This window comes from Quercus lobata, chromosome 9, assembly GCF_001633185.2.
Source record: "Quercus lobata isolate SW786 chromosome 9, ValleyOak3.0 Primary Assembly, whole genome shotgun sequence".
NCBI classification, from domain to species: Eukaryota; Viridiplantae; Streptophyta; class Magnoliopsida; order Fagales; family Fagaceae; genus Quercus; species Quercus lobata.
In genome coordinates this window covers 49,523,206-49,595,294 of record NC_044912.1, presented here as the reverse complement: position 1 = coordinate 49,595,294, position 72,089 = coordinate 49,523,206, and the positions used below count along the sequence as shown (strand labels likewise).

The window sequence follows — 72,089 nt, the reverse complement described above, 5'->3', positions numbered from 1 at the left end:
AAGCCACAAACACAAACTAATCTACGGTCCACTGTCCACACATGACACAAAACACACCAAACCTTAAAATAAAATTAAAAAGCCACAACTCACAAATAACAGTCCACACAGTTCATAAAAAAACGCAGAGGGCAGAGCAGAGGGCTAACCGGCTGGCAGAGCAATATAGCAAAGACAAAAAAAACAAAAATATGAACTTGAGAGAGGAGAGAAATTTCTTAGATTTACCGTGTGTGACTGTGATCAAGGATCTGAGGAGGGACATCAGCAGCAACAGTCCGGATCTGATCTGAGGAAAAGAGCAGCAGGCAGCAGCAGCAACAGTGGTGGAGGAGGGAGGCGTTGATGCTTGATGAGGTTGAGTAGAGGAAGAGTGAGGTTAGGGTAAAATTTTGAGAATTAAAATTTAGGCGTTCAGTCCATATTTATTTTTTATTTTGTAGTTTTTAGTTTGTGGGTTATTTTTTTTATATTTTTTTTGTATGAGAGTTAGTCGGTGATTTTTTTTCAGAATGATTGCTTACAAAATAACTCGTTGGAGTATGTTATTAATGTGCATAAGAGACAATATACCAATTCAACATGTCATGGCCAACTTTAATTGGTGACAAAATTATTAATTCAAGGGAAATGATTGAACGAAAAAAAAAAAATTTATGTGTTTAGATTTCTAACAAAAATAAGAATCATTATGATCTATTTTTAGGCTATTAGTTCGCTGAAAATAATATTGTGTTCATTATACCCATGATAAAGTTTGTGAAATGAAAATTTTGATGTGAATTGGTCTTGCAAGTTTATAAGAGCAAGATTTCCATTCCTTAACCTGATTAGTTTTGTTCTAATTTTTATTTACTCCCCCTCCACCTCTCTCAATCCAAACATGCCAATAGTTTTTTTTTCGTTGTGATTACGAAGATGTAAACCACTCACATTGTTACAAGTTGGAACTGTTCCCAAGCTTTTTTAAACACATAATACACTTATCCATTTAAGATTTCAAAAAAATAGAGAAAAAGGTGCATCAAAGAAGATAAACATACAATATTATCATGCATATTGTGCATTAATTTTTTTTTCATGTATTATTGTGCCTATCACTTGGAACTTTTTTTCTTCTTTCCTATCTCTTTAAGTTTATTATCTATAATCTATAACATATATAAAACTTTTTCTTGATAAGTTTTAGAGGTCTTACAACTTGATGAGAAATTATTTAGTCCACTTAGAGGACCATCTCATTGATGTCTAGTGGTTCCCTCACTCAATAATATAAAGTCATTAGTACAAATTTATTGACTCAGACCCTACCCACCATCCTAACTAATAGGTACCATACCACCCCCCCCCCCCCCCCAAACCCAAAAAAAGGGGTATGGTACCTACTATATATATATATATATATATATATATATCTATCTAGGCATATGACGCAAAATTGGACTCTAATTTGGAGTTCTAATTTGACTTTCTCTAAGCTTTGCCTATTAATAGATAGATATAGATTCAAATTTGAGTTGAACACCTAAAAGGATAATTATGGTATGGTCTTCACATAAATTTAGACACATGATGCAAAATTAGACTCTAATTTGAAATTCTAATTTTTCTTTCTCTAAACTTTGCCTATTGATATATAGATATAGATTCAGATTTGAATTGAACACCTAGAATGATAATTATGGTGTGTTCCGCACATAAATCTAGACAAACTGCGTATAATTGGACTCTAATTTGTAATTCTAATTTGACTTTCTTTGAGCTTTACCTAAATATATATATATATATATATTAAAATATCCAAATAAACAAATCAAATAAATTAAAACCCTCCACAAAAAAAAAAAAAAAAAAAAACCATGTCACACTTACATAGGTGACATTACCAATTTCACCAGTATTTCCGATTAGACATGGCAAAATAGATTAGAATTTGTTGACTCAACCCAAACTCGATTTTTTTGACTCGAACAAAAAGGGTTGACCCTTGACCCATCCCTTTTTTTTCGGGTCAACCCAACTCGACCCAGCTAACTTGTGAACTGTCCCTTTTAAAAATTTTATTTTTTATGGTAAAAAACTAATAAAATTAAGACATAGTTGGTTTACTTGTTTGTTATGGGCTTTACACTGCAAAACCCAAACTCAATTAATAAATATAAATGCACATGATTTTCTTTTCAAATAAACATAATTTTTTTTGAATTATGCGATTAAAAAAATGTATTTATATTTAATACCATTCAAATATAATGGTCTTAAGAAAAAAATTGAGACTTTTATTTTGTTGCATGCAAACAAATTGAAAGATGATGATTAAGGCATTTTTCTTGCTTCAATAAAGCAATAAGTAAAGATTTTTATATATTAAAGGAAAAGCACATATCAAAATAATCTAGTTGCAGTAAACTTAACACATATATTTGAAATTATAGACATGTATGAGAAGTATTCATAGTGTAAAAAGAGTAAACCCGAAGTATATCAATGAAATTATGTACAAATTATAGATACTTAGGCATGTTTTCTAACAGTTGATAGCCAAAATAAAAGGCTTTTAAAAATAAAAGATGACATTTTTTGGAGTGTAAATTGCTTATCAATAACATAATATGACCATGTTTAAATAAGTTTACAATCAAATTTTGATGTATATTTTAATAGAGTGCCAATTACGGTGTATCAAACACAACTATTAGATTATTTTTCAAGATATTAGATTAGTTTTCAAGTTTTTTCTTTTTTTTATATGTTTTTATTCTTTGTCAAACTAGCTGGCTAATTGGTTATTTGTAATTTTGTTTTATATTTTGGAATATTGATATTGTGTAGTAGTGAAACCTGTTTATTTATTTTAATTTTAGATTTTCAAAGAGTAGACTAGTCTCCTTTGTGTTTGTGCTATTTATTTTGATTAAAAATGTTAGGATTTGTATAATTTAATAATTAATGATCAAGTATTAATTTGTTAACCTAAGCTCTTTCTTGATATGGGTCGTGAACTCAAACCAAGTTATGTATTTCACATCAAGTAATTTGCTGCATGATTTACCAAGTCACAAATACATATATTTTTTTTAATAAAAAAATTCATGTGAAAAATATGGGTCGACCCGATCCAACCCGCACCCCAATTGACTTGGCCTGTTTTTAACCTGCTTAAAATGACTTTTTCTTTTTTCTTTTTTTACCCGAATTTTCAACTTGAACCTTGCCCGACCCAACTTGCCCGTTTGCCACCTCTACTTCTAGTTGACCTAATAATTTGAGTTATTCTAGAACCACAACCAATTACACATCAATTTTCACCACCGCACACCTTTGGTGCGATGGTCACTCCACAAGTATAAGTGCTTGTGCAGTGTGGAGGGTAAGGACTGGGGTTCAAGTCTCCAAGAGGGAGTTTCACACATATATACACTTAGATTATGCTAGAGTAGAATTTTATCTTGTATTAAAAAAAAAAAAATTACACATCAATTTTCACAACTATTTAATGTGATAGACTGTAATTAGTTGCTTATTATTTTCACATGGACCCACCACATTGTTTCTACTACTCACAGTTAGCCATATCAAATAGTTGTGAAAATAATTGTAAAACTGATTGTGGTTTTAGAATTTAGTTTCTCATAAATAAGGGGGAACTAATAGACATTTTAAGTCACCAAATACTTCCCATAAAAAAATAATAATAATAAAAAGTCCCAAAATACTAATTACACTTAGCCCAATAGTGAATATCCCACTTCCCACCGAGCCAGGATTCCCATGAAATTAGACTCAATTCAAGACAAATTCTTGATCTGGGCTTTAGTAATTCATGAAGAGCCCAAGAAAGAGTGGGAAAAATCCCATTAAATATTGGTTATATTTGAGGTAGAGGGAGTCACACTATGGCTAAGCAAAAGCAGTGGCCCAAAGAGAAAAATAAGAGAGTGCAATGAAGAAGATGAAGTTGTTAATATGAATTTGTGAAAGCTTGTTGACAGAGCTCAATTAAAAAATTTTAGTGGGAAAAAAGCCAAAACAGATGAATAAAAAAAAAAAAAAAACAAATGAGAATTAATAGAAAAAGAAGATAATAACTCAACCAAAAAAAAAAAAAAAAAAAGAAGAAGAAAAACAAGACAAATGTTTCCAAAAGGGTGGAACTTTTTGTTCCTCCTTTTCTCTCTAATTTTCTCCTGATTTTGGCATATTGCATATTGGTGGGATTGGAGAGAAAACCCTAAGGCCTCACTAGTTTTCTCTCATATTTTCTCCCACAACCAAACACATGAAAATATTATTTTATCTCTACTTTTCTCTTTCACTTTTCCATCTTTCCCAAAATCACCCCAGCCAAACCTAAAACTCGGATAATCCACCCATAACAGACAAATATGCAGAAATATATCATATGAAAGAAGTTTAATGGATTTCTACCAAGGGTAAGGTTTTACTTCAGTGCACTCACTCCGACATGATATAAACACGTCAACCATTTCCTTCTAACAACATTAAATAAATAAATAAATAATAAGAAAAAAAGATGAATTTTTTTTTTTAATAGGAAAAAAAGAAGAAAAGTTGGCAGACGCTTTAAATGCTTCAAAGGATCAAGTTAAGTTTGTACAATTATAAAATTGAACTATGAAATGGACCCATCGATAGTTTTCTCAAAAATATATATATATATATATATATATATATATATAGACGATGGGCTAATATATAATGTGCCCTACGTGAGTTGAAGCCATTCGTCTAACTTGGCTTATAATTGAAGTTGCAACCAATCCAAGAGAAGAAGGTAAACTATTTAACCAATCCTTTCTAAGCCATTCCGTGGAGACAACTCATTAACTTCACAATTTTGCTTAAAAAATCTTTAAGAGTCTTCAAAGTTCATACACATTCTCTCTATAAAAACCCAATTGGTATGTGCTGCTAATCAAAAGCACATGCTATATAGAAGTTGCTCAATCTTTTAATTGAGAAAAAAAGAAGAAGGTATAAGCTAGCCATGGCTTTCTATAAGCATATCTTCATTTTGTCTTTGGTTTTAGCATTGCCACTCTCAAGCATGGAAATGAGGCTGGCAGCTCGCCACATTTTGGATGCAACTCCAGCATTGACAAAGCCAAAAATCCCAGCTTTGGTCAAGCCCTCAAACTCAATGCCACAATTGCCAAGCACCCAAAATCCCTCTCGGCGTTTCTGGCACACCAAAGGATCCGAGTTCCATGTCTGCCGACTCTGCAGAAAGCCACATTACCAGCAATCACTAAGGGCCTAATCAACATTGCAGTAACCAATAAGTTTGTCAAAAACACATATGCATGCAGTTCTCAAAGTGACACTACCTTTCGATGTAAAATAAATGACTCTTTGGATGTGAGGGAGCAGTACAAATCCTTCGATCCATGGTTTGTTGCTATACTATTCGGGTTGTCCCCAGTTAGTGTATGTACACTTGCCACAAATAATTATTACAATAAAATAAGTCATGCACAATATTTTTCATTTCTTGAAAAGTTTTCCTCCATTGTAAATTTGGACTGGATTTGTGAATTTTAGGCCTTTGGGAATTTGACATATATATATATATATATATAATATTTTTTTTTTAGGTGTAAATTACAAAAACCTATCTTAAGATTTGGAGAAGTTGTTCCTACCTCAGACTTAAGAAAAATGACACTCTGGTCTCCGGTTATTTGAGATTTTGAAGAAATCAATAAATTAATCATTTTATAATAACAGTAACATAATATTCTAATTTTTGAAAAAATTCCATTTAACCAAACCTAACCATAGTTAGTGAAAGATTTTAAGATTAAATATTATTTTTCTTGTCATCAAACTTAAAAAAATAACACTTTGAGGAGCCAAAAAAAACACAATTCCTATTGCAACTCCTATTAGATCTACAGGCCATCTACCTCTAGTAATTCTCTCTTTCCCTCTGAAATTCTTACAGTACTACTACACGAACAATTCACCAATTTTTCAAAATTTAAAATATTCTATTACTAGTATTAACAGAACGATTAATTCATTGATTTCCTTCAAAACTTAAGGGATGGAAGTGTCATTTCCATTAAGTTAAGGGTCAAAGTATCACTTTCCTAGACTACAAAGGAAAGTTTTTGTAAGTTACCCTTGTTTATAATATTCAGTTTCCAATTTTAGGCTAGAATTTTTTTTTTTTTTTTTTGAAAGTATATTTTATAGACTCAATGTGATTGATAGGAAAATTCAAGCATATTTAGGCCCAAACTAAAAAAAGATCAAACAATAAAAGGCCCAATAACACTAAAAGAGCCCAACAGGAAGGCTAGAAATTGATAGGCCCTAATTAAATTGAATTGCCCAAATTTAGACCCTTTTGACTTGGGGCCCACTTCACTTGTTCGGTGTCAACGTAAACAGGGATGACAAAAATTCCCCTTAACTTGCAATGCTCCGAATGTGGAGTCTTTTGGGTAAAAATTGCAAAATTTAAAGTTAATTTGCATTATACCTACTGTTCAAAGTTAATTGGGGAAGTGAGGAGAGAGACTGAATTTCGGCAATGGCGTTGCCGAAATTCAGCCAAAAAAAGCAGGAGAGAGAATACTGTTACCGAAATTCAACCAGAAGCAGGAGAGAGGAGAGAGAATAACAAAAAAGTAGGAGAGAGGAGAGAGAATAACCATTGCCGAAATTGTGGAGGAAATTTTTTTTTTTTTTTTTTCCCCACAATTTCGGTAATGCCATTGCCGAAATTGTTGGGGAAAAATTTTTTTTTTTCCCCACAATTTCGGTAATGCCATTGACGAAAATGTGGGAAAAAAAAGAAAGAATTGGGGAAAAAAATTTTCCCTATTTGGATTACGGCAATAGCATTGCCGAAAATGTGAAAAAAAAAAAAAAAAAAGGATTACGGCAATGGGATTGCCGAAATAGGGAAAAAAAATTTCACCTGTTTCCGTAAATGTAAATAAAAAATTAAAAATTAAAAAATTAAAAAAAAAAGAAAAAGAGAAAAGGATTACGGCAATCCCATTGCCGTAATAGGAGGAAATATCTATTTCGGCAATAGCGTTGCCGTAAATGTAAATAAATAAATAAATAAATAAAAAGAAATTGGGGAAAAATTTGAAAAAATAATTTCCCCTATTTCGGCAATAGCATTGCCGTAAATGTAAATAAATAAATAAAAAGAGAAAACAGCAATGGGATTGCCGAAATTGAGAAAAAATTAAATAATTTTCCCCTATTTCGGCAATAGCGTTACCGTAAATGTAAATAAATAAATAAATAAATAAAAAAGAGAAAACAGCAATGGGATTGCCGAAAATGTGGGAAAAAAAAAAAAATTTTCCCAAGCAATTTCGGCAATGGCATTGCCGAAATTGTTTGGGAAAAAAATTATTTTTTGTTCCCCACAATTTCGGCAATGGCATTGCCGAAATTGTTGGGGAAAAAAATTTTTTTTTTCCTCCACAATTTCGGCAATGGCATTGCCGAAATTGTGGAGGAAAAAAAAAATTTTTTTTTCCCACAATTTCGGTAATCCCAGTTTTTTTTTATTTATTTATTTACATTTACGGCAACGCTATTGCCGAAATAGGGGAAAATTATTTAATTTTTTCTCAATTTCGGCAATCCCATTGCTGTTTTCTCTTTTTATTTATTTATTTACATTTACGGCAACGCTATTGCCGAAATAGGGGAAATTATTTTTTCAAATTTTTCCCCAATTTCTTTTTATTTATTTATTTATTTACATTTACGGCAACGCTATTGCCGAAATAGATATTTCCTCCTATTACGGCAATGGGATTGCCGTAATCCTTTTCTCTTTTTCTTTTTTTTTTTTAATTTTTTAATTTTTTATTTTTTATTTACATTTACGGAAACAGGGGAAATTTTTTTTTTCCTATTTCGGCAATCCCGTTGCCGTAATCCTTTTCTTTTTTTTCTTTTTTTTCACATTTTCGGCAATGCTATTGCCGTAATCCAAATAGGGAAAATTTTTTTCCCCAATTCTTTCTTTTTTTTTCCCACATTTTCGTCAATGGCATTACCGAAATTGTGGGGGAAAAAAAAAAATTTTCCCCAACAATTTCGGCAATGGCATTACCGAAATTGTGGGAAAAAAAAAAAATTTTTTCCCCACAATTTCGGTAAAAAAAAAAAAATTTTTCCTCCACAATTTCAGCAATGGTTATTCTCTCTCCTCTCTCCTACTTTTTTGTTATTCTCTCTCCTCTCTCCTGCTTCTGGTTGAATTTCGGTAACAGTATTCTCTCTCTTGCTGAATTTCGGCAACGTCATTGCCGAAATTCAGTCTCTCTCCTCACTTCCCCAATTAACTTTGAACAGTAGGTATAATACAAATTAACTTTAAATTTTGCCATTTTTACCCAAAAGACTCCCGAATGTGTGTATGTATATATATATATATATATATATAAATATATATGTTTTTTGTTTAATAAATATTTAAAATATATATAATTTAATTTTTTTATACCTATCCTCTTGTAATAAATTTTTGTACATATTCTATTGCCATCCCCAAAACATTTTTTTTTTCCTTTTCCTTTTGCACTCTCGTTGTTATTATTTTCATTTCTCTTTTATATCTATCTCATTAATGTTAAAACCACTTCATTTGGAATAGTAAAGTACCTTCAACTTGCCCCCATGCCTTCTGACCTGTCTCGCTCCCATATCCCAAAGAGATCTTGCTTTGTCCGTTGCCATTCTTAAATTTGTAAATGTTTAATTTTCAATTTTAGGCCCCTTTTTTTTGTTGAAAATATATATTTTCTAGGTTGATTAGACTACTAGCATTGGGGGGTGTAAACACCTCCTAGTTGCTATTTTACAACTCAAGACACTCAAAACCCACTTCATCTAGGTTTATATACTTAAAAAAATTTGTAACCTTGCCAAGGTTGCATATATGCTGTTAGGTTCTAAATGTTTAGAACAATTGGCAAATCGTGAACACAAACTTGTTTAGATATAGATCTTAGAGTCTATAGGTATTATTAGACAATGCTCAAGGTGATTCAAGTCAAGATTCAAGAACATACAAGCTGCAGGAAGAAGATTTCATAATCTGTCTGGTTCAATTGATCGAAAGACAGGCTCGATCGATCGAAAGTCGTATCTGCAGAATTTTAATTAAACCCAAACAGCAGTTCAAGCCCATTAAGGATTAGGGTTTCTAATCTACTTCTCTCAGTATATAAAGGAAACCCTAAGCATGTTTTTATATGGCTTTTCAGAGAGAAAAGAGTGTGCCTCTTTTGTATTTAGGGTTTTGTTCCTAAAAAGCTCTCTTATGTCTTCTATCGGTATTATTCCTTGAAGAAATCTCAAGATCCGGTATTGTAGAAGTTGCTGCCTTCTCTTGTCATCAAAGGTGTTGATGATCTAAACCTTCAAGGGTGGTCTTGGAGTCACAAACAGGAGAGTTTGTGTTGCTAAACCTTTGAGTGGGATCTCAAAGTCACAAACGGGGGTGTTTGTGTTTTTGCAAAGACCAAAAAAAAAAGGAGTCCGTGAATTCGGAGCTTGCACATGGTTGTGTCAGTAAGTTCTACTAGTGGGTAGCAATAAGAAGTCGAGCGTGGGGGCTTGTAAGTCTTATTGTATGAATTTCGATTCTTTCTAGTGGATTTGCTTTTTACCTTGAGGATAGCTAGGTTAAATCCTCCCCAAGTTTTTTACCGGTTTGGTTTTCCTAGGTGATCATATCATTGTCTTATTTATTTTCCGCTGCTATGCATGATATGATTGTTTGATTGTGATAACCTAGACTTGGAATTTGGACTAAGTAACAACTTGGCTAATTAACTAGGTTGATCCAATTGTGTTTTAAGGGGTCCAAAAAACTAACAAGTGGTATCAGAGCGGGTTGCTCTTTTGTTTTAAATCTTTTGATCTAAGAGCTGATCCTTGACCCCTGTTGTCATGGATAATTTGAAGTGTCTTTTTGATCATGTTTCTGCTCATGCGTCTATTGATTTTATTGATGCCTATGAAACTCTTTGTAAGGAATTATTGAAATCTATGAAAATTGCTAAGAAATTCAAGGAAGAGTTAAAATTGGCTAATCTTGAAAAAGAGGAATTGATTGTTAGATTAGATGAATCTAATAAAAAGAATGAATTTTTGAGAAATCAAATTTCCTCTCAAGATGAGAAGATGAAAAGCTTGGAACAAGAGTTAGATGAATCTAAAGCTAAAATTGAAAATTTGACTAATACCAAGCCTGCTGTTGATAACAGAAGTGTTTCTGTTTCTCTTAAGCCTAAAACTGAGAAAGTTTATATCCCTCCTTTTAAGAGGAATAATAAAGAAAATGTTTATTTTGCTAGGTTAGATAAAGGTAAAAGTTCTGATATAGACGCTGAAATTTCTAAACCTATGTCTAAATCTACTGTTAGAGAGCATAATAAATCTGTTTTTGTGCCTACTTGTCACCTTTGTGGTGTTGTTGGTCATATTAGACCAAATTGTTCTTTGTTGAGGCAAGAACCAAAGCCTGTGACCGGAAACCCCACTAGGAATACTGATATTCCTAAATTTGTTCCTGTTTGCCATTTTTGTGGTGTCTATGGTCACATTTGTCCTAATTGTCATAAATTAAAATTTAAGCATTCTATGTTTCAGTCTAGGATTTGTGATGATATTTCTCCTGCCATAAGTCCATATAAATTGTTTCATATTCTTTTGAAAAATTTGAGCTTGTTGGCTTGTGAAAAGAATTTGCAGGATTTCAGTCTCTCTTAGAAGATTAGTGTAATTCCTCAAATACACTCTGCTTCTCATGGATTTTCACCTACAAAGTCAAAGACTCGTGCTATATAGGTGAGAAAAAATTCTCTAAGGTGAGTGTTGCTGACTTGTCCCTGATTTAATTCTTTCAATTGTTTATAGACATGTCTTGTTTTTGTTTTTGGTTGTTCTTGTTTCTTTTAGAATTTTTTTTAATTAAAAAAAAAATCCAAAAAAAAACATTGAAAATTTTCAAAAAGACAAAAATATTTTATTTTGAGTCTTGTTTTATTTTTCTTGAGGATTACATGAATTATAATATCTCTCTTGATTTAGAACATGTTTGACATTGTGGAGAAACTTGAATAGTATGTGTGTTATATAAGTGCTAAGCTATTTTTGATTTTGTATGAGTATGTACTGGTTTGTGCATGTACTCATGGGTTAATTAAGAAATTGATATTTCTTGTTTTTGTACCATCTATAGCTTAGTTAAGCACTGTCATGCATTGCATTTGCATTGTTCTTTTAGCATAATGTGTGCTTTTAGTTTTTGGTTATAAATTTTTTTTACCAAAAAGATTTTTGTGTTTTGTATTTCACATCTTGGATTTATAATCAAGGATTGGCCATTTTATTTTTACATAACAAGTTTATGTACCTTGTTTAGCTTGGATGAGTTTATTTATTACACTTTACTAGTTTGAGCTTTGTAGTGCATGTTGTGTGGGAAAGATATTTATGGTTTTGATCATTTTGTCTTGATCTTGAAGTCACATGTCTTTGACTGTCGGACTTGAACCTTTAGAGAAAGACATAAATAATCATCTCACCACTGTTTACTAACCAATCATGAATACCTTAGTGCATATCGTAAGATTTTGTGCTCGAGAAAGTGTAGCATATGCACAAAAAGAATATAAGGTGTAGCCTCGGTTTAAATGTTAAAATTGGTGTGTACATTATTGGATTTAATGTTAAATCAAACAAATAAAATTGGTGTGTACAATATGAGGCAAATCAAGAAATTTACATGATTGCAAGCTTGTTTTCTAGGAGATGTGGGAGTTATATGATGTGACTCTTTTGGTGATAGTCTCTTTCGAATTCTATGTGATGAATTTTGTAGAAATTGTGATTGATTTCTATTTACATATTATCTCACATATTTTTCAAGCTTTTGCTAGTTGCACATACTACACAAGTTATTTTTTGCTAAACTTGGTACATTATATTGTGTGTGTTCTTGTTGTGGCCATCCAAGATTACATGTTCCTGGATTTTGATGCAAAATGTCTTTAATATTTGAGATTTGAGGACAAATTGATTGAAAATTTTGTTTTTGGAAGATCTAGGTTGAATTCAAGTGATTTTGAAAAACTTTTAATCTCATACTCATGCATTTTATTCATGAAATATTGTGCTTTGAAGAGTTTCTGCATTAAATTGCTCTATTTTTTCAAAAAATTGATTTTTCCATACATCATTTATGTTTAGGATTCACATGCATTGCATTGTTTTTTGTATCCATCTTGTAGTTTTGCAGTCATATCTCTCATTGTTTTCACACATAACATACATACACTTTGCTAAATTGGGTACTCAACTTGATTTAAAAATTGATTGATTAATTTTTGAGTTATGTACTTTATAGTATATGCTATTTTTATGTGTGAACTGTAGAAAATATTTTTTTTAAGAGATATGATGGATAATCAATGTGCAAATATTTTCTCTACTGATGCAACTGTTTATGGGTCACATAGTGCCATGTTTGCATTTTATTGAAAGAGAGAATATTTTTCTTCATGTGTATCCTCAACTTAGTTTTTTTTTTTAAACTTAGTTTGTGTCTTTTTCTTTATCCCCAACCCCTTTATTTTTCCCCAAAACTGTTTTTCCCAAAACTTGTTTTGTTTTTCCTATTTTTATAGAGGGGGAAATTTTTTTTAACCTTTGTGGTTCTTAGGGGGAGTTGTTGCTCTTCATAGGGGGAGTTGTCTCTATTTTCTCTTACTCTGTTGCGTATATTTTCTGTCTACCTTCTGATTAGGTAGACTTTGTCAATACGTGACAAAAAGGGGGAGACATAGATGACCTGTTTGTTTTGTTTAGGGGGAGAATATAAAAAACTTTTTGTTGTATCTAACTTAGGGGGAGAGTTAGTTTATTTTTTTTTATATTCTGTTTCATATTATTGTTTATATGTCTTTCTTTCCACACATGCAGTGATGTGTTTGTTGAGTGTTTCAGGAAAGACAGGTGCATTCTGATCAAGACCTTCTACCTCTTCTTGCAACTTCTAGGTTAGGAGTCTCAGATTGAGATTTGTGATGTAATTGAGCATTTTATTGTATTGGGTTGTTCTTGTATTTGAGTATTTCATTTTGTATGAAAGTTTTGTTATGAATTGCCAAAAGGGGAGCTTGCTAGGTTCTAAATGTTTAGAACAATTGGCAAATCGTGAACACAAACTTGTCTAAATATAGATCTTAGAGTCTATAGGTATTATTAGACAATGCTCAAGGTGATTCAAGTCAAGATTCAAGAACATACAAGCTGTAGGCAGAAGATTTCATAATCTGTATGGTTCGATCGATCGAAAGACAGACTCGATTGATCAAAAGTCGTATCTGCAGAATTTTAATTAAACCCAAATAGCAGTTCAAGCCCATTAAGGATTAGAGTTTCTAATCTACTTCTCCCAGTATATAAAGGAAACCCTAAGCACGTTTTTATGTGGCTTTTCAGAGAGAAAACAGTGTGCCTCTTTTGTATTTAGGGTTTTGTTCCTAAAAAGCTCTCTTATGTCTTCTACCGGTATTATTCCTTGAAAAAATCTCAAGATCCGGTATTGTAGAAGTTGCTGCCTTCTCTTGTCATCAAAGGTGTTGATGATCTAAACCTTCAAGGGTGGTCTTAGAGTCACAAACATGAGAGTTTGTGTTGCTAAACCTTTGAGTGGGATCTCAAAGTCATAAACGGGGGTGTTTGTGTTTTTGCAAAGGCCAAAGAAAGAAGGAGTCCGTAGATTCGGAGTTTGCACGTGATCGTGTTAGTAAGTTCTACTGGTGGGTAGCAATAAGAAGTCGAGCATGGGGACTTGTAAGTCTTATTGTATGAACTTCGATTCTTTCTTGTGGATTTACTTTTTACCTTGAGGATAGCTAGGTTAAATCCTCCCCAGGTTTTTTATCGGTTTGGTTTTTCTAGGTGATCATATCATTGTCTTATTTATTTTCCGCTGCTATGCATGATATGATTGTTTGATTGTGATAACCTAGATTTGGAATTTGGACTAAGTAACAACTTGGCTAATTAACTAGGTTAATCCAATTGTATTTTAAGGGGTCCAAAAAACTAACATATGCAACCATACTATTCATGGGTTGTAAAGAAAAAAAAAAAAAAAATTAATCTTGTGGTTGTGTGTAAAGAGAAAAAGATAGTGGGAGGAAAGAGAGAGAAGATTAGTTTTTCTTATTTTATTTAGGTAGTTTATATTATTTATTGGGTTGTATGTAAAAATAAGAGCTGAGATGTTGGATAAATTGTAAAATGAGTTGGTAAAATAGATAAAGTGGTGTTTGAAGATGCAAAAAAAAATATATATATATATATATATATATTTTTTTTTTTTACATCCTCGGATGCTAGTGCTCTTATAATTGATGGCAAAATTCAGATTTGGATTTAATTTTAGAAACTTTAAGTACAACTTTATATGAAACAATAAAAGGCCAACAACACTAAAAGAGCCCAACAAGAAGGCTCGAAATTGACTGGCCCTGATTGAACACTAACTCGTAGTGCTGTACAGTGTATAAGTCTTTTTTTTTTTTTTTGATTTTTTTTCTTTGATGAATCTGTACACGGGTTTTCTACATCCTGAATGTGTGTGTATATATATGTTTTGGTTTTTTTTAGAACCGATATATATGTTTTAATTAAACATATAATTTTAAATTATATATATTATTTTATGATTTATATTTTGTACATATTATATTAATATCTCAAAACACTTTTTTTTTTTTTTTTTAAACAATCATGCTTACTTTCATTTCTACCTCATTAATGCGAAGCCACCTAATTTACGATGACAAAATACGTCCAATCTGCCCTCTTGTCATCTGATTAGTCTCGCTCTTGCCCCAAAGTGAGGGGGGGCAAGGACAAGGCACCTATAATCCAAACCCTACTTTGTTAGTTGCCAAAGTTCTTGTACTACCACAAAAAATACACAATTTTTGCCAGAATTTTCCTATACTATGATTACTTGTCACTTTCACATGAACCTATTAATTTTTTTTTTTTTTTTACCAATCGCAGTCAATTACATAAGGTATTTGTGGAAAAAATTATGCATTTTTTTTTGTAGTACTTTATTTTTTTGCTGTTGCCATCCCCAGGCTAAATAAAGAAAAAAAAAACTAACAGTTTGGTTTGGTCTAGAAAAATCCCTAACCCTGACCCAACAACACCGACTGAACACACTTGCTCATCTCCATTGAGGCCAGAATTGCAATTTTTCTTTTTCTATAAATTGAGTAATAATTCTACAACTGTTCTCATAGTTTGAAATAATATCCTTATTCCTAGCAATGAATCTCTGGGAACAACATCTGCGTTTAAGAACAAACATGACCAAAACGAAAAGATGGATATGAAACCCAAACATCAACGTTTACAATATTGAACTCAAAGGAACATACAAGACAGATTACACATAATAAAATGCAATAGTGTACTTAAACACATTTATGTGGCCCTTGAACAACATTTTAGACACAACTTTTCAGCAACTAATCGAGGCATTTATTTTATGTGATATGTTTAATTTCCTAAGGCTCCAGAATGATCCTCCCAAAAATTTTGTTTTCAGCATTCTTTGCCCAAGCATCTTCAGAATTGCTCAACGAGTACTTAGAGTCAATCACTGTCTTCACCTTCCCTTCCTTGACTAACTTGACAAGAAAATCCATATTCTCAGCCTTGCAACTAAAGAGAACTGGTATTAGCAGCTTCTTTGTGAAAGTAAGTTTCTTTAGAGCATAAGCCTTGACGGAACTAAGTGTAGGCTTTACATCAAAAATCTTTCCATTTGAAGCCAAATGGGGCTCAAAACTTGACCAAGAAGTCGGTTCTCCACAGTGAATCACTATGTCATATTTCTTACCAGATGGGCTTTTCAGAGCTTGCCCATCTGGGGTGGTTTGGTCAACAACCTCATCAGCACCTAAGCTCTTGGCAAGGTCAATGTGTTCAGGTGCACAGGTTGCTGTAACATGTGCATTTCCAAGCTTTGCTAGTTGAATTGCATAGTTACCAACACTTTCTGAGCCATTAGTGATGAGAATGTTTGTGGGCTTTTCGGTTCCATCAAGCTTGAGACCCGCAGAGTCGGTGAGTGCTTGGTGAGCCATCAGACCAGCAGACGGAATGCCTGCACCTTCAGCTGCCGAAACCTCTAATGGCCTAATTACTGTCAAGTTCGCCTTAGCCACAGCAAACTCAGCTAGTCCACCTCCATTCTGTCAATGTATAAAATGCAAAGATGGATGTACTTGAATCAATAACTAAGGTGTGTGTATGGTGCTGGTGAAGCATATAATCATAAAGATAAATATAAATTCAGCACAATTGGATTTGCTAATATGCATGCATATGCAATTTCCCAACATTTCATATATTCCCTAAAGCTTAGATAATTCACCCATAATAGAAAATGATGTACAAATTAAAATTTTCTGTCTTATTTTTAGTGTTTCACTTTATGTTCCACTAATTATAATATATCACATGTCCTTTTTTATATATTTAATTCATTTTAAACTTTGGTTATATTATAAAAAAAGAAAGTAAAAAACATGTCATGACAAGTTCGGGTTGATATGTAAAGCATAATATTTAATACTAAAAGTAGAATATAAAATCTTTATCCAACATGTATATTTTTTGTAAAACTTCTAAGTTGTAACATTAACTACTCATTTTAAAGGTAATCCTCTTCATGAGAATTTTTTTTTTTTTAAATTATTTTATTCTATAGTTTCCTCTTTTTAATTGGAAACTACAAGTCATGAAGTAGAGTTCATTATTATGAATTTTCCCACACCCTTTCCCTTTAGCCCATAAGAACAATCTGAGAAATTAAAAATAAAATCTCTTATTAACAAGAAAACTTCTTGCACATAATGTGTTACAAACTTTTATTTTTAAAATTGAGAACGTAACTTAAAGTCACATTTTCAATTTATAATTAAAGTAACACACTGCGTGAAATAAACAATACCCATTAACAAAATTAGTGAAACAAGTACGAGGACTTAACAGCAAAACCAAGCATAGCTATGACTTTGTCACCAGGTTTGACATTTTTTACTTCTGATCCAACGTCAACGACCTCTCCTCCAATATCAGTACCTGTTCCAACAAAGAATATCTTGATCAATAATAAAAAATTAAAAAATAAGAAATAAATTTTATTTAAACAAAAAAAAAAAAAAACATTTGAATCAACTTATATATATATAATTGAATAATTTTGCAATGCTTCCAGAAAATTTAGAACACACAATTAACTATCATGAAACTTGGACATTCAATTGAATAAATTTAATATACAAGAAAGAAAACTCATTTTTTAGGGTAATACTCCCAATCAGTATTTGATGGTCATAAGTAAGTCAAATTAATTACCATTTATCCAAAACTTAAAAATTTTGGAAAGTAGAAAACTTATAATCATGCAAATATTATTCTAGCATTTTCTTCATATGTGAGTTCAAGATTTCTCTTCAATGAGCAGGTCGAAATACAATATGGCCTGTTTTGATATCAAATAATTTCCTTTCGCCATAAAAACTCGAGTTGATAAGAAGTGAGAACAAAATTGTGTAATTATTTATTCTAACAAAGTCAGTGTTAGAATTCGACCTAACAACACAAACTAAAACTTTGAATTGAGAGAACTTGAACCTATAGACGTAAATGAATGTATGGAAACACATCACCTATTATAATAATGGTTAAATAGTTACATTTAATTCTTTTTTCTTACTTGTTTAAACTTTTAGAACAAATTATAATTTATTATTGTATCAGAGAAAGTAATTTGAACTCGAATAATAATGGTTGATTAAATTCACCACAACATAACAGTTTAATCCTATGAGCTCTGAGATACATAGTAAAATCTAGGTAAATGAATAAAAAAAATAAAAAATACCAGGTATATAAGGTAATTCACGAGGAAACAAAGGCTTCACACCGCCCTGCTGAATCACCCAATCAATAGGACTAATACTGGCTGCTTCCACTTTAATCAAAACCTCATCTTCTTTTGGAGTGGGAACTGGGACTTCAACATACTGCACCAGCAATTAAATAATTAGTAAATTAATTGCAATAAAAGTTAGATTTTTGTACATTTTTAAGTTTATTTTGATGGACTCCCAAAAAACAAAAAAAAATTCCCTCACTTTTTAACCAAGCAGTAAAGCAGACCCAAAACTTACTAAAATGCACTAATTAATATAGCTTATTATGTAACGCTTTATTGCTCTTGAAAAAAGATGAGCAAAATGAAAGTGACAAGCTCAATGATACAATGTTTCATCAACTCTGCCTTGAAACATTGACTAGTTCTTTAGTTCAAAGGCTTAACCTTAATCAGTCTTCCACTTGATCCTTTCTCAAATTTCAAAAGTGATCTTCAACTTCAACTATAACGTCGAAACATTGCATGTCTTTAATTGAAATTAAGATGAACCATGAAACAAGTAACCAACAAACTAGCAAAGTTTCCAAACCTCCCTTGTGATAAAAAAAGAGAAATTTAACTGTGTGCACATGGGTATGCACGTTTCCAGCTACTCAATGAATGAATATGGTGACAAGGGGAAAAAAAAAGTCAAATCCTCCAAATTGGGTGACAACAAAACTGAAAACGTGATAAACGTTTTTATCATAAAATTAATCATTTTAAATTGTTACAATGAAATAATGAATTTAATTATTTAATCTAACACTCTTCATTCATACATGTGAGTTTAAACTATCATTGTTAATTAGGACCTAACATGTGGTGGGTTTTTAGTGTCCGTTTAGCAAAAATTATTTTTGCTAACTTATTTTACTATTCGGTTTATTTTTGCTACTGTTCATGGATTCTACTGTACTTTTTGGTACTATTTATAAGTCCCACTATACTATTTCAGCTAACTTTTACCTTTATCTACAGTACTTTTAACAAAAAATTTTCAGTTTCAACAAAATAAACAGATCCTAAATGGACCCTTAAAATGAATGTTAGGTGGAAATAGAATTGAAACCGATAACTTCTTTCTATGACACTATAATAAATTGCTAATTGTCCGAAAAGTTTATATTATAAAAAATGATAAAGTTAATCTAATCCAACACTTTTTCCTCCATTACATTCTTTGTCTGAAGAAAAAAAGCACGAACTAACCCTTGCATCACTGAAAGTTCTTTGTCAGCCATTACAAGACATTAACATAAAAATTTTCAAACTGTGAATTTGAAAGAACCTCAAACAAAACTTATAAATAAGAGAGAGAGAAGGAAAATTAAAGAAATGGATATGGAAGTAACCTTCAAATCACTGGGTCCTCCACCACAATTAGTGTAATGAACTGCGTGCATAAGCTTGCCTGCCATACTCTCTCTGTTTACAGAAGAAAAGCTTAACGTGAGTTTGTGTGTGTTTATGTGTGAGGTAGGACAAGAAGAGGACTAGATAATAGAGGTTCTCTATTCAAAATTTTTTGGGGTGGCTTTATAGTAGAGCGAGAACTTCGGGTAAAATTGGTGAATTGGTGATGGTAAAATTGAGTAAACTAGGATTATTGGATTTCTTATATAATAACTCCACGCCATTGACTTTGGACTGAGTAGTGTGCAAAAAATGTAATATTGTCCTAATAAGAAGTTCTAGCATGACCATCACAGCAGCTGTGAAACGCAAGAGAATAAGTATTGACATGAAATGAGCCGTAAGATATTAAGATATCAATACATCTAAGAAGACTCTCTATTTTATTATCTGTAAATAATTACTCAACATTTTTCTGTCCACCAACAGATGCTCTAAAGGCATTAATTTAAAGAATACTATTAAAAACTTTTTATTGGAAAAAAAACAATTAATTATTTTGACAACTTTTTATATTTCTACTAAAAATAGTGTTAAAACTTTTCTAAAATGGTTTATTAATAATTATCACAAAGACACCGTTAACGGAACTATTTTATAAAATTACCACCTTTTCTTTTCACCATTCCCAATCAATCACTTCAACAAGTTTTGATTGAGTGAAAAAAATGGGGAAACCTGTAGTACTATTGATATCAAATAGCTGTTAATTTAATCCCTCTTTGTCTCTCTTTTAATTTTTTTATTAAATAGTTTAATCAGCTAGCATATGCCACCACACCGGCAGTGATCCAAAGAGCCACTAGAGGACACAATCTTCACCGATTATCTGTGCATGTTGTTTTTTTGATGAACAACTTTGTGCATGTTGTTAAGCCATTGACATTTTCATTTAGACTTAGTGTGCATTTGGATTTGGATGAAAATTATAAATTATTGTACTATTTAATTTATTTTTGCTACCATTTATGGGTCCTACTGCACTTTTTGTACTATTCATGAGCCTCACTGTACTATTTCAACTAATTTTTACCTTTATCTATAGTACTTTCAACAATAAATTTTCAGTTTCAGCAAAATAAATGGTAGTCAAATAGACTCCTAGTAAGCAATCAAGTTGTGTGTTTAGAAAAATAAAATTAGGTATAAGTTTGCCGGTCATTTAAGATTCAGATAGAAAGGGATTGTTCAACAAGTGATTTTTGGATCCCAAACTATGTCACAACCTTGAGGTGATATAGTATGAGTAGTTGTCTATCACTTACATAATAAACCCACAATTTTTTATCCACCACTCGCACTCTACCACATCATATTTGTGACAAAAAAGTGCAAAATAATTTGTAATTAATCCTAGAAAAAATTGGTTAGGTTTAAGTTGATCTCTTTGAGTTCAAATGGGATAACATATTTTTCTTTTATAAAATGATGAATTGGCATGGCTTTACAATCTTGGTATTCATTTTTTATGTGAGGAGATTGTCTAACTTGATTTTCCGCCTAGAGGGTTTGGTTTGGACTAGCCCACTGTGCATGAACAACCCACCTAATTTGAACACTACATGACTATCCCCGGTACACTAGCGAGGAGAGGAACATTAATGATATATTATTGTGGCAAAAAAGTGTGAAATAATGTGTAATTAATCCTAGAATAATTGGTTGGGTTTAAGTTGATATCTTTGAGTTCAAATGGGATAACATATTTTTCTTTTATAAAATGATGAACTAGCATGGTTTTACAATCTTGGTATTCATTTTTTATGCGGAGGAGATTGTCTAACTTGATTTTCGGCCTAGAGGGTTTTGGTTTGGACTAGCCCCCTGTGCATGAACAACCCACCTAATTTGAACACTACATGACTATCCCCAGTACACTAGCGATGAGAGGAACATTAATGATATATTATTGTGGCAAAAAAGTGTGAAATAATTTGTAATTAATCCTAGAATAATTGGTTGGGTTTAAGTTGATCTCTTTGAGTTCAAATGGGATAACATATTTTTCTTTTATAAAATGATGGACTGACATGGTTTTACAATCTTGGTATTCATTTTTTATGCGGAAGAGATTGTCTAACTTGATTTTCCGCCTAGAAGGTTTGGTTTGGACTAGTCCATTGTGCATGAACAACCCACCTAATTTGAACACTACATGACTATCCCCGGTACACTAGCGATGAGAGGAACATTAATGATATATTATTGTGGCAAAAAAGTGTGAAATAATTTGTAATTAATCCTAGAATAATTGGTTGGGTTTAAGTTGATCTCTTTGAGCTCAAATGGGATAAAATATTTTTCTTTTATAAAATTATGAACTGGCATGGATTTACAATCTTGGTATTCATTTTTTATGCAGAGGAGATCGTCTAACTTGATTTTCTGCCTAGAAGGTTTGGTTTGGACTTAGCCCACTGTGCATAAGCAACCCACCTAATTTGAACACAAGAACACTACACAACTATCCCCGATACACTAGCAATGAGAGGAACATCAAAGTTATGATCCAACAACTAATGGTTTGTTTGGATGGAAAGGGAGTGGGGAAGAGTAGAGTAGAATAAAGTACGTAGAGTAGATTTGGCTAAAATTAGTCTATTTTCAACCTACTCTACTCTCCTTTAATCCAAATGGGTTTTAAGTGAGCTCGTGGTACTACTATTAGCATAAAAGTCAGACAATTAAAACACAAGCTACATTCACATGAAACAATAGACAAAAGTCAAGATCCTTACCCATGACTAGAGTATGCCAAAATCAATGCCCATTAAAGAGTAACATGTGCAATCGTCAAGTTTTATAAATTTACAGTTTTTCCACCAGAACGAGGTATGAAAAATCCCTATTCTAAAAGAGAGATTTTCCTTTAATAAGGTCACTAACTAAAGCATCAGTAGCCTTCAGAATTACACATCGGTGTCAACAAGATTCACTTTCTCATGTCTTGTATGTACTCCACCATTAGGTGTCTGTTTCCAGGTTAGCCATTCACATGGCCCCTTATTCATCAATTGGCACTAAGCCACCATCACTTCCCTAGAGTGAAAGCTCACATGACTTAGACCACCCAATAAAGGATGTCAAACACACAAACACCCTTGGGTCTCCACAAGCAAGGGATTTACTTCCATGTGAGATGGTGGTTAAATATATTTGATACATGGTATTCTAGTCATGGCTGGTTTGATATAGTTTGATGCCTAAGGCAGTAAATTTAAATGATCCTTTTATAATGAAATATCAATTAAATAAATTTATTTAATATTAACCAAAATAAGGTTAATTCGATAAATTGAATTCCTAATTTGACGAATTAATTAACCAAACCAAGATTAATTTTATATAGAGAATCAAATATGTATATATATATATATATATATATATATCATAGTTCATGCATAAAACTTCTCAAGCTAACTATTCAGAGAGGGATAGAGATTGCTCGATGTATAGCCAAATAAGAGATTAGTGGGTGACTAATGTTAACAACTTACCATGTAGAATACCCGTTTATGAAAATTAAAATTTTAAGTAATTTGAAAAAATTAATTATCATTGATGACTCGAGATATTTACAAAATTTTATTTTTCAAATAGTTCAGGTTTCAATCGGTCTATGTTAGGCATGGTTCTGTGTGCTTGTATGATGGTATATGGTAGTACTGAAAAGGCTATGGTAGTATTGGTAAAAGGCTATGGTAGTATTGGTAGTGTAAGTAGTATAAGTGCATAAGGCCTATATCAGTAAGTGCATAAGTGCCTATATCAGGTACATGTATGTGACAGACTTGTAGTGTATAGTGTAAAGGGAGAATTGTGATGTCATGGGTTAAACGAGTTAGTTAGTCAGTCCAGGATAGTTAGAAGTTAGTTAGAGGACTGTGATGTCATTGACAGCTGGAAGTTGGTGTATAAGAGGAGAGGCCATTGTATACTGAAAATGCAAGCAAGCAAATACCATCTGAAGCCAATTCTTTTTCCTTTCTCTTTCTTTGTTTTCCTTTCTCTTTCTCTGTTTCTTTTTCCTCAATTCTTGGAGCCCCAGCTGACCTCGAATCCAGCTACACTCAACCTTAACAGTCTAATATTTTAGAAATTCTATAATAAGAGGGAAATTTTTTGAATAACCATTTAAAAGAAACCAATAATTAATATAAAATTTGGATCTTTCTATAATATGGGATAAGATCTTTTCATAAAGGGGTGCGGGCTTTTAATAAAAGGGCCTTGGGCCTAGTAGCCACTAGGATGTCACTTAGCCGCAAGAAAATTTTGGATCATTAAAGAACCCTCATTATAAGGTTGAATCACATTCTTGTACTACAGCCACGTGTCACTTGACCATAAAATACCCTCAGCAACTACCAATCACGTTCTCCTATAATGTTTTAACTCAATTGGTATGTGCTGCCAATCAAAAACACATGCTATATAGAAGTTGCTCAATCTTTTAATAAAGAAAAAAAAAAGGGTATAAGCTAGCCATGGCTTTCTATAAGCATCTCTTCATTTTGTCTTTGGTTTTAGCATTGCCACTCAAGCATGGAAATGAGGCTAGCAGCTCGCCACATTTTGGATGCAACTCCGGCATTGACAAAGCCAACAATCCCAACTTTGGTCAAGCCCTCAAACTCAATGCCACAATTGCCAAGCAGTACGAACCCAAGATTTTAAGCTACCGGAAGCCGGAAAAAAAATAAATAAATAAATAACATTCATATATTATTAATGTGGGGCCCAAATAATTTATGGGCCGGGCCTGTTTACCCGTGAAGGGGGCCAGAGGCCCAAGCCAAGGAAAGGCTATGGCCCAAGTTCGGCGGGATAGCCTTGAGATTCAGCCGAGGACAGTTCTGTCCTCGGCAAACCCAAAGTCCCACCGAAGAGAGGGGCAAAAATGGTATAGGACTAAGTTTGAAAGGAAATCTAAAATATCCGGGGAAAGCTGCCCTTACTGCCATTCAATGCTCTGAACCTGACAGAGCCGCATTCTTTGGCTTTTACAACCACCCCCGACGACTTTGAGTATGGGCTGATGGGACAAGTATCAGTCTTGGGAAGGTTGACCCTATACGTGGACGAAGGACAATGAACGCAGGCAGATATAAAAGGAAAAATAAGTAACCTAAAGAAGGGGCTGGGAAAAATGGCCAAAACCCAGAGCCTCCCAGCCCACCTCCAGGAGAAAGGTTCCAGGGGTAAAGATAACCTAGACACGAATGAATACCACGAAAAACCCACCGCCTGGCGACCAGGGCCTAGCCTTTCAAACCCACGCTCTACAAATGATATTGTTTGGGCCTTTTTACGTGCGAACCCGACACTGTTACGGTCTGTCGCGAATCGTGTCCTTACAATTGGCGCCGTCTGTGGGGAAGGCTTGTGCGTTGGCATAGGCGGTAGGTCGAGATAGTTCCTTTGTCATTTCTAACAATTGGTTGTAGAGTTTTAGCGTAAAGTTCTGCTAGGGGCTATACTTCTTAACTAGGGGCATGGCTGAGGAGCTAACTCCCCTAAAGCCAGGGTCCCCCGTAAAGAGAAAACTAGGTGCTTGGTAGCGTTAATCGCATGGATAAACTCTAGGGGCTTGACTGAGGAGCTAACTCCCCTAAAAGCCAAGGTCCCACGCATGAGGAAAACTAATTTTTGGACAGAACGAGGGCATTGCATAGTCCTCGGACTCAAGCCTATGGGGAAACCAACTACTTGGATGAGGAAAACTAGGTTTTGGACAGAACCAAGGCATTGCATAGTCCTCGGACTCAAGCCTATGGGGAAACCAACTACTTGGATGCAGAAAACTAAGGCTTTTTGGGCGAACCAGGCATTGCATAGTCTCGGACTCAGCCTATGGAAACCAACTTACTTGGATGAGGAAAACTAGGTTTTGGACAGAACCAAGGCATTGGCATAGTCACTCGGACTCAAGCCTAGGGGGAAACCAACTACTTGGATGACCGAAAACTAGGTTTTTTGGGCACAGAACCAAGCATTGCATAGTCCTCGGACTCAAGCCTATGGGGGAAACCAATACCTGGATGAGGACTAGGTTGGGACAGAAACCAAGGCATTGCATAGTCCTCGGAATCAAGCCTATGGGGAATAACCACACTACTTGGATGGACTAGGTTTTGGAAGAACCAAGGCAATTGCATAGTCCTCGGACTCAAGCCTATGGGGAAACCAACTACTTGGATGAGGAAAACTAGGTTTTGGACAGAACCAAGGCATTGCATAGTCCTCGGACTCAAGCCTAGGGGGAAACCAACTACTTGGATGAGGAAAACTAGGTTTTGGACAGAACCAAGGCATTGCATAGTCCTCGGACTCAAGCCTAAGGGGAAACCAACTACTTGGATGAGGAAAACTAGGTTTTTTGGCAGAACCAAAGGCATTGCAATAGTCCTGGACTCAAGAACTATGGGGAAACCAACTACTTGGATGAGGAAAACTAGGTTTTGGACAGAACCAAGGCATTTGCATAGTCCCTCGGACTCAAGCCCTAGGGGAACCAACTACTTGGATGAGGAAAACTAGGTTTTGGACAAGAACCAGGCATTGCATCAGTCTCGACTCAAGCCTATGGGGAAAACCAACTAACTTGGATTTGAGGAAAACTAGGTTTTTGGACAGATACCAAAGGCATGCATAGTCCTCGGACTCAAGCCTATGGGGAAACCAACTACTTGGAATGAGGAAAACTAGTTTGGACAGAACCAAGCATTGCATAGTCCTCGGCCTCAAGCCTATGGGGAAAACCAACTACTTGGATGAGGAAAACTAGGTTTTGGACAGAACCAAGGCATTGCATAGTCCTCGGACTCAAGCCTATGGGGAAACCAACTACCTGGATGAGGGAAAACTAGGTTTTGGACAGAACCAAGGCATTGCATAGTCCTCGGACTCAAGCCTATGGGGAAACCAACTACTTGGATGAGAAAACTAGGTTTTTGGACAGAACCAAGGCATTGCATAGTCTCGGACTCAAGCCTATGGGGAAACCAACTACTTGGATGAGGAAAACTAGGTTTTGGACAGAACCAAGGCATTGCATAGTCCTCGGACTCAAGCCTATGGGGAAACCAACTACTTGGATGAGGAAAACTAAGTTTTGGACAGAATCAAGGCATTGCATGGTCCTCGGACTCAAGCCTATGGGGAAACCAACTACTTGTAAGGAAAAACTACATTACATGGACTTTAGGATTTATCCGAGGAAAACTCTCCACTAACAATTGGGTTAGTTCCCAAATTGCGAGGATTCTCAAGTCTGCTTTCGGGTCTGCAGCACCAAAGGGATCGATGCAATATAGAGCAATATGTCGCCTGAAAAACAATCTGAGTTCTCTACTGCTCAGTCAACTCCTCGGACGGTATTCTCGCACTTATCACAGAATATTCAATTGTTACCTCGGTTAGTTTCCTAAGTTTAACTTACTATGAATTATCGTCGTAATGCCTGGTAGTGTTGGTAAATCAGAATTAGTTGGGTTATGTTTCAAGGTTTCCCGCTCTAAGTATCATTGAAGAAACACACACATGGAGCACACCCTTTCACAAAGTAGTGTTGCAAAAAGAATAGTATTCAAAACAAGTAAATAAATTTCCCTTTTTACTAAAACAAAGAAATAGTACAGCGTACAATGAAAAGCTGGAATCAGCTTATGTCAAAACTCACTACATAATTGAAAAGGAAAGATACAAGAGAATGAGATAAAGCCGAGGAGGTAGCACAGAGGAGAGGTTGGCTACTGCTTCAAGACCTTGTTCTTCCTCAATGCTTTTGCATGCCCATAACTCAGGCAGCAAAAGAACCCAACTTGAGCCTCACACCGCTGAAGGAAAGGTGCAGGGAGCCGGGAGTTGAGGAGCCTTCACCAAAAATTTGCCTGCAACAAGGCAGAGGTGATGATGGCGGAGAATCTTTCTTCTGACACACCAAAATTCTGGCATGAACAGAACCTGCTTCGGATTTTGACTAAAAGAGGGAGAAACACCCTTTCCCCTCTGTCGAAACGGAATATTCCCTTGAATTTATGCCTCCTTTGCTCGTACCTCACTATTTTGAGTCTCAGGAGGACACGGCGCCTCTGTGGCGGAGAGAGTTCCTTTTCTCCAACCCTCGCCTCAAACATGATATACTAAGGGAGGAAACTGAAGGATTTGTGCGTAATTAAAAAAACTGTCTCTCCTATTTATTTAAAAAGATAAGGTGGTGGCATTTAATTCACGCAGCGTCCCAAGGAACGCTACAGACAAAATATCTCCGGCTCGATTTCCAACGCCATCTGCAACCATGAGATTAAAGGAGTCTCGTGAAGGCGCACCTCGAACACTGGGACGCCAAAAAGTACCGCGTGACCAAAGACTACGGAAATACCTCTTAATTTGTGGGCCTAGTAAATTCGCGGCCCAGGCCCGTTTTGCATGGGGGCCCAGGGACTACGGCCCAAACCGAGGAATAGCCGTTGCCGAGGGCAACCTCTTGCTCGGCACCTTGTGAAATACCTGAGGAAAGAGAGAAACTGAACTATGGTCCTCGGACTCAAGCCTATGGGGAAACCAACTCCTCGGATGGGGAAAGTCCTCGGCTCAAACACTGTAAAACGTTAAGGCCAATAAGAGTGTTAGGATGATGGCGGGACGCTCCACTATTCGGTAGCCTAAGGGGGCTGTTCACTTTTGCGGGTGATATGTCTTCGAATGATTACTTCCTACACTGCATAGAGCATCCAGTTCTAATCTCGGCATTGTTTCGGGCAAGTATCGTTATTCACAGGTACGCATTGCTATGTCAAACAATTCTATCAGAGTTATGGTGACATCTTTTTATTAGCAACTATTTTGGCCTTAGTTGTCATTGATTCAAATGCTATATTATTGTGCCGAGCAGCGCTTGCAAATTTGTAAAAACATAGAGACAGAACATGCGAAGTAAAATAACAACAATTTTTATTAATATGAAAAATTATTACAACGTACAAAGAGGGGCTCAAACAAGCCTATACAAAAGGTGAACTGCCGAAGCAACGATAACATCCGCAGTACAGATAAGTAAACAGTCAGGTGTCTTTTAAACTCGTCTTCAAAGTCTCTCCAATCTCTGCCTCAGTATTGCTCATATTGAGAGAAGAACCTTCTTTGGAAAAAGATGAAGGAGAAGGAAGAAGAAGATGGAGGAGATGAATGAAGAAGATGGAGGAGATGAATGAAAAGAAGGAGGAGAAGAAGAGAGAAGAGATGAAAAGAAAGAAAAAGGAGTAAAAGAGGGAGAAGGAAAAGCACCAGGATGGATCTGGTGCTGGGAAGACTAAGAAAGAGAGGCGGAAGGAGGCGCCAGTGAACGAAGAGAGGAAGAAGCAGGGGCGCTTGGACCCTGCTTCAGTCCTGACTCCTAACACATTGGAGCCATATTAGGTATGCTCATGAGAGAGCGGATGGTACCGATGATGGGTGTCCTCGACTCAGTCACGCCGAAGGTTTGACGTGACGAGTCCCTGCTTCGGATTTTGGCTGAAAGAAAGGTGAGGTTGATTTTGAGTCTTCGCCATCCCTGCCCTGACCGAGCCATTATGAACTTTATTGGAACGTGGCGTGTGCGAGAGGGGTATGGCTCCTTCATTACTCGTTGTTATGGTAAAGTGTATCACGATTTAGTGTATAAACTGGTAGGTAAAATAAACTCTAGAGGAGGCCAAGTATTTCGAATCTCAGAAGGATGAAAAGGGATTCTTTGCAAAAACAATAAACTCCTACCTTCCTTCTTATACAGAGGGTGGAGCGGGAGGCATTTAATAGGTTCAGATCTCCAAAGGAATCTGCAAACACAAACATGCCGGTTCCACTTCTCCACCTCATCAAAACAAACCGTCGAGTTAAAGTAGTCTCGTAATTAGAGGTCATTAAAAGCGCGTTTTTGGATACCCAAACGATAAGAACGCATCAAGAGTAAAGTCAAAAGACTGTCTCGTAGACCGTTGCATTTCCTGGGCAGATGAAGAGCCGCCAGCATTATTGATAGGCCGAATTGACTGGGCCATGATAAGGGCTCGGTGCTACCAAAACCCCCCTTTCCAACCAAGAGGTTGGACAGCAGGGTTTTGAGGGGCTATTGTGGGGCCCAAATAATTTATGGGCCGGGCCTGTTTACCCGTGAAGGGGGCCAGAGGCCCAAGCCAAGGAAAGGCTATGGCCCAAGTTCGGCGGGATAGCCTTGAGATTCAGCCGAGGACAGAACTGTCCTCGGCAAACCCAAAGTCCCACCGAAGAGAGGGGCAAAAATGGTATATGACTAAGTTTGAAAGGAAATCTAAAATATCCGGGGAAAGCTGCCCTTACTGCCATTCAATGCTCTGAACCTGACAGAGCCGCATTCTTTGGCTTTTACAACCACCCCCGACGACTTTGAGTATGAGCTGATGGGACAAGTATCAGTCTTGGGAAGGTTGACCCTATACGTGGACGAAGGACAATGAACGCAGGCAGATATAAAAGGAAAAATAAGTAACCTAAAGAAGGGGCTGGGAAAAATGGCCAAAACCCAGAGCCTCCCAACCCATCTCCAGGAGAAAGGTTCCAGGGGTGAAGATAACCTAGACACGAATGAATACCACGAAAAACCCACCGCCTGGCGACCAGGGCCTAGCCTTTCAAACCCACGCTCTACAAATGATATTGTTTGGGCCTTTTTACGTGCGAATCCGACACTGTTACGGTCCGTCGCGAATCGTGTCCTTACAATTAAAAAATTATAAATATTCAAAATTGTTATTTCTAAATATATTAGAGATGCAATCATTTACCAACAGGAAAAAAACAAAAAAAAAATAATGTTTTTTTTTTTTTTTAATACTAGACTGGCTATGATTTTGTTGTTGTTGTTGTTGTTGTTGTTGTTGTTGAAGTTAGAGTATTCACAGTAGTGGTGCTAAAAATTTTAGTTTTTAGCACCTCAAAAAGCTACTCTATCTATTTTACCACCTCACTTTACAATACATCTAATATCAAATGTTCTATTTTTTTTTTATCACTTCATCTAAAATAACATAAAAAACTCATAAAAATAATAAAAGAAGAGAGAGAATTTGATTTTTTTAATTAAAGGAAGAAATATAATCTTAATTAAATATTTTATTTTATTTTTGACTCAAACAAAAAGGGTTGACCCTTGACCCATCCTATTTTTTTCGGGTCAACCTGACCCGACCCAACTAACTTGTGAATTGTCCCTTTTAAAAATTTTATTTTTTATGGTAAAATACTAATAAAAGTAAGACATAGTTGGTTTACTTTTTTGTTATGGGCTTTACATTGCAAAACCCAAACTCAATTAATAAATATAAATGCACATGATTTTGTTTTCAAATAAAAATATTTTTTTTTTTTGAATTACGCTGTTAAAAAAATGTATTTATATTTAATGCCATTCAAATATAATGGTCTTAAGAAAACAATTGAGACTTTTATTTTGTTGCATGCAAACACATTGAAAGATGATGATTAAGGCATTTTTCTTGCTTCAATAACGCGATAAGTAAAGATTTTTAGATATTAAAGGACAAAGCATATATCAAGATAATCTAGTTGCAGTAAACTTAACACATATATTTGAAATTATAGACATGTATGAAAAATATTCATAGTGTAAAAAGAGTAAACCCGAAGTATATCAATGAAATTATGTACAAATTATAGATACTTAGGCATGTTTTCTAACAGTTGATAGCCAAAAATAAAAGGCTTTTAAAAATAGAAGATGATATTTTTTGGAGTGTATATTGCTTATCAATAACATAATATGACCATGTTTAAATAAGCTTACAATCAAATTTTGATGTATATTTTAATAGAGTGCCAATTACAGTGTATCAAACACAACTATTAGATTATTTTTCAAGATATTAGATTAGTTTTCATGTTTTTAATTTTTTTATATGTTTTTATTCTTTGTCAAATTACCTGGCCAATTAGTTATTTGTAATTTTGTTTTATATTTTGGAATATTGATATTGTGTAGTAGTGAAACTTGTTTATTTATTTTAATTTTAGATTTTCAAAGAGTAGACTAGTCTCCTTTTTGTTTGTGCTATTTATTTTGATTAGAAATGTTAGGATTTGTATAATTTAATAATTAACGATCAAGTATTAATTTGTTTACCTGAGCTCTTTCTTGATATGGGTCGTGAATTCAAACCAAGTTATGTATTTCACACCAAGTAATTTGCTACATGATTTACCAAGTCGCAAATACATATATTTTTTTCAATAAAAAAATTCATGTGAAAAATATGGGTTGACCCGATCCAACCTGCAACCCGATTGACCCGGCTTGTTTTTAACCTACTTAAAATTACTCTTTTATTTATTTATTTATTTTTTTACCCGAACCAATTTTCAACCTGAACCTTGCCCGACCCAACCTACCTGTTTGCCACCTCTACTTCTAGTTGACCTAATAATTTGAGTTATTCTAGAATCACAACCAATTACACATCAATTTTCACCACCGCACACCCTTGGTACGATGGTCACTTCACAAGTATAAGTGCTTGTGGAGTGTGGAGGGCAAGGGTTGGGGTTCAAGTCTCCAAGAGAGAGATTCACACACATATACACTTAGATTAGGCTAGAGTAGAATTCTATCTTGTATCAAAAAAAAAATTACACATCAATTTTCACAACTATTTAATGTGATAGACTGTAATTGGTTGCTTATTATTTTCACATGGACCCACCATATTTTTTCTACTACTCACAGTTAGCCATATCAAATAGTTGTGAAAATAAATGTAAAACTGATTGTGGTTTTAGAATTTAGTTTCTCATAAATAAGGGGGAACTAATAGACATTTTAAATTGCCAAATACTTCCCATAAAAAAATAATAATAATAAAAAGTCCCAAAATACTAATTACACTCGGCCCAATAGTGAAAATCCCACTTCCCACCGAGTTAGGATCCCCATGAAATTAGACTCAATTCAAGACAAATTCTTGATCTGGGCTTTAGTAATTCATGAAGAGCCCAAGAAAGAGTGGGAAGAATCCCATTAAATATTGGTTATATCTGAGGTAGAGGGAGTCACACTATGGCTAAGCAAAAGCACCGGCCCAAAGAGAAAAATAAAAGAGTGCAATGAAGAAGATGAAGTTGTTAATACGAATTTGTGAAAGCTTGTTGACAGAGCTCAATTAAAAAATTTTAGTGGGAAAAAAAGCCAAAACAGATGTATAAAAAAAAAAAAAACAAACAAATGAGAATTAATAGAAAAAGAAGATAATAACTCAACCAAAAAAAAAAAAAAAAAAAACACAAGAAGAAGAAGAAGAAGACAAATGTTTCCAAAAGGGTGGAACTTTTTGTTCCTCCTTTTCTCTCTAATTTTCTCCTGGTTTTGGCATATTGCATATTGGTGGGCTTGGAGAGAAAACCCTAAGGCCTCACTAGTTTTCTCTCATATTTTCTCCCACAACCAAACACATGAAAATATTATTTTATCTCTGCTTTTCTCTTTCACTTTTCCATCTCTCCCAAAATCACCCCAGCCAAACCTAAAACTTAGATAATCCGCCCATAACAGACAAATATGCAGAAATATATCATATGAAAGAAGTTTAAGGGATTTCTACCAAGGGTAGGGCTTAACTTCAGTGCACTCGCGCCGACACAATATGAACACGTCAACCATTTCCTTCTAACAACATTAAAAAAAAAAAAAAAAAAATGGCAGACGCTTCAAATGCTTCAAAGGATCAAGTTAAGTTTGTACAATTATAAAATTGAACTATGAAATGGACCCATCGATAGTTTTCTCAATATATATATATATATATATAGACGATGGGCTAATATATAATGTGCCCTACGTGAGTTGAAGCCATTCGTCTAACTTGGCTTATAATTGAAGTTGCAACCAATCCAAGAGAAGAAGGTAAACTATGTAACCAATCCTTTCTAAACCATTCCGTGGAGACAACTCATTAACTTCACAATTTTGCTTTAAAAATCTTTAAGAGTCTTCAAAGTTCATACACATTCTCTCTATAAAAACCCAATTGGTATGTGCTGCTAATAAAAAACACATGCTATATAGAAGTTGCTCAATCTTTTAATTGAGAAAAAAAGAAGAACGTATAAGCTAGCCATGGCTTTCTATAAGCATATCTTCATTTTGTCTTTGGTTTTAGCATTGCCACTCTCAAGCATGGAAATGAGGCTAGCAGCTCGCCACATTTTGGATGCAACTCCAGCATTCACAAAGCCAAAAATCCCAGCTTTGGTCAAGCCCTCAAACTCAATGCCACAATTGCCAGGCACCCAAAATCCCTCTCGGCGTTTCTGGCACTACACCAAAGGATCCGAGTTCCATGTCTGCCGACTCTGCAGAAAGCCACATTACCAGCTATCACTAAGGGCCTAATCAACATTGCAGTAACCAATAAGGGTACGTTTGATACACTGTAATAACTCCTGTAATGAAATAGTTATTCATATGTAATATCAATTCGGTCATTTGGTTGCATCTTTACTACATGGATTAGTTATTACATTGAAATAACTATTCTTTAAGTTGAAGAATAGCTATTCCTCTTTAAAATGGATGTAATAGCTATTCCTTAGTGTATATAATAGGTTTTAAAATTAATATATTTCTAAAAATATAAACTTTCCTTATATATCATCTTTTACAAGCTTTCTATATGTAACAACCAAACTTATGAATAGTAATAGTTATTCCATTATAATATTTTTTATTTCCAGTAATAAAGATTACTATTCCTAATGTAATTTACATTCAGTGTACCAAACGTACCCTAAGTTTGCCAAAAACACATATGCATGCAGTTCTCAAAGAGTCAAAGTGACACTACCTTTCGAAGTCATATATAGTTTACTTCTAAAATAAATGACTCTGGATGTGAGGGAGTGGTACAAGTCCTTCTATCCTTGCATGGTTTGTTGCTATACTATTCGGGTTGTCCCCAGTTAGTGTATGTACACTTGCTACAAATAATTATTCAAATAAAATAAGTCATTTTATGCGCGATATTTTTCATTTCTTGAAAAATTTTCCTCCATTGTGAATTTGGACCGGATTTGTGAATTTTAGGCCTTTGGGAATTTGACATATGTGTATATATATATATATATAATATATATATTTTTTTTTGGATGTAAATTACAAAAACCTATCTTAAGATTTGGAGAAGTTGTTCCTCCCTTAAACTTAAAAAAATGACACTTTGGTCTCCAATTATTTGAGATTTTGAAGAAATCAATAAATTAATCATTTTATAATAAAAGTAACATAATATTCTAATTTTTGAAAAAATTCCATTTAACCAAACCTAGCCATAGTTAGTGAAAGATTTTAAGGTTAAATATTATTTTTCTTGTCATCAAACTTAAAAAAAAAAAAAAAAAAAAAAAAAAAAAAAAAAAAAAAAAACAATTCCTATTGCAACTCCTAGTAGATCTACAGGCCATGTACCTCTAGTAACTCTCTCTTTCCCTCTGAAATTTTTACAGTACTACTACACAAACAATTCACCAATTTTTCAAAATTTAAAATATTCTATTACTAGTATTAACAAAATGATTAATTCATTGATTTCCTTCAAAACTTAAGGGATGGAAGTGTCATTTCCCTTAAGTTAAGGGTCAAAGTATCACTTTCCTAAACTACAAAGGAAAGTTTTTGCAAGTTGCCCCAATTTAGACCCTTTTGACTTGGGGCCCACTTCACTTGTTCAGTGTCAACGTAAACAGGGATGACAAAAATTCCCCTTAACCTGCAATGCTCCGAATGTGTGTGTATATATATATGTTTTTTGTTTAATAAATATTTAAAATATATATAATTTATTTTTTTATACCTATCCTCTTGTAATAAATTTTTGTACATATTCTATTGCCATCCCCAAAACATTTTTTTTCCCCTTTCCTTTTGCACTCTTGTTGTTGTTATTTTCATTTCTCTTTCATATTTATCTCATTAATGTTAAAACCACTTCATTTGGAATGGTAAAGTACCTCAACCTGCCCCCTTGCCTTCTGACCTGTCTCACTCCCATCCCAAAGTGATCTTGCTTTGTCCGTGGCCATTCCTAAATTTGTAAATATTCAATTTTAGGCCCCTTTTTTTTTGTTGAAAATATATATTTTCTAGGTTGATTAGAGAACTAGCATTAGGGGGTGTAAACACCTCCTAGTTGCTATTTTACAACTCAAGACACTCAAAACCCACTTCATCTAGGTTATATACCTAAAAAAATTTGTAACCTTGCTAAGGTTGCATATATGCAACCTTACTGTTCATGGGTTGTAAAGAGAAAAAAAAAAAAAAATTAATCTTGTAGTTATGTGTGAAGAGAAAAAGATAGTGGGAGGAAAGAGAGAGAAGATTACTTTTTATTATTTTATTAGGTAGTTTATATTATTTATTGGGTTGTATGTAAAAATAAGAGCTTGGATGTTGGATGAATTGTAAAATGAGTTGGTAAAATAGATAAAGTGGTGTTTGAAGATGCAAAAAAAAAATATATATATATATATATATATATATATATATATATATTTACATCCTCAAATGCTAGTGCTCTTATAATTGATCGCAAAATTCAGATCTGGATTTAATTTTAGAAACTTTAAGTCCAACTTTATATGAAACAATAAAAGGCCGACAACACTAAAAGAGCCCAACAAGAATGCTCGAAATTGACTGGCCCTGATTGAACACTAACTCGCAGTACTGTATAGTGTACAAGGTTTTTTTTTTTTTTTTTTTTGATGAATTTGTTCACGGGTTTTCTACATCCCGAATGTGTGTGTATATATATGTTTTGGTTTTTTTTTTTTTTTTTTTTTTTTTTTTTTTTTTTTTTTTTTTTTTTTTAAGAAACGATATATATATTTTAGTTAAACATATAATTTAAAATTATATATATTATTCTATGATTTATATTTTGTACATATTATATCTCAAAACACTTTTTATTTTTTTATTTTAACAATCATGCTTACTTTCATTTCTACCTCATTAATGCGAAGCCACCTCATTTAGGATGACAAAATACCTCCAACCTGCCCTCTTGTCATCTGACTAGTCTCGCTCTTGCCCCGAAGTGAGGAGGGGCAAGGACAAGGCACCTATAAGCCAAACCCTACCTTGTTAGTTGCCAAAGTTTTTGTACTACCACAAAAAATACACAATTTTTGCCACAATTTTCCTATACTATGATTACTTGTCACTTTCACATGAACCTAATAATATTTTTTTTTTCCAATCACAGTCAACTACATAAGGTAGTTGTGGAAAAAATTGTGCATTTTTTGTAGTACTTTATTTTGCCATCCCCAGGCTAAATTAAGCTAAAAAACTAACAGTTCGGTTTGGTCTAGAAAAATCCCTAACCCTAACCCAACAACACCGACCGAACACACTTGCTCATCTCCACTGAGGCCAGAATTGCAATTTTTCTTTTTCTATAAATTGAGTATTAATTCTACAACTGTTCTCATAGTTTGAAATAATATCCTTATTCCCAGCAATGAATCTCTGGGAGCAACATCTGCTTTTAAGAACAAACATGACCAAAACGAAAAGATGGATAAGAAACCCAAACATCAACGTTTACAATATTGAACTCAAAGCAACATACAAGACAGATTACACATAATAAAATGCAATAGTGTACTTAAACACATTTATGTGGCCCTTGAACAACATTTTAGACACAACCTTTCAGCAACTAATTGAGGCATTTATGTGATATGTTTTATTGCCTAAGGCTCCAGAATGATCTTCCCAAAAATTTTGTTTTCAGCATTCTTTGCCCAAGCATCTTCAAAATTGCTCAACGAGTACTTAGAGTCAATCACTGTCTTCACCTTCCCTTCCTTGACTAACTTGACAAGAAAATCCATATTCTCAGCCTTGCAACTAAAGAGAACTGGAATTAGCAGCTTCTTTGTGAAAGTAAGTTTCTTTAGAGCATAAGCCTTAACGGAACTAGGTGTAGGCTTTGCATCAAATATCTTTCCATTTGAAGCCAAATGGGGCTCAAAAGTTGACCAAGAAGTTGGTCCTCCACAGTGAATCACTATGTCATATTTCTTACCAGATGGGCTTTTCAGAGCTTGCCCATCTGGGGTGGTTTGGTCAACAACCTCATCAGCACCTAAGCTCTTGGCAAGGTCAATGTGTTCAGGTGCACAGGTTGCTGTAACATGTGCATTTCCAAGCTTCGCTAGTTGAATTGCATAGTTACCAACACTTTCTGAGCCATTAGTGATGAGAATGTTTGTGGGCTTTCCGGTTCCATCAAGCTTGAGACCCGCAGAGTCGGTGAGTGCTTGGTGAGCCATCAGACCAGCAGACGGTATGCCTGCACCTTCAGCTGCCGAAACTTCTAATGGCCTAATTACTGTCAAGTTCGCCTTAGCCACAGCAAACTCAGCTAGTCCACCTCCATTCTGTCAATGTATAAAATGCAAAGATGGATGTACTTGAATCAATAACTAAGGTGTGTGTATGGTGCTGGTGAAGCATATAATCATCAAGATAAATATAAATTCAGCACAATTGGATTTGCTAATATGCATGCATATGCAATTTCCCAACATTTCATATATTCCCTAAAGCTCAGATAATTCACCCATAACAGAAAATGATGTATAAATTAAAATTTTCTGTCTTATTTTTAGTGTTTCATTTTTTATATATTTAATTCATTTTAAACTTTGGTTATATTATAAAAAAAGAAAGTAAAAAACATGTCATGACAAGTTCAGGTTGGTATGTAAAGCATAATATTTAATACTAAAAGTAGAATATAGAATCTTATCCGACATGTATATTTTTTGTAAAACTTCTAAGTTGTAACATTAACTATTCATTTTAAAGGTAATCCACGTCATGAGATTTTTTTTTTTTTTTTTAAATTGTTTTATTCTATAGTTTCCTCTTTTTAATTGGAAACTACACATCATGAAGTAGAGGTCATTATTATGAATTTTCCCACACCCTTTCCCTTTAGCCCATAAGAACAATCTTAGAAATTAAAAATAAAATCTCTTATTAACAAGAAAACTTCTTGCACATAATGTGTTACAAACTTTTATTTTTAAAATTGGAAACATAACTTAAAGTCACATTTTCAGTTTATAATTAAAGTAACACACTGCGTTAAATAAACAATACCCATTAACAAAATTAGTGAAACAAGTATGAGGACTTAACAGCAAAACCAAGCATAGCTATGACTCTGTCACCAGGTTTGACATTTTTGACTCCTGATCCAACGTCAACGACCTCTCCTCCAATATCAGTACCTGTTCCAACAAAGAATGTCTTGATCAATAATAAAAAATTAAAAATTAAAAAATAAATTTTATTTAAAAAAAAAACATTTGAATCAACTTATATATATAATTGAATAATTTTGCAATGCTTCCAGAAAATTTAGAACACACAATTAACTATCATGAAACTCGGACATTCAATTGAATAAATTTAATATACAAGAAACAAAACTCATTTTTTAGGGTAATACTCCTAATCAGTATTTGATGGTCATAAGTAAGTCAAATAAATTACCATTTATCCAAAACTTAAAAATTTTGGAAAGTAGAAAACTTATAATCATGTAAATATTATTCTAGCATTTTCTTCATATGTGAGTTCAAGATTTCTCTTCAATGAGCAGGTCGAAATACAATATGGCCTGTTTTGATATATAATAATTACCCTTTCGCCTTAAAGACTCAAGTTGATAAGAAGTGAGAACAAAATTGTGTAATTATTTGTTCTAACAAAGTCAGTGTTAGAATTCAACATAACAACGCAAACTAAAACTTTAAACTGAGAGAAAACTTGAACCTATAGACGTAAATGAATGTATGGAAACACATCACTTATTATGATAATGGTTAAATAGTTACATTTAATTTTTTTTTTCTTACTTACTTAAACTTTTAGAACAAATTATAATTTATTATTGTATCAGAGAAAGTAATTTGAACTCAAATAATAATGGTTGATTAAATTCACCACAACATAACAGTTTAATCCTATGAGCTCTGCGATACATAGTAAAATCTAGGTAAATGAATAAAAAAAATAAAAAAATACCAGGTATATGAGGTAATTCACGAGGAAACATAGGCTTCACACCGCCCTGCTGAATCATCCAATCAATAGGACTAATACTGGCTGCTTCCACTTTAATCAAAACCTCATCTTTTTTTGGAGTGGGAACTGGGACTTCAACATACTGCACCAGCAATTAAATAATTAGTAAATTAATTGCAATAAAAGTTATATTTTTGTACATTTTTAAGTTTATTTTGATGGACTCATACCCAAAAAACAAAAAAAAATTCCCTCACTTTTTAACCAAGCAGTAAAGCAGACCCAAAACTTACTAAAATGCGCTAATTAATATAGCTTATTATGTAATGCTTTATTGCTCTTGAAAAAAGATGAGCAAAATGAAAGTGACAAGCTCAATGATACAATGTTTCATCAACTCTGCCTTGAAACATTGACTAGTTCTTTAGTTCAAAGGCTTAACCTTAATCAGTCTTCCACTTGATCCTTTCTCAAATTTCAAAAGTGATCTTCAACTTCAACTATAACGTCGAAACATTGCATGTCTTTACTTGAAATTAAGATGAACCATGAAACAAGTAACCAACAAACTAGCAAAGTTTCCAAACCTCCCTTGTGATCAAAAAAGAGAAATTTCAGTGTGTGCACATGGGTATGCACGTTTCCAGCTACTCAATGAATGAATATGGTGACAAGGAAAAAAAAAAAAAAAGTCAAATCCTCCAAATTGGGTGACAATAAAACTGAAAACATGATAAACGTTTTTATCATAAAATTAATCATTTTAAACTGTGACGAGGAAATAATGAATTTAATTATTTAATCTAACACTCTTCATTCATATGTGTGAGTTTAAACTATCATTGTTAATTAGGACCTAACATGCATGTGGTGATTTTTTAGTGTCTGTTTAGCAAAAATTATTTTAATTTGCTAACTTATTTTACTATTTAATTTAGTTTTGCTACTGTTCATAGATTTTACTGCACTTTTTGATACTATTTATAAGTCTCATTATATTATTTCAGCTAACTTTAATCTTTATCTACAATACTTTTAGCAAAAAATTTTAAGTTTCAGCAAAATAAGCAGATCTTAAACGGACCCTTAAAATGAATGTTAGGTGGAAATAGAATTGGAACTGATAACTTCTTTCTATGACACTATAATAAATTGCTAATTGTCCAAAAAATGATAAAGTTAATCTAATCCAACACATTTTCCTCCATTACATTCTTTTTCTGGAAAAAAAAAAAAAGCACAAACTAAACCTTGCATCACTGAAAGTTCTTTGTCAGCCATTACAAGACATTAACATAAAAATTTTCAAACTGTGAATTTGAAAGAACCTCAAACAAAACTTATAAATAAGAGAGAGAGAAGGAAAATTAAAGAAATGGATATGGAAGTAACCTTCAAATCACTGGGACCTCCACCACAATTAGTGTAATGAACTGCGTGCATAAGCTTGCCTGCCATACTCTCTCTGTTTACAGAAGAAAAGCTTAACGTGAGTTTGTGTGTGTGTGTATGTGTGAGGTAGGACAAGAAGAGGACTAGATAATAGAGGTTCTCTATTCAAAATTTTTGGGGTGGCTTTATAGTAGAGCGAGAACTTCGGGTAAAAATGGTGAATTGGTGATAGTAAAATTGAGTAAACTAGGATTATTGGATTTTCTTATATAATAACTCCACGCCATTGACTTTGGACTGAGTAGTGTGCAAAAAATGTAATATTGTCCTAATGAGAAGTTCTAGAATGACCATCACAGCAGCTGTGAAACCTAAGAGAATAAGTATTGACATGAAATGAGCCGTAAGATATTAAGATATCAATACATCTAAGAAGACTCTCAATTTTATTATCTGTAAATAATTACTCAACATTTTTCTGTCCACCAACGGATGCTCTAAAGACATTAATTTAAAGAATACTGTTAAAAACTTTTTATTGGAAAAAAACAATTAACTATTTTGATGATTTTTTATGTTTCTACTAAAAATAGTGTTAAAACTTTTCTAAAATTGTTTATTAATAATTATCACAAAGGCACTGTTAACGGAACTATTTTATAAAATTACCACTTTTTCTTTTCACCATTCCCAGTCAATCACTTCAACAAGTTTTGATTGAGTGAAAAAATGGGGAAATCTGCAGTACTATTGATATCAAATAGCTGTTAATTTAATCCCTCTCTATCTCTCTTTTAATTTTTTATTAAATAGCTTAATCAGCTAACATATGCTACCACACCGGCAATGATCCAAAGAGCCACTAGAGGACACGATCTTCAATGATTATTTGTGCATGTTGTTTTTTTGATGAACAACTTTGTGCATGTTGTTAAGCCATTGACATTTTCATTTAGACTTAGTGTCCGTTTGGATTTGGATGAAAATTATAAATTATTGTGCTATTTAATTTATTTTTGCTACTATTTATGGATCCTACTGCACTTTTTGGTACTATTCATGGGTCCTATTGTACTATTTCAACTAACTTTTACCTTTATTTACAGTACTTTCAACAATAAGTTTTAAGTTTCAGTAAAATAAGTGGTATTCAAACAAACTCCTAGCAAGCAATCAAGTTGTGTGTTTAGAAAAATAAAATTAGGTAAGGTTACCGGTCATTTTAGATTCGGATAGAAAGGGATTGTTCAACAAGTGATTTTTGGATCCCAAACTATGTCACAACCTTGAGGTGATATAGTATGAGTAGTTGTCTATCACTTACACAATAAACCCATAATTTTTTATCCACCACTCGCACTCTACCACATCATATTTGTGACAAAAAAGTGCAAAATAATTTGTAATTAATCCCAGAAAAAATTGGTTGGGTTTAAGTTGATCTCTTTGAGTTCAAATGGGATAACATATTTTTCTTTTATAAAATGATGAATTGGCATGGTTTTACAATCTTGGTATTCATTTTTTATGTGGAGGAGATTGTCTAACTTGATTTTCCGCCTTGAGGGTTTGGTTTGGACTAGCCCACTGTGCATGAACAACCCACCTAATTTGAACACTACATGACTATCCCCGGTACACTAGCGGGGAGAGGAACATTAATGATATATTATTGTGGCAAAAAAGTGTGAAATAATTTGTAATTAATCCTAGAATAATTGGTTGGGTTTAAGTTGATCTCTTTGAGTTCAAATGGGATAACGTATTTTTCTTTTATAAAATGATGAACTAGCATGGTTTTACAATCTTGGTATTCATTTTTTATGCAGAGGAGATTGTCTAACTTGATTTTCCGCCTAGAGGGTTTGGTTTTGACTAGCCCCCTGTGCATGAACAACCCACCTAATTTGGACACTACATGACTATCCCCGGTACACTAGCAATGAGAGGAACATTAATGATATATTATTGTGGCAAAAAAGTGTGAAATAATTTGTAATTAATCCTAGAATAATTGATTGGGTTTAAGTTGATCTCTTTGAGTTCAAATGGGATAACATATTTTTCTTTTATAAAATGATGAACTGACATGGTTTTACAATCTTGGTATTTATTTTTTATCCGGAGGACATTGTCTAACTTGATTTTCCGCCTAGAAGGTTTGGTTTGGACTAGTCCACTGTGCATGAACAACCCACCTAATTTGAACTATACATGACTATCCCTGGTACACTAGCGATGAGAGGAACATTAATGATATATTATTGTGGCAAAAAAGTGTGAAATAATTTGTAATTAATCCTAGAATAATTGGCTGGGTTTAAGTTGATCTCTTTGAGCTCAAATGGGATAAAATATTTTTCTTTTATAAAATTATGAACTGGCATGGATTTACAATCTTGGTATTCATTTTTTATGCGGAGGAGATTGTCTAACTTGATTTTCTAGAAGGTTTGGTTTGGACTTAGCTCACTATGCATAAACATCCCACCTAATTTGAACAGAGGTACGAAAAATCGCTATTCTAAAAGAGAGATTTTCCTTTAATAAGGTCTCTAACTAAAGCATCAGTAGCCTTTAGAATTACACATCGGTGTCAGCAAGATTCACTTTCTCATGTCTTGTATGTACTCCACCGTTAGGTGTCGGTTTCCAGGTTAGCCATTCACGTGACCCCTTATTCATCAATTGGCACTAAGCCACCATCAATTCCCTAGAGTGAAAGCTCACATGGCTTAGACCACCCAATAAAGGATGTCAAACACCCTTGGGTCTCCACAAGCAAGGGATTTACTTCCATGTGACATGGTGGTTAAATATATTTGATACATGGTATTCTAGTCACGGCTGGTTTGATATAGTTTGACGCCTAAGGCAGTAAATTTAAATGATCCTTTTATAATGAAATATCAATTAAATAAATTTATTTAATATTAACCAAAATAAGGTTAATTCGATAAATTGAATTCCTAATTTGATGAATTAATTAACCAAACCAAGATTAATTTTATATAGAGAATCAAATATATATATATCATAGTTCAGGCATAAAACTTCTCAGACTAACTATTCAGAGAGGGACAGAGATTGCTCGATGTATAGCCAAATAAGAGATTAGTGGGTGACTAATGTTAACAACTTACCATGTTGAATACTAGTTTATGAAAATTAAAATTTTAAGTAATTCGAAAAAATTAATTATCATTGATGACTCGAGATATTTACAAAATTTTATTTTTCAAATAGTTCAGGTTTCAATTGGTCTATGTTAGGCATGGTTCTGTGTGCTTGTATGATGGTATATTGTATACTGTGTGGTTGTATGTCGGTATATGGTAGTATTGAAAAGGCTATGGTAGTATTGGTAGTGTAAGTAGTATAAGTGCATAAGGCCTATATCAGTAAGTGCATAAGTGCCTATATCTGGTACACGTATGTGACAGACTTGTAGTGTATAGTGTAAAGGGGGAATTGTGATGTCATGGGTTAAACGAGTTAGTTAGTCAATCCAGGATAGTTAGAAGTTAGTTAGAGGATTGTGATGTCATTGACAGCTGGAAGTTGGTGTATAAGAGGAGAGGCTATTGTGTACTGAAAACGCAAGCAAATACAATCTGAAGCCAATTCTTTTTCCTTTCTCTTTCTTTGTTGCCCTTTCTCTTCCTCTTTTTCTTTTTCCTCAATTCTATATTTAATGCCATTCAAATATAATGGTCTTAAGAAAACAATTAAGACTTTTATTTTGTTGCATGCAAACAAATTGAAAGATGATGATTAAGGCATTTTTCTTGCTTCAATAACGCGATAAGTAAAGATTTTTAGATATTAAAGGACAAAACACATATCAAGATAATCTAGTTGCAGTAAACTTACATATATTTGAAATTATAGACATGTATGAGAAGTATTCATAGTGTAAAAAGAGTAAACCCGAAGTATATCAATGAAATTATGTACAAATTATAGATACTATTAGGCATGTTTTTCTAACAGTTGATAGCCAAAATAAAAGGCTTTTAAAAATATAAGATGATATTTTTTGGAGTGTATATTGCTTATCAATAACATAATATGACCATGTTTAAATAAGTTTACAATCAAATTTTGATGTATATTTTAATAGAGTGCCAATTACAATGTATCAAACACAACTATTAGATTATTTTTCAAGATATTAGATTAGTTTTCAAGTTTTTAATTTTTTTTATATGTTTTTATTCTTTGTCAAATTAGCTGGCCAATTAATTATTTGTAATTTTGTTTTATATTTTGGAATATTGATATTGTGTAGTAGTGAAACTTGTTTATTTATTTTAATTTTAGATTTTCAAAGAGTAGACTAGTCTCCTTTGTGTTTGTGCTATTTATTTTGATTACAAATGTTAGGATTTGTATAATTTAATAATTAATGATCAAGTATTAATTTGTTAACCCAAGCTCTTTCTTGATATGGGTCGTGAATACAAACCAAGATATGTATTTCACACCAAGTAATTTGTTGCATGATTTACCAAGTCGCAAATACATATTTTTTAAAAAAAAAAATTCATGTGAAAAATATGGGTCGACCCGATCCAACCTGCAACCCGATTGACCTGGCTTGTTTTTAACTTGCTTAAAATTACTCTTTTTTTTTTTTTTTTTATTTTACCTGGACCAATTTTCAACCTGAACCTTGCCCGACCCAACCTGCCCGTTCGCCACTTCTACTTCTAGTTGACCTAATAATTTGAGTTATTCTAGAACCACAACCAATTACACTTCAATTTTCACCACCGCACACCCTTGGTGCGATGGTCACTCCATAAGTATAAGTGCTTGTAGAGTGTGGAGGGTAAGGGCTGAGGTTCAAGTCTCCAGGAGGGAGATTCACACACATATACACTTAGATTATGCTAGAGTAGAATTCTATCTTTTATTAAAAAAAAAAATTACACATCAATTTTCACAACTATTTAACATGATAGACTGTAATTGGTTGCTTATTATTTTCACAGGGACCCACCACATTTTTTTTTCTACTCACAGTTAGCCATATCAAATAGTTGTGAAAATAAATGTAAAACTGATTGTGGTTTTAGAATTTATTTTCTCATAAATAAGGGGGAACTAATAGACATTTTAAGTCGCCAAATACTTCCCATAAAAAAAATAATAATAAAAAGTCCCAAAATACTAATTACACTCAGCCCAATAGTGAAAATCCCACTTCCCACCGAGCTAGGATCCCCATGAAATTAGACTCATTCAAGACAAATTCTTGATTTGGGCTTTAGTAATTCATGAAGAGCCCAAGAAAGAGTGGGAAAAATCCCATTAAATATTGGTTATATTAGTGGTAGAGGGAGTCACACTATGGCTAAGCAAAAGCACCGGCCCAAAGAGAAAAATAAAAGAGTGCAATGAAGAAGATAAAGTTGTTAATACGAATTTGTGAAAGCTTGTTGACAGAGCTCAATTAAAAAATTTTAGTGGGAAAAAAGCCAAAACAGATGAATAAAAAAAAAAAAACAAATGAGAATTAATAGAAAAAGAAGATAATAACTAAACCAAAAAAAAAAAAAAGAAGAAGAAGAAGAAGAAGAAGAAGAAGAAGAAGACAAATGTTTCCAAAAGGGTGGAACTTTTTGTTCTTCCTTTTCTCTCTAATTTTCTCCTGATATTGGCATATTGCATATTGGTGGGCTTGGAGAGAAAACCCTAAGGCCTCACTAGTTTTCTCTCATATTTTCTCCCACAACCAAACACATGAAAATATTATTTTATCTCTACCTTTCTCTTTCACTTTTCCATCTCTCCCAAAATCACCCCAGCCAAACCTAAAACTCGGATAATCCGCCCATAACAGACAAATATGCAGAAATATATCATATGAAAGAAGTTTAAGGGATTTCTACCAAGGGTAAGGCTTAACTTCAGTGCACTTGCGCCGACACGATATGAACATGTCAACCATTTCCTTCTAACAGCATTAAATAAATAAATAAATAAAAAGAAGAAGAAGAAGAAAAGTTGGCGGAAATGGACTCAAACAAAAAGGGTTGACCCTTGACCCATCCTATTTTTTTCGGGTCAACCTGACTCGACCCAACTAACTTGTGAATTGTCCCTTTTAAAAATTTTATTTTTTATGGTAAAATACTAATAAAATTAAGACATAGTTGGTTTACTTTTTTGTTATGGGCTTTACATTGCAAAACCCAAACTCAATTAATAAATATAAATGCACATGATTTTGTTTTCAAATAAAAATAATTTTTTTTTTGAATTACGCTGTTAAAAAAATGTATTTATATTTAATGCCATTCAAATATAATGGTCTTAAGAAAATAATTTAGACTTTTATTTTGTTGCATGCAAACAAATTGAAAGATGATGATTAAGGCATTTTTCTTGATTCAATAACGCGATAAGTAAAGATTTTTAGATATTAAAGGACAAAGCATATATCAAGATAATCTAGTTGCAGTAAACTTAACACATATATTTGAAATTATAGACATGTATGAAAAATATTCATAGTGTAAAAAGAGTAAACCCGAAGTATATCAATGAAATTATGTACAAATTATAGATACTTAGGCATGTTTTCTAACAGTTGATAGCCAAAAATAAAAGGCTTTTAAAAATAGAAGATGATATTTTTTGGAGTGTATATTGCTTATCAATAACATAATATGACCATGTTTAAATAAGTTTACAATCAAATTTTGAAGATTTATATTTAGTCTTTTTTTTTTTTTAATTTGCGAAACTTCCAATCACCAATAGAGATTGAAGATTCAAAAGCGTGGATGGATCTTTTGGATAAACATCCTCACTAAGGTTCATCTTTCTGTGTAATTTTTTTCCATTTAGTTTTGATTCTCTTAATTGATATAGTGATGGGTTTGAGCATTTTTTACTTAAGTTTGACTACAGTGTCAAATGTGTCTAAAGTTTTATTTACTTAAGAACCACTTAATTGAATGGGTGCCATATGCATGAGTGCAACTGTAACTTGTGTACTATAGCAATGGATAATTTGATCAAAGTTTGTCTCTATTTCTATTGTAGCTACCCTTGCTCCCTTGCTCTAGTGAAACTATTGTAGTTCAACTTGCTTTCTTTTTACATAAGCTATTATATGCAACTCCTAAAATTTATAGTAATAAATAGCACTTTCATAAAATCTAATGAAAATATTTTTATTTTACATTCTAATTTGGTATTCCTCATTTTTTCTAACATTTTCTACAAATGGTGACTATAACTAGAGAACTACGTGTTACGTCATCACACTGTTTAAGGAAAAAGGGTTGCGAAGGCATAAGCTAACTCATTTGCTTTTCTTTTGAGCCAACTAAAATTACAACTATAGACACTCGATTTTGCACCTATGATTTAATTGAGGAAGATGACTAGAATGACCATTCGTGTACCCAAAAATAATGATTGCATTACATGCATTAAATTTGTTCATTGCATATCATAAAAATGATCTTGAGATTCTAATGGTTCCGACAGTATGCCCAGTTTCCAAATCGGACTGTCCGATCGAAAGATATCGTATGATCAAGTTTGCACGGTCAGCATGCATTATGTCTAGGTAAAATCAACCACGCATGATTAATTTAAATTAATTCTGATTGGTTAAACAATTAAAATTAATTAAATAATTTTGTGATTGGTTGTTAGTTAGTGTCAAAAATAGGCTTGTTTGCATGAGAATAAAGGGGGATAATCAAATAATTACAAAATTGAGGATAATCAAGACTTTTTAGAGTATTTATCTACAAGATAATTGTTGCTGAAAAGACCTGAATTATCTAGAAAAGAGTTTAACTTTTTAGAATATGGATTAAAAATGCATCTAAGTGCAAGTCTTGGTTCCAAAAAATCTAAAAAAAGGAGTCCAAAACGAATTGAAACTTGAAAGCGGGCCTAGCACCCATTCGAAACTTTTGGAGAGCCGAATGGCACAAAATCAAGCCTCGGCCCAAGGGCACTTAGAACAAGATAAAACACATCCATTTCGATTTTTAGAGATAAGGATGCATCCCAGTTCATATTCTGGTCATCTAGCTATTTTTTCGAGCCTCCCAACCTCTATAAATAGAGGCTGGATCTTAGAATTCAGGAGACTTTTTCATGTTCTCAGATTTCCCCTTTTTTTAGAATCCCTTATCTAATATTTTCTCTCTTACATTAAAGACGTTTTGGAGGCTCTAGTGTTAGGAATTTCTTTATTGTAAGCAAAATGTATTAGGCTTCAAAGATAATTGAATAAATTTCTTTGAATCCTAAAATATCCATTCACAACGAAGAGCACGCATGCAAGAGGTAGTGAATTTCTTTTTTTCTTTTTTTTAATCTTCTTTATAAATTTTGATTGGTGATGCATGAATAGATTTAGGATTTTTTTTTTTTTTTAATTTCTGATGTGGATGCCATGTATTGTTAAATTTTTCCTTGAAAACATGTTCTTAATTCTTTTGTTGTTATAGTTTCTCTTTTGAATTTCAAAAATCTGCTCATAAGCATTTTTTTTCCAAAAAAAAAAAAAAAAACAGATTTGTATCTTCCTTAGATGCAGATCTGAATTTTCACTAATATAAAAACAGATTTGTATCTTCCTTAGATGCAAATTTGAATTTTTTCTAACACAAAAATTGATTTGCATCTTCCTTAGATGCAGATCTGAATTTTTCCTCTAATACAAAAATTGATTTGCATCTTCCTTAGATGTAAATCAAAATTTTTCCCAACATAAAAACTGATTTGCATCTTTCTTAGATGTAAATCTGAATTTTTTCTAACATAAAAAATGATTTGCATCTTTCTTAGATGCAGATTTGAATTTTTTTCTAATACAAAAACTAATTTGCATCTTCCTTAGATGCAAATCTGAATTTTTTTTTTTTTTTTACATAAAAACTGATCTATATCTTCCTTAGATGCAAATCTGAATTTTTTTAATTTAAAAACTGATCTATATCTTCTTTAAGATATAGGTCTAAATTTTTAAACATAGTAGATTTTGAAATAAAAAAGAAAGTCATGAGTAGTAATGTCATGTTTGTTTTGTTTGATACAAGTAGCGTAGGTTTATTTCATGAATGTAGTTCTCTTCTTAGAAAAGAAAAAAAGATTTTTATTTCACATAACAAAATAGATCTGATTTTTTAAAAGCTTTCTACAAATCTAATTTTTTTGAACCAAAAGAGTTTTTTTTTACTTAAAAAAACAGATCTGATTTTTTTTCTTCACCAAAAACTATTTTTTTTTACATATACAAAAACAAATCTGATTTTTTTAAAACCAAATCAATTTTTTTTTTTTTTCACAACAACAGATTTGAATTTTTAACAAAGAAGAGGACATGTTCATAAAATAGATGTATGTGACTTAGTTTAGTTATATGTTTCATGTATGCAACATATCATTCATATCATGCATAAAGGGGTACATTGGTCATGAGAGTCTAGAAGACCAGACTCTGTCTAGGCGGAATGGGTGCCTAACACCTTCTCATTCCGTAACCTAGCCTCCAAATTTAGTGTCTTTGGATAGATAGACCTAGGCTTTATCTTTGTTTTTTTTTTTTTTTTTTTTGGTAGATTGTAACTAGGACAAAAGGTCATGTAATTCTTTGGTAGTTTGTAAGTAGGACCCAAGGCCATGTAATAATCAATTTATTAAATTTGTATTTTTTTATTCAATCAATGTATTTTCAGTCATATAAAGTTGTATTTAATTTTTTTTCTTATTTTTTTGTATAAAAAAATAAGTGACGACTCCACACCACTTACCCAAAAAAGAGATGCCCTTAAAAGCACCCGCAAATCTCTTTTTTGAGAGCACCCAAATTTTCATAGTCTCTCATAGTGGCAACTCCACTGGGGATGTCGAGGGCTAAGCTTCGTATTATACTTAAGTGACCAAATGTGTACCCTCTTTTCGCATGGTCTTGCATGATATTGTTGTTTGTTTGTTTATTTATGTTTGTTGAGATATTGTATGATATTTTGTTGTATGTATTGTTTGTTAAGAGCTTTCCCTAACTGTCATAGTGTGTGCCATCAAAACAACAAATATGTATGCACCCTTTTCAACAAATGTGGTGGTAGTAACCATGGATCACCGGTCTTCATTAGATTCGGGTACCTAGAGTCACTGGATCATTTCCTACTGACTGTAAAGGACAAACCATGTTGTTTGGACCAATGCAATGTTCATTACATTACAAGTTGGAAGGTGTAACGTCCTAGCTATGGAAAACAATGAAACAACAAACCCACCCTACAACGTAATGACTTAGAACCTACCCTTAGGCCGGTCCATGTTAAAATTGCATTGCATGTTGTGTCTGTTTGTTTTGCTTAACGTCCTAGCTATGGGAAACAATAAATTGAATTGAACACTTAGAAAGATAATTATGATGTGCTCCCCACATAAATCTAGACACATAGCACAAAATTGGACTCTAATTTGTAATTCTAATTTGACTTTCTTTGAGTTTTACCTATTAATATATATAAATAAATAAATAAATATATATATATATATATATATTATAATATCCAAATAAACAAATTAAATAAATTAAAACCCTCCACAAAGAAATAGAAGAAAAAAAACCATGTCACACTTACTTAGGTGACATTACCAATTTCACTGGTTCTTCCAGTTAGACATGGCAAAAGATCAGAATTTGTTGACTTGATCCAAACTCTAATTTTTTGACTCGAACAAAAGGGGTTGACCCATCCTATTTTTTTGGGTCAACCCGACCCGACCCAGCTAACTTGTGAATGACCATTTTTAAAATTTTATTTTTTATGGTAAAAAACTAATAAAATTAAGACATAGTTGGTTTACTTGTTTGTTATGGGCTTTACACTACACAACCCAAACTCAATTAATAAATATAAATGCACATGATTTTGTTTTCAAATAAACATAATTTTTTTGAATGATGCTATTAAAAAAATGTATTTATATTTAACGCCATTCAAATATAATGGTCTTAAGAAAACAATTGAGACTTTCATCTTGTTGCATGCAAACAAATTGAAAGATGATGATGATTAAGAGGCATTCTTCTTGCTTCAATAACGCGATAAGTAAATATTTTTAGATATTAAATGACAAAGCACATATCAAGATAATCTAGTCACAGTAAATTTAACACATATATTTGAAATTATAGACATGTATGAGAAGTATTTATAAGTGTAAAAAGAGTAAACCTAAAGTATATCAATAAAATTATGTATAAATTATAGATACTTAGGTATGTTTTTTAACAGTTGATAGCCAAAATAAAAGATGATAATTTTTGGAGTGTATATTGCTTATCAATAACATAATATGATCATGTTTAAATAAGTAAACAATCAAATTTTGATGTATATTCCAATAGAGTGCCAATTACAGTGTATCTGAAAGTAAACACAACTATTAGATTATTTTTCAAGATATTAGATTAGTTTTCAAGTTTTTTATTTATTTATGTTTTTTATTCTTTGTCAAATTAGCTAGCCAATTGGGTATTTGTAATTTTGTTTTATATTTTGGAATGTTGATATTATGTAGAAGTGAAACTTGTTTATTTATTTTAATTTTAGATTTTCAAAGGGTAGATTAGTCTCCTTTGTGTTTGTGCTATTTGTTTTGATTAAAAATGTTAGGATTTGTATAATTTAATAATTAATGATCAAGTATTAATTTGTTAACCTAAGCTCTTTCTTGATATGGGTGGTGAATTCCAACCAAGTTATGTATTTCGCACCAAGTAATTTGTTGCATGACTTATCAAGTCGCAAATACATATAATTTTTTTAATAAAAAAATTCATGTGAAAAATTCATGTGAAAAATATGGGTCGACCCGATCCAACCTGCAACTCAATTGACCTGGCTTGTTTTTAACCTACTTAAAATGACTCTTTTTTTTACTTACAAAGTCGCAAATACATATCTTTTTTAATAAAAAAATTAATGTGAAAAATATGGGTCGACCCGATCCAACCTGCAACCCAATTGACCCGGCTTGTTTTTAACCTGGTTAAAATGACTTGTTTTTTTTTACCTGAACCAGTTTTCAACCTGAACTTTGCCCGACCCGACTTGCCTGTTCACCACCTATACTTCTAGTTGACCTAATAATTTGAGTTATTCTAGAACCACAACCAATTACATACCAATTTTCACAACTATTTCACAATTATTTGTGTGTTTTAATAAGTATTATTGTTTCCTAAAAAAAAAGGGATATTTATCCCACATTGGTTGTGTGTGTTAGATTTTCAATCTTTATAACCTCAGGCTACTACTACAAAGGTTAAGCCCTTTTTGTAGTGGTACTCTAGTTATGTAATTTATTATAAGCCTGTTTAAAAAACTCTATGTACTATTTTTGTGTTTGTGTGTTTTGATAAGTATTACTGTTTCCTAAAAATAAAAAAATTGCAACGTGAGTTGAAGCCATTCGTCTAACTTGGCTTATAATTGAAATTGCAACCAATCCAAGAGAAGAAGGTAAACTATGTAACCAATCCTTTCTAAACCATTCCGTGGTGACAACTCATTAACTTTACAATTTTGCTTAAAAAATCTTTAAGAGTCTTCAAAGTTCAAACACATTCTCTCTATAAAAACCCAATTGGTATGTGTTGCTAATCAAAAACACATGCTATATAGAAGTTGCTCAATCTTTTAATTAAGAAAAAAAAAGGTATAAGCTAGCTAGCCATGGCTTTCTATAAGCATATCTTCATTTTGTTTTTGGTTTTAGCATTGCCACTCTCAACCATGGAAATGAGGCTAGCAGCACGCCACATTTTGGATGCAACTCTAGCATTGACAAAGCCAACAATCCCAACTTTGGTCAAGCCCTCAAACTCAATGCCACAATTGCCAAGCAGTATGAACCCAAGATTTTAAGCTAGTAGAGGTCGAAGTATAAAAGAAAAAAAAATTCATATATTATTTAAAAAATTATAAATATTCAAAATCGTTGTTTATAAATATATTAAGATGCAATCATTTACCAACAAGACAAAAACAAAAATAAAATAATTTTTTTTTTAATACTAGACTGGTTAGGATTTTTTTTATTTTTTTATTTTATAGCTAAAGTTAGAGTATTCATAGTGGTTGTGCTAAAACTTTTAGCTCTTAGCACTTCAAAAAACTACTTTATTTATTTTATCATCTCACTTTACAATACATCCAATATCAAATATATATATATATATATATATATATATATTTTTTTTTTTTATCACTTCATCTAAAATAATATAAACAACTCATTAAAATAATAAAAGAAGAGAGAATTTGAGTTTTTTAATTGAAGGAAGAAATATAATCTTAATAAAATATTGTATTTTATTTTTAACAACTTGTTATAGTTAACTGGTATTTGTACTAGTTTACTGTAGTTGCAAAAAATTTAGTTTTAACTTCTCCAATAACACATAATTTTTTGGTTTTTTGGTAGTAAAATAGTTTTTTTTTTTTTACATACTAAAATACAATCACTATTGTGAATATTTTTAATGTTTTTGTTAAGTTTTTGAGTTGGATAGTTGTTATTTGGATGAGACTAGTTAAGCTTATTGAGGAGAAGGTTGATCTAAGATTTTGAAAGGGGCTACCTAAAAAAAAAAAAAAAAAGGGTTAAACCTTGGGGGACCCGGGCCCCCTTGAACCCCTCCTGCATCCGTCCCTACCAAGCACCCAAAATCCCTCTCGGTGTTTCTGGATGAGACTAATTTAGTTTATTGAGGAGAAGGTGGATCTAAGGTTTTGAAAGGGGCTAACTAAATAATAATAAAAAAGTGTTAAACCCCGAGGACCTGAGCCCCCTTGAGCCCCACCTGCGTCCGTCCTTGCCAAGCACCCAAAATCCCTCTCGGCGTTTCTGGCACACCAAAGGATCCGAGTTCCAAGTCTTCCGACTCTGCAGAAAGCCACATTACCAGCAATCACTAAGGGCCTAATCAACATTGCAGTAACTAATAAGTTTGCCAAACACATTTGCATGCACTTCTAAAAGTGACACTACCTTTCGATGTCATATATAGTTTACTTCTAAAATGAATTACTCTTTGGATATGAGGGAATAGTACAAGTCCTTCGATCCTTGGTTTGTTGCTATACTATTCGCATTCTAGTTGTCCCCAGTTAGTCTATGTACACTTGCTTCAAATAATTATTCGAATAATAAGTCATTTTATGCACAATATTTTCCATTTCTTGAAAAGTTTTCCTCCATTGTGAATTTGGACTGGATTTGTGAATTTTGGGCCTTTGGGAATTTGACATATATATATATATATATATATATATAATATTTTTTTTGGGGTGTAAATTACAAAAACCTATCTTAAGATTTGGAGAAGTTGTTACTCCCTCAAACCTAAGAAAAATAACACTCGGTCTCTAGTTATTTGAGATTTTGAAGAAGTCAATAAATTAATCATTTTATAATAACAGTAACATAATATTCTAATTTTTGAAAAAATTCCATTTGACCAAACCTAACTGGTTAGTGAAAGATTTAAGATTAAATATTATTTTTCTTGACATCAAACTTAAAATAAAAAAAAAAAAAAAAAAAAAAAAAAAAAAACGCACAATTCCTATAGCAACTCCTAGTAGATCTACAAGTCATCTACCTCTAGTAATTCTCTCTTTCCCACTGAAATTCTTACAGTACTACTACATGAACAATTCACCAATTTTTCAAAATTTAAAATATTCTATTACTAGTGTAGGGACTGGAATTGGATTGAACCCAATACATGATTGGGTTTAAGCCCAAGAAGCCCAAACAATAAATTTATAGAGCGTGGATGAAAGAACTAGATATACTCCAGAAGAAAAACGATAAAATTTGCTGATTTGAGGCTACTAAACACAAGTAAGATAGGAAAATCTGTCTTCAGAGTGGCTTGAGGAGCTTATATTATATTGTCTTGTTCTTTTTCAATTTTACAATAGTTCACAGTCTTATTGAAAAAGTTTTTTGGATTTCTTCCTCGATCCCCTTTTTCTTTCTAGTACATCTTCCCATACTATATACTACAATCTTGGTATCATCCCTACCACACACGTGTAGGTTAAATTCAGGGAACTCCATTCTGTCCCATCCAACCCCTCCCAGAACCATCAACTAGTAGCTGTAAGACTGTTTGACCACTGTTCAGGCATCACCTCCACATTAATATAGCTAGAGAGTTGGTTGAGAGGCATTTAATACGGAGGTAGTAGCTTTTGAAGATATTTGTTTGCCCTTTTCTTTTCTTACCCCTTGTCTAACGTCCAACCCTTAGTTGTGATGTAACTTCGAAGAAGGTCCATGATGATATGGCACTCTTACTGACCTCGGACCCTTGTTACCGAGATGGCTTTTCTCCTCGGACATTCGTTGGATTTATCTCTTATTATCTCTACTCTTCTCTTTACTCCATTCCTCTTATAATTTCATTTGGACATCCTCGAATGGTCTAATGTCCTCAGATTGGGCCTATGGCCCAATTAGTACAGCCTTAACAGTACTTCTTGATTAACTGGCCCCCACAACTAGTATAGTAGTATTAACAGAATGATTAATTCATTGATTCTCAAAAAAAAAAAAAAAAAAAATGATTAATTCATTGATTTCCTTCAAAACTTAAGGGATGGAAGTGTCATTTCCATTAAGTTAAGGGTCAAAGTATCACTTTCCTAAACTACAAGGAAAGTTTTTGTAAGTTACCCTTGCTTATAATATTCAGTTTCCAATTTTAGGCTAGAATATATATATATATATATATATATATTTTGAAAGTATATTTTATAGGCTCAATGTCATTGATAGGAAAATCCAAGCATATTTCGGCCCAAACTTAAAAAGATCAAACAATAAAACGCCCAATAACACCAAAAGAGCCCAACAAGAAGGCTTGAAATTGATTGGCCCTAATTAAATTGAGTAGTCCTGATTTGGACCGTTTTAAATAAAAGAGCCCAACACTATATATATATATATATATATATATATGTTTTTTGTTTAATAAATATTAAAAAAAATATAATTCATTTTTTTTATACCTATCCTCTTGTAATTAATTTTTGTACATATTCTATTGCCATCCCCAATACAATTTTTTTTTTTTTGGGCACTCTCATTGGTGTCACTTTGATTTCTTTTTCATCTCTATCTTATTAATGTCAAAACCACCTCGTTTGGAATGGTGAAGTACCTTCAACTTGCTCCCCTTGCCTTCTGACTTGTTTCGCTCCCATCCCAAAGAGATCTTGCTTTGTCGTTGCCATTCCTAAATTTGTAAATATTTAATTTTCAATTTTAGGCTCTTTTTTTTTTTTTTTTTGAAAAAATATATTTTATACGTTGATTAGGGCACTAGCATTGGGGTGTAAACACCCCCAATTGTTATTTTACAATCCAAGATACCCAAAACCCACTTCATCTAGGTTTGTATACTTATAAAAAATTTGCAACCTTGCTAAGGTTGCATATATACAACCTTACTATTCATAAGTTGTAAAGAAAAAAAAAAAAGTAATCTTGTGGTTGTGTGTGAAGAGAAAAAGAGTGTAGGAGGAAAGAGAGAAAATAATATTTTATATTATTTTATTGGGTTGTATATAAAAATAAGAATTAAGATGTTGGGTAAGTTGTAAAATAAGTTGGTAAAATAGATAAAGTGGTATTTAAGGATGCAAATTTTTTTTTTTTTTTTTTTGGTGCGCACATTGCATCTCTAGATGCTAGTGTTCTTATAATTGATCAGAAAATTCAAATCTGGATTTAATTTTAGAAACTTTTAAGTCCAACTTTATCATTTAGGGCTAAACTTATAAAGATGAAACAATAAAAGGCACTAAAAGAGCCCAACAAAAAGGTTCGAAATTGATTGGTCCTGATTGAAACAAATTGCGCCAATTTAGGCCTATTCGACTCGAGGTCCACTTCACTTGTTCAATGTCAAGGTAAATACTAAATACTAACGGCGATGGCAAAAATAACTCTCCTTGCTTAATTAACTCGCAGTACCGTACACGGGTTTTCTTTTTCTTTTTTCTTTTTTTTAATTTTTTAATTATTATTATTTTTTTAATGAATCTGTACATGGGGTTTTCTACATCCCGAATGTGTGTGTATACATATGTTTTAGTTTTTATTTTGAGCGATATATATGTTTTAGTTAAACATATAATTTTAAATTATATATATTATTTTATGATTTATATTTTGTACATATTATATTAATATCTCAAAGGATATCTGTTGTATGGCGATGAGCTTACAAGAGTTTTCTGTATTTTTATTATTATTATTATTATTATTTTATGGGAACAAGAGTTTTCTGTTAGTTATGCTAAGCAGAGTGCCAATTCCATTGCCCATTCATTCGCTAAGTATGCTAAACAAATAGATTATGAAATTGTATGGTTGGAAGAATCTCCACCACATGCTTTAGAAGCTTTGTATTTTGACCATTGCTGTTTCATAAATGAATGAGATTTGGTTGGCCTTCTAAAAAAAAAAACACTTGTTTTTTTCTTTTTTTAACACCGTCATGCTTACTTTCATTTCTATTTTATTAATGTTGAAGCCACCTCATTTAGAACGACAAAATACCTCCAACCCGCCCTCCTATTACTTGACTAGTCTTGCTCTTGCCCCAAAGTGATGAGGGGGCAAGGACACGACACCTATAATCCAAACCCTACCTTGTTCGTTGCCAGAGTTCTTCTATTAGCACAAAAAATACACATTTTTTGCAACAACTTTCCTATACTATGACTACTTATCACTTTCATATGGACCTATTAATTTTGCTCTACCATTCACAGTCAGCCACGTAAGGTAGCTGTGGAAAAAATTATGCATTTTTTGTAGTACTTTAATTTATTTTTTGCTGTTGCCATCCCCAGGCTAAATAAAGCAAAAAACAAATAGTTCGGTTTGATCTAGAAAAATCCATAACCCTGACCCAACAACACCGACCGAACACACTTGCTTATCTCCATTGAGGCCAGAATTGCAATTTTTCTTTTTCTATAAATTGAGTATTAATTTTACAACTGTTCTCATAGTTTGAAATAATATCCCTATTCCCAACAATGAATCTCTGAAAATAACATCTGCGTTTAAGAACAAACATGACCAGAACGAAAAGATGGATATGAAACCCAAACATCAACGTTTACAATTAATATTGAAGTCGTAGCAACATACAAGACAAATTACACATAATAAAATGCAATAGTGTACTTGACACATTTATGTGGCCCTTGAACAACATTTTAGACACAAATTTCAGCAACTCATCATCGAGGCATATATGTGATATGTTTAATTGCCTAAGGCTCCAGAATGATCTTCCCAAAAATTTTGTTTTCAGCATTCTTTGCCCAAGCATCTTCAGGATTGCTCAACGAGTACTTGGAGTCAATCACTGTCTTCACCTTCCCTTCCTTGACTAACTTGACAAGAAAATTCATATTCTCAGCCTTGCAACTTAAGAGAACTGGAATTAGCTGCTTCTTTGAGAAAGTAAGTTTCTTTAGAGCATAAGCCTTAATGGAACTAGGTGTAGGCTTTACATCAAATATCTTTCCATTTGAAGCCAAATGAGGCTCAAAAGTTGACCAAGAAGTTGGTTCACCACAGTGAATCACTATGTCATATTTCTTACCAGATGGGCTTTTCAGAGCTTGCCCATCTGGGGTGGTTTGGTCAACAACCTCATCAGCACCTAAGCTCTTGACAAGGTCAATGTGTTCAGGTGCACAGGTTGCTGTAACATGTGCATTTCCAAGCTTTGCTAGTTGAATTGCATAGTTACCAACACTTTCTGAGGCATTAGTGATGAGAATGTTTGTGGGCTTTCCGGCTCCATCAAGCTTGAGACCCGCAGAGTCGGTGAGAGCTTGGTGAGCCATTATACCAGCCGACGGTATGCCTGCACCTTCAGCTGCTGAAACTTCTAATGGCCTAATTACTGTCAAGTTCGCCTTAGCCACAGCAAACTCAGCTAGTCCACCTCCATTCTGTCAATGTATAAAATGCAAAGATGGATGTACTTGAATCAATAACTAAGGCGTGTGTATGGTGCTGGTCAAGCATATAATCATCAAGATAAATGTAAATTCAGCACAATTGGATTTGCCAATGTGCATGCATATGCAATTTCCCAACATTGCTTATAATCCCTAAAGCTTAGATAATTCACTCATAATAGAAAATGATTTATAAAAAATAAATCTTCTGTTTTATTTTTAGTGTTTTACTTTATGTTTTACTAATTATAATATGTCATATGTCTATTTTTTTAATTCATTTTAAACTCTGGTATGTAGAGCATAATATTTAATACTAAAAGTAGAATATATAATTTTTGTAGAACTTCTAAGTTGTAACATTAACTATTCATTTTAAAGGTAATCCTCTTCATCATGAGAATTTTTTAAAAATTGTTTTATTCTATAGTTTCCTCTTTTTAATTGGAAACTACATGTCATGAAGTAGAGGTCATTATTATGAATTTTCCCATACCCTTTCCCTTTAGCCCATAAGAACAATCTTAGAAATTAAAAATAAAATCTCTAATCAACAAGAAAACTTCTTGCACATAATGTGTTACACACACTTTTACTTTTAAAATTGAGAACGTATCTTAAAGTCACATTTTCAGTTTATGATTAAAGTAACTCACTGCGTAAAATAAACAATACCCATTAACAAAATTAGTGAAACAAGTACGAGGACTTAACAGCAAAACCAAGCATAGCTATGACTTTATCACCAGGTTTGACATTTTTGACTCCTGATCCAACGTCTACGACCTCTCCTGCAACATCAGTACCTGTTCCAACAAAGAATATTTTCAATAATAAAAAAAATTAATTAAAAATAAATACATTTTGTTTAAACAAAAAAGCATTTGAATCAACTTATATATATAATTGAATAATTTTGCAATGCTTCCAGAAAATTTAGAACACACAATTAACTATCATGAAACTTGGACATTCAATTGAATAAATTTAATATACAAGAAATAACTCATTTTTTAGGGTAATACCCCTAATCAGTATTTGATGGTCATAAGTAAGTCACATAAATTACCATTGATCCAAAACTTAAACATTTTGGAAAGTAGAAAACTTATAATCATGAAATATTATTCTAGCATTTTCTTCATATGTGAGTTCAAGATTTCTCTTCAATGAGCAGGTCGAAATACAAAAGGCCTGTTTTGATATATAATAATTGCACTTTCGCCTAAAAAACTTGAGTCGATAAGAAGTAAGAGCAAAATTGTGTAATTATTTATTCTAACAAAGTTAGTGTTAGAATTCAACATAACAACACAAGCTAAAATTTTGATTTGAGAGAAAATTTGAACCTATAGACGTAAATGAACGTATGGAAACACATCACCTATTATTATGAGAATGGTTAAATGGTTATATTTTATTTTTTTATTTTTTCTCTACTTGTTTAAACTTTTAAAACAAATTGTAATTTATTATTGTATCAGATGACTTCATTTGAATTCAAATAATAATGGTTGATGAAATTCACAACAATCTAACAGCTTAATCCTTTCAGCTATGAGATATATGGTAATATCTAGGTAAAGGAATAAAAAAGGTAAAAAAATACCAGGTATTTGAGGTAATTCACGAGGAAACATAGGCTTCAAACCGCCTTGCTGAATCAGCCAATCAATAGGACTAAGACTGGCTGCTTCCACTTTAATCAAAACCTCATCTTTTTTTGGAGTGGGAAGTGGGACTTCAACATACTGTACCAGCAATTAAATAATTAGTAAATTAATTGCAATAAAAGTTAGATTTTTGTACATTTTTAAGTTTATTCTGATTGACTCATACCCCAAAAACAAAAAATTAATAAAAATTCCCTCCCTTTTCTTCCGTATTTTAAACAATTAACCAATAGTAAATCGGACCCAAATCTTACTAAAATGCACTAATATATATAGCTTATTATGTAAAGCTTTATTGCTCTTGAAAAAAAGATGAGCAAAATGAAAGTGACAAGCTCAAAGATACAATGTTTCATCAACTCAGCCTTGAAACATTGACTAGTTTTTTAGTTCAAAATCTTAACCTTAATCTTGAAACATTGACTAGTTCTTTAGTTCACTTAATCCTTTCTCAAATTTCAAAAGTGATCTTCAACTTCAACTATAACGTAGAAACATTGCATGTCTTTACTTGAAATTAAGATGAACCATGAAACAAGTAACCAACAAACTAGCAAAGTTTCCAAACCTCCCTTGTGATCAAAAAAGAGAAATTTAAGCGTGTCCACATGGGTATGCACGTTTCCAGCTACTCAATGAATGCATATGGTGGCAAGGAAAAAAAAAGTCAAATCCTCCAAACTGGGTGACAATAAAAACTGAAAACCTGAGAAATAACGTTTTTACCATAAAATTAATCATTTTATACTGTTAGGATGAAATAATGAATTTAATTATTTAATCTAACACTCTTCATTCATACATGTGAGTTTAAACTATCCTTATTAAATGGGACCCAATATGTGGTTATTTTTTAAACTAAATGTAAGGTGGAGATAGAATTCCTGAATTTGAACTAAGGACCTCTTTTTACGACTTCATAATAACTTATTAATTATCTTAAAAGTTTACGTCATAAGAAATGATAAAGTTAATTATTTAGTGTGCGTTTGACTCTAAATTAAAAAATCAGCTTATTTTACTATTCAGTTTATTTTTGTTATTATTTATGGGCTCCACTACACATTTTGGTATTATTCATGAGTCATACTTTACTATTTCAGCTAACTTTTACCTTTATCTACAGTACTTTCAACAAAAAGTTTTCAGTTTCAGCAAAATAAGTAGATCTCAAATAAACCCTTTAATTAAACACTCTTTCCTCCACTAATTACATTCTTTTTCTGAAAAAAGAAAAGAAAAGCACAAACTAACCCTTGCATCACTAAAAATTCTTTGTTAGCCATCACAAGAAATTAACATAAAAGTTTTCAAACTTTGATTTTGAAAGAACCTCATAAACAAAACTTATAAATAAGATAGAGAGAAGGGAAAAAAAGAAAAGAAATCTAAGTGAACTAATGAAAGATAATTTACTTTCTTCATATGAAAAACGAATGAATTGCTTATAGAACATGAAAATTACAGAAATGGATATGGAAGTAACCTTCAAATCACTGGGTCCTCCACCACAATTAGTGTAATGAACTGCGTGCATAAGCTTTCCTGCCATACTCTTTCAGTTTACAGAAGGAAAGCTTAATGAGTTTGTGTGTGTGTGTGTGTGTGAGGTAGGACAAGAAGAGGACTAGATAATAGAAGTTCTGTTCAAAATTTTTGGGGTGGCTTTATAGTAGAGCAAGAACTTCGTGTAAAAATGGTGATAGTAAAATTGAGTAAACTAATACTATTGGGTTTTCTTATATAACAACACCACGCCATTGACTTTGGACCGAGTAGTGTGCAAAAAATGTAACATTATCTTAATGAGAAGTTCTAGCATGACCATCACAGCAGCTGTGAAACGTAAGAGAATGAGTATTGACATGAAATGAGCCATAAGATATTTAAGATATGAATACATCTAAGAAGACTCTCAATTTTATACCCAATGATTTTGCAATGAAATGAAGTGATTATCTGTAAATAATTTATGAACCTTTTTCTGTCCACCAACAAATGCTCTAAAGACATTAATTTAAAAAATAATTTTAAAAACTTTTTATTGAAAAAAAATAATTAATTATTTTGACGACTTTTTATATTTCTCATAAAAATAATGTTAAGACTTTTCTAAAATGGTTTATTAATCATTACCACAAAAGCATCCGTTAATGGAACTATTTTATAAAATTACCACTTTTTCTTTTCCCCATTCACACTCATTCACTTTACCAAGTTTTGGTTGAGTGAAAAAATGGGGAAATCTGTAGTACTGTTGGTATCAAACAGCTGTTAATTTAATCCCTCTCTGTCTCTCTTTTCATTTTTTATTAAATAGCTTAATCAGCTAGCATATGCTACCATACCAGCAGTGATCCAAAGGGCCACTAGAGGACACGATCTTCAATGATGAACTGTGGGGTCAGCCCTTGTAATTAACTTTGTGCATGTTGTTAAGTCATTGACATTTTCATTTAGACCTAGTAAGCAATCAAATTGTGTGTTTAGAAAAATAAAATTAGGTAGGGCTGCCAATTATTTTAGATTCGGATAGAAAAGGATTGTTCAACAAGTGATTTTTGGATCTCAAATTATGTCACAATTCTAATGTGGTAGGCTATGAGTAATTGTCTATTACTTATATATCAACTCAAAAAATTTTATCCACCATCCACACTCTATCACATCATATATTTGTGGCGAAAAAATGTGAAATGATTTGTAATTAATCCTAGAATAATCGGTTGGGTTTAAGTTGATCTCTTGGAGTTCAAACGGAATAGCATATTTTTCTTTTATAAAATGATGAGCTGACATGGTTTTACAATTTTGGTATTCATTTTTTATGTGGAGGAGATTGTCTAACTTGATTTTCTGCCTAGAAGGTTTGGTTTGAACTTGCCCACCATGCATGAACAACCCACCTAATTTGAACACAAGAACACTACACTATTATCCCCGATACACTGGCGATGATAGGAACAACAAAGTTATGATCCAACAACTAATAATTTGTTTGGATTGAAAGAGGAGGGAGAGTAGAGTAGAGTACATAGAGTAGATTTGGCTAATATTGGTCTATTTTCAACCTATTCTACTCTTCTTTACTTACCCTTTATCCAAATGAACCCTGAGTAAGCTCATGGTACTACTACTAACATAAAAGTTAGGCAATTAAAACACAAGCTACATTCACATGAAAAAATAGACAAAAGTCAAGATCCTTGCCCATGACTAGAGTATTACCCTAATCTAACCTGTGATGCCAAAATCAATGCCCATTAAAGAGTAACATGTGCGATTGTCAAGTTTTATAAATTTATAGTTTTTCCACCAGAACGAGGTACAAAAAATCCCTATTCTAAAAGAGAGATTTTCCTTTAATAAGGTCACTAACTAAAGCATCAGTAGCCTTTGGAATTACACATCGGTGCCAGCAAGGTTCACTTTCTCATGTCTTGTATGTACGTACTCCACCATTAGGAGTCTATTTCCAGGTTTTTCCATTCACGTGACCACTTATTCATCAATTGGCACTAAGCCACCATCACTGCCCAAGAGTGAAAGCTCACATGGCTTAGACCACCCAATAAAGGATGTCAAACACACAAACACCCTTGGTTCTCCACAAGCAAGGGATTTACTTCCATGTGAGATGAGGGTTACATATATTTGATACATGATATTCTAGTCATGACTGGTTTAATATAGTTTGAGGCCTAATTTAAGTGATCCTTTTATAATGAAATATTGGTTAAATAAATTTATTTAATATTAACCAAAATAAGGTTAATTTGATAAATTGAATTCATAACTTGATGAATTAATTAACTAAACCAAGATTAATTTCATATATATATATATATATATATCATAGTTCAAGGATAAAACTTCTCAAAAAAAATATTTAGAGAGGGATAGAGATTGCTCGGTGTGTAGCCAAATAAGAGATTAGTGGGTGGCTAATGTTAACAGTTTACCATGTAGAATACCAGTTTATGAAGATTAAAATTTCAAGTAATCCGAAAAAATTAATTATCATTGATGATTCGACATATTTACAAAATTTTATTTTTCAAATAGTTCAAGTTTTAATTGGTCTAATATTTTAGAAATTCTATAATAAAAGGGAAATTTTTTGAATAGCCATTTAAAAAAAAAAACCAATAATTATTATAAAATTTGAATCTTTCTATAATAAGGGATAAGATCTTTTCATAAAAAAAGCGGGGCTTTTAATAAAAGGGCCTTGGGCCTAGTAGCCACTAGGATGTCACTTAGCTGCAAGAACATTTGGGGTCATTAAAGAACCCTGATTATAAGGTTGAATCACATTCTTGTACTGCCACGTGTCACTTGATCATAAATACCCTCAGCAACCTCTAATCACATTCTCCTATAATGTTTTAAGCAACTTGAAATCATATCCCCATGCTCTATTGATTGAATATAAAATGATCTCAAGACCAAAAAAAAATATATATATATATATATATATATAAAATGATCTTTTCTTTTTGTCTTAAAAATTATCTAATATTTGTTACAAAAGAGTATAGATATATGGCTAACTTTTAATCAATAACAATTAAATGTAGAATTGTTGTATTTGGTATGATGATAAAGAACTATTATCAAAAGTACGCTACATATTGTAACTCTCTAAAAAAAGAGACTTGTAATACTTGTTCTATTTTATGAGAAGAATCAAAGTTCAAATATTCTCTTTTCTATTGTGGTTATTAATGAATTTTAAAAAATAAATAAATAAAAATTATGAAGCAATTAGATGCTTAAAAATAATTCAGCAATTAATATATATATATATATATATATATGAGGCAATGAGTTTGTTAAAAAAAAAAATCAGAAAAATATATATAAATCAGGATATTAAAAAAAAAGTTAAAGTGCCCAACTTATAATGCAAATTTGCAGAAAAATTATAAAGAACATAAGTGTAAGGACGCGATTCGTGGCGGACCGTAACAGTGTCGGGTTCGCACGTAAAAAGGCCCCTAACAATATCATTTGTAGAGCGTGGGTTTGGAAGGCTAGGCCCTGGTTGACAGGCGGTGGGTTTTCGCGGTGTTCGTACGAGTTTAAGTTTTCCTTCACCCCTGGAGTCTTTCTCCTGGAGGTGGGCTGAGAGGCTCTGGTTTTTGGCCATTTTTCCCAACCCCCTCTATAGATTACTTACTCTTCCTTTTATACTAACTCGCGTCCACTGTCCTTCGTCCACGCGTAGGGTTAAACTTTCCAAGATTGATACTTGTCCCATCAGTCCATACTCAAAGTCGTTAGGGATGGTTGTAAAAGCCAAAGAATGCGGCTCTGTCAGGTTCAGAGCATTAAATGGCAGTAACAGCAGCTTTCCCTTGATATTTTAGATCTTTCTTCCAAGCTTCAGTCCTATACCGTCTTTACCCTTATTTCCTTTTTTTTCTGGGGGGACTTTGGGTCTGCCGAGGACTGAGCTGTCCTCGGCGGTATCCAAAGGCTATTTTGTCGAGCTTGGGCCATAGCCCTCCTCGGCTTGGGCCTCTGGACTCTCCCCGGGTAGATGGGCCTGGCCCATAGATCATTTGGGCCCCACAATAGCCCCTCAAAACCCGGCTGTCCAACCTCCGGGCTGGACAGGGGGGTTTTGGTGATGCCAAACTTCTTCCTACGGCCCAATCCATTCAGCCTATTAAACATGCTGGCGGCTCCTCATATGCCCGAGAGGTGCACCGGTCTACGAGACAGTTTTTAATTTCGCGCTTGATGCGTTCTTATCGCTTGGGGTATCCAAAACGCGCTTTGAATGATCACTATTTACGATACTACTTTAATTCGACGGTTTATTTTGATGGGGTGGAGAAACGGAACCGGCATGTTTATGTTGACAGATCCCTTTGGAGATCTGAACCTATTAAACGCCTCCCGCTCCCCCCTCTATATAAGAAGGAAGAGAGGAGGTTATTGTTTTTATCAAGAATCCCTTTTCATCTCCCTGAGACTCTGAAATACTTAGCCTCCCTTAGGATTCGGTTTACCCACTGGTTTATACACTTAATCGTAAAACACTTTACCATAACAACAAGGGATGCAAAAACCCCACCCCTCCCAAAAACGCCACGTTCCGATAAAGCTCATCATGGCTCGATCGGGACAAGGATGGCGAAGGCTCAAAATCAACCTCATCCTTCTTTCAGTCAAAATCCGAAGCAGGGACTCGTCACGTCAAACTTTCGACGTGACTGAGTCGAGAACACCCAAGATCATTACCATCTGGCTCCTCACGAGCGTACCTAATATGGCACCGGCGTGTTAGGAGTCAGGGCTGAGGCAGGGGCTAAGTGCTTCTGTTTCTCCCTCTTTTGTTCCCTGGTGCCCTCCCCGCCCTCTCCTTATAGTCTTCCCAGCACCAGTTCCGACCTGGCGCTTTCTCTTCTCCCTCTTTTGCTCCTTTTCTTTCTTTTCATTTCTTCTCTCCTCTTCTCCTCCTTCTTTACTCATGTCTTCCATCTTCTTTATTCATCCCCTCCATCTTCGTCATTGATTTCTTCCTTACTATTTCCTTCTTCTTCATTCATTTTCTTTTTTAAAGTGAGTCCCTCTCTTAGTATGAGCAGCAATGAGGCGGAGATTGGAGAAACTTTGAAGACGAGTTTAAAAGACGCTTGACAGTTTACTTTTCTGTACTACAGATGTAATGGGTGCTTAGGCAGTTCACATTTTGTATAGGCTCGTTTGAGCCCCTTTTTGTATGTTGTAGCAATTTTTCATATTAATAAAGATTGTTGTCTACCTTATTTCGCATATTATGTCTTTACGTTTTCATAAATTTGCAAGCACTGCTCGGCACAATGATATAGCATCTAAATCAATGACGACTAAAACCAAAATACTTGATAATAAATAGATATCGCCATAACTTTGATAGAAGTGCTTAGCACAATAAGGCCGACCCGTAAAAAATAGTACTTACCCGGAACTAGCCGAGGAGAGAACCGAAGGCTTGATGCCGTGTGAGAAATAACCATCCGAGAACACATCACCTGCCAAATGAATAGCCCTCGTATACGACTGAATGCTGGGGCGTTCCACCACCTTCCTTACACCCTTATTGGCCTTAACCTTCTATGGTGTTTAAGCCGTGGACGAAGTGATTTGACGTTTTTATCAAGTAGCCCATCTTACTAAATTCAAACCTTTTCTTATCTAAGTGTTTGGTTTCTCCATTGGCTTGGGTCCGAGGACCATGCAATGCCTTGGTTCTGTCCCTGGGCCCCTGTGCTGAATCGGGCTTGGGCCGCGAATCTATTGGGCCCACAAATTAGGGGGTATTTTCGTAATTTTAGGTCACACGATATTTTTCGGGCGTCCCGGTGTTCGAGGTGCGCCTTCTCGAGACTCCTTTATCTTCAGGGCTGCAGACGACATTGGAAATCGTGCCAGAGACGTTTTGTCTGTAGCCTTCCTTGAGACGCTGCGTGAATTAAATGCCACCACCTTATCTTTTAACATAAATAGGAGAGAAAGTTGCTCTATCCACACACAAATCCTTCAGATTCCTCCCTTAGTTCATCATGCTTGAGGCAGGGCTTGGAAAAAAGGAGTTCCCTCCACCACAAAGGCGTCATGTCCCCCCGAGACTCAGAGTAGGGAGGTACGGGCCAAGGAGGTGCAAGTTCAAGGGAGCATTCCATTTCGTCATAGGGGAGAGGGTCTTTTTCCCTCTTTTAGTCAAAATCCGAAGCAGGTTCTGGTCATGCCAGTTTTTCGGTATGTCCAAAGAAGGAATCTCCACCATCAGCACTGTCTGCCTTGAAGCAGGCAAATTTTTGTGGGGGCTTCCCAACCTCAAGCTCCTAGCACCTTTTCTGTAGATGGTGTTAGCCTGAGGTCAGGTTCTTTGGCTGCCTGAGTTATGGGCATGCAGAAGTGTCGAGGGATAGTTTCCTTAGACAATAACTTGGCGCAGTAGCCAACCTCTCCTCTGAGCTGCCCCCACGGCCTTATCTTCACTCGCTTGTATCTTCCTTTACTTATGTAGTCAGCTTTAGTGTAAGCTTGTTTCAGCTTTTCATTGTACACTGTACTGTTCCTTTGTCTTAATAAAATATGTGTCTATTTCTCCATACATATCTTTCTTCTCCGTAACAACTACTTTATGCATGAATATTAAATGCAAGCTTGCCCTTAAGGATATTCCAGGCAGAAAAAATGCTTTAACACAGGTTCCTACTAATTTAAACTCACAAATATTATCAAGTATAACAATGGTAACTTTCAATAAATTAAATTCTTGGAACTAACCGGGATAAGCGCTGAGTACTACGCGATGCATGCTAGACCAATGTCCGAGAACGATAATCTCTAAATAATTCGTCTGAAAGGGTAGTTAAGTAGCGAGGGACTTTGATTGTGCTTTTGGGTAAATGAATTGCGTCGTACCGGATCAATCCCTTTGACACTAGGGACCCGAGGGCAGACCGTGGAATCCGTGCATTCAAGGTATTAACCCATTTGTGAACTAGGAGTCCTCCTCGGATGGATTTTGAGGTTTACGTGCCATAGTTTTTTTTTAATAGTTGGTTCCTCATCCAAGTAGTTGGTTTTCCCATAGGCTTGAGTCCGAGGACTATGCAATGCCTTGGTTCTGTCCAAAACCTAGTTTTCCACATCCAGGTAGTTGGTTTTCCCATAGGCTTGAGTCCGAGGACTATGCAATGCCTTGGTTCTGTCCAAAACCTAGTTTTCCACATCCAGGTAGTTGGTTTCCCCATGGGCTTGAGTCCGTGGACCATACAATGCCCTGGTTCTGTCCAAAACCTAGTTTTCCATCATCCAAGTAGTTGGTTTCCCCATAGGCTTGAGTCCTTGGACCATGCAATGCCCTGGTTCTGTCCAAAACCTAGTTTTCCATCATCCAAGTAGTTGGTTTCCCCATAGGCTTGAGTCCGAGGACTTTGCAATGCCTTGGTTCTGTCCAAAACCTAGTTTTCCATCATCCAAGTAGTTGGTTTCCCCATAGGTTTGAGTCCTTGGACCATGCAATGCCCTGGTTCTGTCCAAAACCTAGTTTTCCATCATCCAAGTAGTTGGTTTCCCCATAGGCTTGAGTCCGAGGACTTTGCAATGCCTTGGTTCTGTCCAAAACCTAGTTTTCCATCATCCAGGTAGTTGGTTTCCCCATAGGCTTGAGTCCGAGGACTTTGCAATGCCTTGGTTCTGTCCAAAACCTAGTTTTCCATCATCCAGGTAGTTGGTTTCCCCATAGGCTTGAGTCCTTGGACCATACAATGCCTTGGTTCTGTCCAAAACCTAGTTTTCTCTTTGTGTGGGATCTTGGCTTTAGGGGACTTAGCTCCTCAACCAAGCCCCTAGAGTTTATCCATACGATTAACGCTATCAAGTGCCTAGTTTGCTCTTTATGAGAGACCTTGGCTTTAAGGGAGTTAGCTCCTCAGCCAAGCCCCTAGTCAAGAAACGTAGCCCCTAGCAGAACTTTATACTGGAACTCTATAACCAACGGTTAGAAATAACGAAGAAACTCTATCGACCCACATCCTATACCAACACACAAGCCCTCCCCACAGACGGCGCCAATTGTAAGGACGCGATTCGTGGCGGACCGTAATAGTGTCGGGTTCGCACGTAAAAAGACCCCTAACAATATCATTTGTAGAGCGTGGGTTTGGAAGGCTAGGCCCTGGTTGACAGGCGGTGGGTTTTCGCGGTGTTCGTACGAGTTTAAGTTTTCCTTCACCCCTGGAGTCTTTCTCCTGGAGGTGGGCTGGGAGGCTCTGGTTTTTGGCCATTTTTCCCAACCCCCTCTATAGATTACTTACTCTTCCTTTTATACTAACTCGCGTCCACTGTCCTTCGTCCACGCGTAGGGTTAAACTTTCCAAGATTGATACTTGTCCCATCAGTCCATACTCAAAGTCGTTAGGGATGGTTGTAAAAGCCAAAGAATGCGGCTCTGTCAGGTTCAGAGCATTAAATGGCAGTAACAGCAGCTTTCCCTTGATATTTTAGATCTTTCTTCCAAGCTTCAGTCCTATACCGTCTTTACCCTTATTTCCTTTTTTTTCTGGGGGGACTTTGGGTCTGCCGAGGACTGAGCTGTCCTCGGCGGTATCCAAAGGCTATTTTGTCGAGCTTGGGCCATAGCCCTCCTCGGCTTGGGCCTCTGGACTCTCCCCGGGTAGATGGGCCTGGCCCATAGATCATTTGGGCCCCACAATAAGAATATAAGAAAATAAATATAAAAAAAGAAAAAAAATTTTAAATTGAAGATAAAAAAATTACCTTTCAAAAGTGTTTAGAGTTATAATTTTTTTATTTAACAATTTTTTATTATTATTTTTTGTAAAAAAGAGTTTATAAATAATAAAATTTAAAAATAGCTC

At 33.7% G+C, this 72,089-nt stretch overlaps 3 protein-coding genes across 3 annotated transcripts; all 3 read right to left on the bottom strand.

Annotated features, from left to right (window-relative positions):
- Positions 1-15,271: 15,271 nt before the first annotated feature.
- On the bottom strand, positions 15,272-19,554 carry LOC115960541 (chloroplast envelope quinone oxidoreductase homolog). Its single transcript, XM_031079475.1, has 4 exons — positions 19,384-19,554; positions 17,996-18,137; positions 17,099-17,190; positions 15,272-16,298 (listed from the first exon to the last, which is right to left on the bottom strand). The coding sequence occupies exons 1-4, from the start codon at positions 19,447-19,449 to the stop codon at positions 15,609-15,611; spliced, it is 990 nt and encodes a 329-aa protein (XP_030935335.1). The 5' UTR covers positions 19,450-19,554; the 3' UTR covers positions 15,272-15,608.
- Positions 19,555-37,018: 17,464 nt separating this feature from the next.
- Positions 37,019-41,184, bottom strand: LOC115960670 (chloroplast envelope quinone oxidoreductase homolog). The gene is made up of 4 exons (XM_031079629.1): positions 40,971-41,184; positions 39,579-39,720; positions 38,688-38,779; positions 37,019-37,921 (listed from the first exon to the last, which is right to left on the bottom strand). The coding sequence occupies exons 1-4, from the start codon at positions 41,034-41,036 to the stop codon at positions 37,232-37,234; spliced, it is 990 nt and encodes a 329-aa protein (XP_030935489.1). The 5' UTR covers positions 41,037-41,184; the 3' UTR covers positions 37,019-37,231.
- A 17,948-nt stretch (positions 41,185-59,132) lies between these two features.
- On the bottom strand, positions 59,133-63,575 carry LOC115959097 (chloroplast envelope quinone oxidoreductase homolog). Its single transcript, XM_031077400.1, has 4 exons — positions 63,191-63,575; positions 61,641-61,782; positions 60,746-60,837; positions 59,133-60,022 (listed from the first exon to the last, which is right to left on the bottom strand). The coding sequence occupies exons 1-4, from the start codon at positions 63,254-63,256 to the stop codon at positions 59,333-59,335; spliced, it is 990 nt and encodes a 329-aa protein (XP_030933260.1). The 5' UTR covers positions 63,257-63,575; the 3' UTR covers positions 59,133-59,332.
- Between the last annotated feature and the right edge of the window lie 8,514 nt (positions 63,576-72,089).

Bases quoted from the DNA above. Each gene is read 5' to 3' on its own strand.
- LOC115960670 (XM_031079629.1), bottom strand. From the start codon at position 41,036: ATGGCAGGCAAGCTTATGCACGCAGTTCATTACACTAATTGTGGTGGA. The intron at 39,721-40,970 runs GTTACTTCCATA...TTGCTGGTGCAG, and splicing joins GAGGTCCCAGTGATTTGAAG to TATGTTGAAGTCCCAGTTCC. The intron at 37,922-38,687 runs GTTAAGTCCTCA...ATACATTGACAG, and splicing joins TAGCTATGCTTGGTTTTGCT to AATGGAGGTGGACTAGCTGA.
- LOC115960541 (XM_031079475.1), bottom strand. From the start codon at position 19,449: ATGGCAGGCAAGCTTATGCACGCAGTTCATTACACTAATTGTGGTGGA. The intron at 18,138-19,383 runs GTTACTTCCATA...TTGCTGGTGCAG, and splicing joins GAGGACCCAGTGATTTGAAG to TATGTTGAAGTCCCAGTTCC. The intron at 16,299-17,098 runs GTTAAGTCCTCG...ATACATTGACAG, and splicing joins TAGCTATGCTTGGTTTTGCT to AATGGAGGTGGACTAGCTGA.
- LOC115959097 (XM_031077400.1), bottom strand. From the start codon at position 63,256: ATGGCAGGAAAGCTTATGCACGCAGTTCATTACACTAATTGTGGTGGA. The intron at 60,838-61,640 runs GTATTTTTTTAC...TTGTTGGAACAG, and splicing joins TGAATTACCTCAAATACCTG to GTACTGATGTTGCAGGAGAG. The intron at 60,023-60,745 runs GTTAAGTCCTCG...ATACATTGACAG, and splicing joins TAGCTATGCTTGGTTTTGCT to AATGGAGGTGGACTAGCTGA.